General features: G+C 26.2%; 2 protein-coding genes and 2 long non-coding RNA genes across 4 annotated transcripts; all 4 read right to left on the bottom strand.

The window, feature by feature from the left end:
- Positions 1-59,013: 59,013 nt before the first annotated feature.
- LOC145846506 (uncharacterized) lies at positions 59,014-61,347 on the bottom strand. The gene is made up of 8 exons (XR_014370800.1): positions 61,289-61,347; positions 60,971-61,029; positions 60,731-60,832; positions 60,286-60,360; positions 59,987-60,039; positions 59,731-59,798; positions 59,298-59,354; positions 59,014-59,046 (listed from the first exon to the last, which is right to left on the bottom strand). It is a non-coding gene; the product is annotated as an uncharacterized LOC145846506 (long non-coding RNA).
- A 385-nt stretch (positions 61,348-61,732) lies between these two features.
- On the bottom strand, positions 61,733-62,987 carry LOC145846517 (uncharacterized). The gene is made up of 4 exons (XR_014370811.1): positions 62,936-62,987; positions 62,680-62,747; positions 62,257-62,317; positions 61,733-61,788 (listed from the first exon to the last, which is right to left on the bottom strand). It is a non-coding gene; the product is annotated as an uncharacterized LOC145846517 (long non-coding RNA).
- A 1,783-nt stretch (positions 62,988-64,770) lies between these two features.
- On the bottom strand, positions 64,771-67,457 carry LOC145840441 (nucleolar complex protein 2 homolog). The gene is made up of 2 exons (XM_082947707.1): positions 67,284-67,457; positions 64,771-66,628 (listed from the first exon to the last, which is right to left on the bottom strand). Exons 1-2 carry the CDS (start codon positions 67,455-67,457, stop codon positions 64,826-64,828), a joined length of 1,977 nt encoding a protein of 658 aa, XP_082803833.1. The 3' UTR covers positions 64,771-64,825.
- Positions 67,458-68,321: 864 nt separating this feature from the next.
- Positions 68,322-70,287, bottom strand: LOC145830117 (uncharacterized). Its single transcript, XM_082938007.1, has one exon. It carries the CDS (start codon positions 70,276-70,278, stop codon positions 68,455-68,457), a length of 1,824 nt encoding a protein of 607 aa, XP_082794133.1. The 5' UTR covers positions 70,279-70,287; the 3' UTR covers positions 68,322-68,454.
- Positions 70,288-72,089: the final 1,802 nt, after the last annotated feature.

Here is a 72,089-nt window from a genome sequence, read left to right as displayed (position 1 = left end):
TGCTAGTTGGGTAGCTAAAAAACATTAATTTCGTACTAAGTTTATAAATCTAGCTATTTTAACATCAAGTTAAGTTAACTTAATTTTAAAAAAATGGTTATAAATAAGGCAGGGTTGCCACTCTTGAAACAAAATGATATTATCATGAGTGATAAAAACTAGCCTAATCATATAAAAAAAAAACTAACAGCCAAAAAAATGCTAAAAAGTATAAAAAAAAGGCTTAAATGATGTGAAAAATAAGAAAGTTTAAAATAAAACTTTCAAGTTCAACTAGCCTGAGTTATTTTTTGATTTCAAAACATTTGAGTTGGTCTGATTGTGTGGCAACCATGCTAAATAAATACAGCTGAACTAAAAATGTAAAAAAAATCCTATTTTTTAGAATATTCAAAGTCTGTAATCTAAAGTATAAAATATATCAATGAACATTTTATGTGATCTTAAATGTCACTTTAAAAAGTTTTTAGAATCATGAAAATAGATAAATTAAAATTTGTATTTCAAAATAAATAATTTATAACATAGATAAAAACTTTCGACTTAGTTTTATAAACTAATATTAACTAGTAAACAAAAGAATGCGTTATAAAATCAAAAAAAACTTATATTTGCTTAGAATATTTTAATTTATATTATGTATATAATGACAAAACCCTCTGTAAAGAGTAACATTTTTATAATTCTAAGATTAAGACAAATATTCTGTAACTTTTTTAAACTAAAATTATAAAATTTTAAGATAATTTAAAATAAAAAGGAACTTATATAGGTTCTTTTTGTTTATCGGCATATAAAAAACTTTTCTTTTAAGTTCTATAACATAATTTTGTCAAACTGCAGTATTTTGTGTAACTATTTTTTATAAGTATATATTACAAATAAATAAACTTGTATAATATTGAAATATGAAATATAAATTTCAATAAAAAGAAAGTAATTTTTTTTTAATTAAATTATAAATTTTTATTTTAGATATTATATAATACAAAAATACCAATTAAAAAATGCTAAATTACATCATAATAATTTATATATTTAAAGACTTTTTTTTATTTATGGTTTTTTAAAATTCTTACATACTTTCAATTTAAGTACAACCACATCTAAAATTTTCTTCCATTCTTCATTAATTTTTAATGTTCAAGCTCAAAATTAAAGCAGTCTTCATAAATTTTATTATATTGATTAAGTGTCATTTATAACTCTTTACCATCATTAAAAATACCAATTTAAAAAATTAATAGTTTACAAAAATTAATATGATAAGAGTTTAAATTTATCGAAGTAATTAATAACTGTTTAGTATTATTTATTATCTAAGAACAAGTTACATGAGTACAAATATTCAAATTAGTTAACCACAACTTTTATACCTCTAAACTGTTTGTTTTTGTTTAAATTTATTCATGGTAAATATTAATTTAAAACTTAAAAAAAAACTACTCTGCTAATTCTAAGAATACTGAAGAACTAGCAGCAAGGCTCTAAAAAATTCTAAATAAGCTCTTAAATATAAACAAAACTAGTTTATTTGTCAAAATATTGAAACTGGATTAACTAAATCTCATTCTAGACCTAAAAAAATTTACCTGAAAGATCTTTTAAAATCTTAAAACTTCCCTGAATTTTAAAGAAAATATCAAAACTGCCCTAAGTTTCCCTGATCTCCCTGGGTACCCTGAGTGTGTGGCAGCCCTGAAAATACAGCTAAAAATTAGATCAATTTTTTTTAAGTGTTATAACTTTATTCTCATGTTTCTATTAATTTTGTAAAGCATTTTAATCAATTAATATTTAAATTTAGATAATTAATATATAATAATTGTTTATACACTTACTTGAGCAGTATTTACAGCTACTTTTTAACTTTAAAACAAAAAATCATTACGATGTAGAAGTTTTTAAATGCTAATAGTAATATTTACAAGTAAAATGCTTATAGCTATACTAAAAAACTTTAGTAAAATTTACAAAAATTTCATCAGTAAAAAACTTACTAAAGTCTTCACTTTTATGAAACCCATTTTATTTTTCAACAGTTTGTTTTATCTAATGGCTAAGTTCTACAAAACAAAAGACATGTTTAGACTTAATTCAAGTGTTTAAATTTTGTTTCTATTATTTTTTCAAATCTTAAATAAAAAATAAAGTTTAATATTATTGTTTTAATTTCACTTAACTTGCACTTTTTCAATATCATTACTAAGTTTTTATGGTTATATTTAAACTATTCAACCAGCTTAATTTCCTAAGTTTAATTTAATTGTAAACTAAAATTGTTTAAACTCACTAAAATTGAAAAGAAGTGAAATGATTTGACAAGTTCCACAATACATCTGTCATTAGAACAGAGTAATTAAGTTAACAAACTGTGTTATTGTTTGAACTAGCAACTGAAGAATGACTATTCAAACTATTCAGAAAAAGTATAGTGACGTAATGATTCCTACGCTATTTTAAACTGTGCCAATTAGCATAATCGTAAACAAATTAACTTTTATGTAAACAAACTTTACTCTGCAGCACTCAGCAGCCAATCTAAGGTTTATTAGATTATAAAAAACATCACAGTGTTCGCGCTAAAGATTGTAAAACATACTAATTTTATATGTCTTATTAAACAATTAGGACTAACAAACAGATTATAAATTAATTTTTTTTTTAATTTAAACAAATTATAATACGTAGAGATTATTTTGAATGTTATACTGTTACATTTAACAAACTAGTTTCACTGATCTTTTGTAAGCAAACATTTTAAAAATTTTTAATTAGGTACAAAAGTATTTAGTTGTAATAATAAAAACCATCTTATATGTTCAGAACTTTGAGAAATTGTGAAACTTAACTGGTATAGACAATTGGGGTTTTATATAAAACAAAGTTATTAAGGGCATAGGGGGGAAAAACTTTTTTTTTAAGTTGGTGTTTTTTTTACATTAGAAACTAATTTACGTTTTAAAATACTTAAAGTAATTTTTGTGATAAAATATATCAAAGTTAGAGTGTTCAACAGGTTCCTTTAAAAAAGATTGAATGGTTTTTCAAAAACTAAAATAGAGAAAATAGAAATTTCACTAAAAATCTCTCTCCTCCTAAAGTAATCATTTTAAAAATTTATTGGTCTAATCTATTATAAATTTTTAATAACTCGTAGTAAACAGTTTTATTTGTCCTATTAACAAAAAGTGATTATAAAAATTTGATCATAAAGTTATTTTATTGATTTTTTCAAAAAAAATTCTTATGTGTTTTTTGTAATAAGTAGAACAGCTAGCCACAAGGTTGAAAATTTTAGGTAATATTTACAATTAACAATCTGAAATCAAGTTCTTGAACAAATTTATCTAAAAAATCACATAATACTGAAAACTTGATCAGCTCTAACTCATTCAAAATCTAAAAAAAAACTAGCCTAAGTTTTTCAAAAAATCTTAAAACTAGCCTGAATTTTTATAAAAAACTAAACTAGCCTGAGGCAGCCTAAGATTTTCAAAAATTCCCAAAAGTTTTCAAATTAGCAGGGTTGCCACTGTTTAAGTCAAAAAAAAACTAGCTAGAGTGAGTAAAAACTAGCCTGAGTCAAAATGAGATTTTAAAAACTGAAAAAAAAAAATTTAATCTAATAATCAGTAGAACAGCTAGCCATAAGTTTGACAGTTTGGTAGTAAAGTTTTTAATTTTACAACATAGCTAAAGACTTGCATTTCTGAAGTGTTTATTTCATAGTTTAAATGTAAACAAGTGTAAATTAGTCACGTGTACAAAACGAGCCAATCACGGTAGGTGTTTAATTTCAACTGACGAAAATGACTCTTTTTAATTTACACAGAGTTTGTTTTTGAAAAAATACTTTTCTGTATGTTCTTTTTTACTAACTAGATCCGAATCGGCCGGAAGTGGATCCGAACCTTTTTTTTTAAATCAAGATCTTTATTGATAGTATTTAAAGAAAAGCTTTGACTGTTTTTATAACTAAATATCAAAAAAAAGTTATTAATGGTTCCTGTTAACTTTTATACTAGCTTTATATAAAACTTTTTTTTAAGCGAAACTAGATGTTAGAAATAGCTAAACTTAAAGAATTTTAACTGTTTTGTTACTAAGCTTGAACTACTTTATAAAAAATAAAAGTTAAACATTGCTTTCAAATCTAAGCTATTTTTATTTTTAAAACTTTAATCTGTTTTTAATGCAGGTAGTCTGTTAAGAAACCTATGTATAGCACAATTAAGACTTAAGAGTTCTCATTGTCTATGTAATCAGTTACATTACTATTTACACAGTTAAGTATATAGCTTTACAGTAGAGCTTTTTTATTGAATAGTTTTTACCAAATCACGTTTAACCTAATCAACTTAATTTACTTCTTAATTGCTTTAAGTAACAACTATAAGTGTTTGTACTTAACTTTTGATCTTGTAAATGTTGATAGACTTGGTATTGACTATCTTTTTAAACCTATTGAAAACTTTTGCATATTATATTTATATAGTTATTTTTCCTTATTAAAAAAGATTGCTCAATGCATATTATCCTTTTATATCAAAAGAAGTGATGCTGTTTTATTATGTTTTTAAGTATGTTTCAAGCTTGTATGTTTTTAAAAAATCTCATACTTTGAATAAACCTTTCTCAATAAAAAAATATTTTTTTTTTTTTAATTACCGACTGTCTTAAAATTTTTTAGTTTAAAACTAATTGATTTAGGATATTTAAACAGCTTTTTAGTCTAATTTTTACAAGCCAACTATTTATAGCAGTAGTAACATACTTATTCACTCAGAGATCATTATTTTATACATTTTTACTATAAGTTATAATTTTAATAGAAAAGATTAAAAGTTTATAAATTTTTTAAAGTTTAAAAATAAACTTGTTTGTTTTTAATTGTATCTCACTTTTATTCAAAATTTACTAAAGTATGTTTAAAAAAAACTATAGAAAGTCACGGCAATTGTGATAAGTTTAACTTTATTCGAGCAAAAAGTTAGTTTGCAGTTAAATAATTCAAAGTATTTAAGAACGGACGAAACAAAAGTCCCTTAATATCTCTCCAAAAGGGTTCAGGAAATTCTTATAGTCCCCTACTAAAGGCGTTCACACCAACAGGAATATTTTCCATGGCAAAAGTTTTACTTGAATGATTATTTTTTGCGTCTTTTTTCTTCTGAAAGCGAGCTCCAACAACCGCTTCGATCGCAAAAATAAAAACTGCGACAGCGCCGACCGCGGAAATGGCGCCGGGCGTGAAAAGCTCGTCGTCAAAACCTTCTTCGTCCCGTATAATGGACTCTGCAGTCGCGCTGCTGTTGGCCGGCTTCAAACAGGCGTAGTACTTTAGTGACGTCATAGTGCAGGTGTCGCTTTCCGCTCCGATCGCGTACGGTTGTTTTCGATAGGACTGCCAAAAAACAGCGATTGCGCAGTTGGTGTACTCGCTGTTGTGGTCACGATAAATTTTGCCATGTTTTCTCTCCTCCATTTAACTCCATTCGAAAACACTTTTTCCTGCTTGTTTTTCGTGTAAGTCACGTCCAAGCCGATCCAGTAGCTGAACCCCGAGTGCCACGCGAAATGGCAGCCTTCCACCCCTTCGTTCGACAAGTGGAGGTCCATGATCTTTTTGGCGTCCCGCTTGTTAGTGATGGGCGCTAGCAGTTCACCTCTGTTCTTACATTTCAGCTCAGCCTGACACCTTGTTGATTTCTCATGAAAAAACGTAAACGTTCCGGTTTTTGTGGTCACTGAGTTTTTACAAGACATGATGTAGAATAAGACCTGAGTAATTAAGTAAAAAGTTGTATTTAAAAACAAAGCAGAATAATTGAAGTTTAAAATGTTTGTGAGCAGTGGAGTTTTTACTTTACAACTAAATTTATATAAAGAATAATGTTTTATTAAAAAATACAATCGTTTGTTCAGTTTTAAAGTTTCACCTAGTAATAAGATTCTAATTATGATATAAGGGTTTAAGGAATGAGTCACTTTTGCACTGCTAATCTTTTGCACGAGCGTCACTTTAGCACGAGGAGACACTTTGGCACGGTGTCAATTTTGTACGGAGTTTCACTTTTGAACAAAGTACGCACTTGAAGAGGTACGCACCCGCGTTAAGTATGCCATCACGTTAGTTGCACGTTAGGTACGCGTAATTGCGCACTAGATCTCGGCATAAAAAAAACAGATCATTTTTATGTTGTACTTTACGCGGTCGCATACCTCTTTAAGTGTGTACAAGTGACCCTGCATGCAAACGAGTCGCCTTTCAAAAGTGACACCATACAAAAGTGACATCCGCCCATAGGTTTTTTGTATAACTACTACTCAATTTACTGCTTATACTACTTTACTTTTATCTAATATCTATAATATAGTATTCAAAAGAAAGCTAGAAGTATCGTAGGCAAATCATGATATGTACTAGTACATAAAAAATAAATTTGTACAAGTATTTATATATGAATAAATTCTTAGCTATGCAGTTAAATTTGTTATATAGAAAATTGGAGCTGTAAGACAAAAATAATCTTTAAAAATATTCTTAAATGGTACGAAATAGTTTATTGATGTTTTTTTTCTGAAATTGCTGTGTATGTATAGTTGAGAATGTTATAAACTTTTTCTTAAATTTTTTGACCACATAGTTACGTTATAATAATAAAAGCCAAGTTTCAATTTCTCAATGTTTACTCTACACTTCATTATTAGAATTAGTCTTAAGTATACTGCTTGAAATAATACTTGTCAAATTTAGTATGTTGGTTATTATTTAGTAATTTTAGTACCTCAACATCTTAATAACTCAACTAAAAACCCATCTATAAAACTTAAATTCAAGATGCACTTACACTATTTTAGCCTAAATTGTATATTCATTCAAGAAAACTTGTCTCTTTGTTTTTATATAAGTTGAGAACTTCAAATTACAACAACTTAGAAATAAAAGCAAATTACTTTTTCAACTTATATAGAAATATGAAACTTACTTAAAAAAGCTCAAGTAGATGTAAACATTTTTTGAAAAGATTTAAATTACAAGCACTTTACACAACTTTGTTCAAAAACTGAAACTGCATATCTGTTTTATACAATGAAATAGTGAAAGGTATAATCTTGTATCATTGTTTATAAAAAGACACGTTAAATTATTATATAACTTTATACGTTGCAGTAACAATATGGCCATTTTTATATGTATAGATTTTATAAGTATAAACGTTATTTGTTTTAAACAGTTTAAATTAAGTTAATCCTAACAATAATTTTAATGTCATAGAAGATTAACTGCTTTATCATGTTCAGATACTAATTTTTTTTGCAGATAATATAGTAGTTTATAGCAGTGGCGTAGCGTGGAATTTTGGTCAGGAGGTGCGCAATTTTTTTTTTCTCAAAAAATCCTCTAAATTAAAACTTTTGTAATTAGCTATAAAAAGATCTTTTTATAAGTAATATAATTGAAATAAATTCATTAAGTAAAATAAGTTCGAAGTAACTGTTTAAAAAAATACTTATATATTACAAAGTTAAACAACTAAAAAAATTATAAATTTCATTATGATTACATATACTTGCACAAATGTTAACTTACTAAATGAATTTTTTTTTTACTATTTACAGTAAACTTTATATATTTAAACATGAATATACTCAATAAAACGAAATCATCTGTTTTATTCACAAAAAGAAATATCAATCTCTTTAATATAAAATAAAACAGTGAAAACAACACCTCATTGCACATAATTTAAATATAGTTACACAGAAGTTAAAAAAGACCAACTTTATAACCGTTATTATAGTTTATTACAACTTTGTAAAATAGTTAAAAGTATACTTTTTAAATTTAATTCATCTGATTGTATTTATTTAAAATAAAAATCACAAACAAAGCTTGTTTCTCATAGGCCGACACGCTTTTTCTTGTATGTTTACAAAAATAAAAACTAGTCTTAAATTTTATTGAAACATAAAAAAAAACTACTTGTAAAATTGTTTAATTTTCCTTTAAGCGTGACGTATTTTTTTAAACTTTTTGTTGAAAAATCTGCCATAAGGTTATACTACAGCGGTGCACTATATTAATTGCGTGCTTTTTGAGTATAAATTCTTATGAAGTTAATGAAGTTATAAAAATGTTCCTTATGGAGTTTTTCATCAACATCGGTGCGCACTTTTGTTTGCGCACCGAATCAGTAAACTAGGTAATTTTCCTAACTTGTCACTAATTGGTATTGAAAATTTTGTTTAACTTTTTGAATACTAGAGAAACATAGTTAAAAAAGGTAAATTAATCAGAAAAATTAAACAATAAAGGATAAAGATATTACATTCTTATTTTTATACTTCTGTTCTTTTTTTTTGGGTGGCATGCATACGCCAGTGTCGCTCCCCACGCTACGCCCCTGGTATATAGCAGGGTGAACACTAAAGTTATTTTATAAAAGACTTTATTAATATTAAGTAACTTTTTATTCTTTATTAAACGTTAAAACGTATATTTTTATTAAAAACTTATCTTTTTTGTATTGCACTCTTTAAGCAAAATATTTATATGGCAGTAACCTAAGTAAAATATTTTTAATAATAAATAGCTGTAGTAAGCGAGTTAGATCGCGAAGTATTTGAAAATGTTTTTGATATAGCGAACACTAACTTAAATATGTATACAAAAATTTCAGTAATGAGATAACTAAGTTGAAAATAACTTAAAGATTATATAAGTAATTTTTTCAATATTTGTATTACATTTATGATTTTCTGATTACTTAGTACTAAATAAAAGATAATTCATGTTTATGCAAAGCTATGATTTTCAAAAGTCAATGATTTTTAGTTAAGTTGATCTTTAAATGATAATTTCAAGTTTGCATTTAACATTTTTTTTTAAACTTGTTTTAGAATATAATAAACTATTTTCAAATAATTATACTGTATAATATGTTTTTTTAATACTATTAAGTAACACTAACTTAATTTTTAGGCTCGTCTGTTTAGGTTTACTCTGGACTTCCTGTGCCCTGCAAGGTGGACTCTGCTCGAAAATAGGTACCTGGTTTTGTAAACTTACACACTAAAACATCTTTTAAGCAATTAACTCAGCTTATAGAATATATCAAACTAACCATTAAACGCTTAAAACAAATATTTTTCTTTTAAATCTAGTCTAATAAATAGTTTATCATGCATGTATTCGTACAGTATACTGCACCTATTCAATACACGCTTATGCCCAAATTATGTTTCTTTTTCTACTAAAATAGTCGTTCAGCTTCAATTTAATCAACAAAAATTGGTTTGAGAATCAAACAAACAAATATTTCAGCCTTACCTTACTGTTCGAATTTTTAAGCACAAACTTAAACTTTATTTAAAATCTTAAAAGAAGTTTTAATTATTTTTGACTTAATACTTCATTCAACTACCTAAATAAAAAGGTTTTTAAATCTTTTTGTTTATAAAAACACTTAATTAGTGTCTAGTAAGTATTATTTATTAAGTGTTTATTTAAAAGAAACAACAAACTCTTAACTTGTAATTAAAATAAATAGTCTTGTAAACAAAAGTTGTTATGTCTACAAAGATTAGGAATCAAGCTCAGAATATAAATAGTTTTCTCGTTCTTAAAATCTATTTATTTCTGCATTTATATGAGTTATATTTTCAGTTCATACCTTTCGAAGCAGTTAGAATTCTTAATCAGCAGCTGTTCTAAAAACAAAAGAAAATTAACAGAGTAACCAAAAATCATCTTTAAAAAAAGTTTTGCCATTAATAGATTTTGTTAGTCCAAAAATTAAACTTTATAACTTATCCTAATATAACAAAACTTTATACTTAAAACGTATTTCTACAACGTTTTCTATTTAGACACAACTATAATGAAACAAAGTAGTTTAAACTATTTGTAAGTTGATATAGAAAAAACATTACTATTTAATGATATTATTGATGATATTGTATTTATAAATAATATTTAATTATATTAACAAGGCAAAATACTAAAAGTTATGAAATAGGACAGTTAATTATGTTTACGAGGTTAAAGTTTGTAAAGCCGAATGAAAACTATTTTGACTAAATCTAAATAATTTTTAAACGCTTTTCTAAATTTATTTACAATAAAGTGCATCGCATAATTGATATCAATTGCTAGCTGTTCTGCTACTGATTTATTGGTGCTGATCTGTGGCAATACTAGTTATAACTGCAAAACTTTTAATTTGATTTAGATCAAGTTAAAGGTTAGGAAAGTGTTATCTTATTTTCTTCGGTGTCTAATTGTGTAAACAACATTTCTACATTTTTGTCTTATTTCTATCAGGTAGTATAAGCATTAAGATAGAAATAAATTTTAAAAATGTAGTATTTTCTTTAGGCGATTTTTGTTCCTTACAATAGCATTTTTTACATATATGAGTACTAGTAAAACTGGAAAGTGGAACTTTTAAGTTTGCTTTAAGCGATTAAATAAATAAGGGATATCTTAAAACAGAGGAAATAAAGTTGACAACTATGCCACTTTAAAACTAAATAAGGCTTATGTAGTTATTGTCGAAACAAAAAGTAGTTTGATGTTTGCTTTAAAAATTTTAACTTTTAAATAATGTTACTAACTATATTTTTTTTTTAATTATTTACTTTTTTTGTTGCAGATAATGAACACTTTTATTGCATTTTGATTAATTGATCAGTTGTCTGTTTTGTTTGAAATAGTAACAAATTTTTCTTTTTGCTTCTACAATAGTTTTTATTATTTAAATTTATGTATTTTATGTACAAAATGCAAAATACTTACTAAAACAAATTTTATAAAATAAAACTTTTCTTTTATTTAGTTAATTGAAAACCATACTTATCAGCTCTAGTTTTGTACATTTAAAAAGACCACAATGCTTACACAAAAAGAAAGTAACCAATTGGTAATAAATTTTAATTTAAAAAATAGTCTATATGTACAGTTTAAAAAAGTACAGAGTATCTGAGTTACAGTATAAACGGAACTTTTTTGTTCAGATGGCATAAAGTTCTTCACAAAACGTCATAACGAAAGTGCTTCCATGGTGTGCCGAAGAGAAGGAATGGAGATGGGTGAACTGGACAAAGAAGGTGTGGAAGTTGTGAAAAAGGAAATCAAATAGGAAAAGGACGGAAAGTACGAGTTTGTGAGGAAGGACGAGACAGGAGGTGACCCGAGGTGCCACGACTACATTGTACACTTTTTTTACGACGGTGGAAGAGGAAAAGATCTGCTACAAGCCGCTGGATATTTACATGGTGATCTGCGCTCCTGCTCATACTAATACCAGCGGCTTGGGAGCCAAAATCCTTGACAAAGCACCAGAAATGAGCCAAGCCAGACTTATTGGTATTGTCGCAGGTGTGTTAGGGGCCTTTTTGGGTGGAATAGGTCTGGCTTGCTTGTTTTTCTGGTGCTTCGCTTCACTGATTTGAAAGTAAGTAAAGTTATTAGAGCTTTTGTATTAAAATAAATTTTGAAATAAAGTTGTTTACTGTTTATGTAATGTTTCTTTTTGAAATCAGAATAGTCTTTATATTTTCAAAAAAACATACTTTTATTAGAAAATGATTTATTTTTACAAGTTTTACGTAGTAAGTACTCAATGTATTTGACTTATAACCAGTTATTATGTAAGAGGAAACCAAAATCACGATTTAATAAATTTTCTTAAGTATGTGTAAAACAGCACTGTAGTATATATTTTTTAACTGTTTAAGCTTTTTTTTTTTGTTCCGTTTAAAGTATTAAATATTTTATATAAAACAAAAACCAACTAGACAGTATACACTTTTTAAGAACTCTAATACATATCTATTAAACTTGTGTGACTAAAAAAAAATGTTGTTTATTTAATAATTTTAAGTTTGATCATGAGCTGTTGAATATAAATTGCTTATAGCAAAACATTAAAACAATTTTACAGAATCGTTTCAGAGAGTGTTTTTGTTGCTGCTTATACAGAGTTAGTTTAACAAAGGTTTTAATGATATGACATACACAAGAATCTGTTTCTTTTTTTTTAATTACATAAACATAATATTTTGGTATATTGAAACTTTTTTTTTGAACTTTTGAAGTTATAAACTTATCAGTAATGTGTTGTTATGTTTTTAATTTTAATCACTTAAAACTAAGTTAAAAATCTAGTATCTTGTAAATTTAATTAAGTTTTGTTATGTTAAAAAAATATACTAAAGTTATTAAACATACTTCAATAATCTCAAACGAAATGTATGAACTTATTTTTTTCACTCAACTTAAAATATTCACGTGTTATTTACTCACAATTTGTGTAAAACAGTATTAAGTTATCTTTTGTTTTGGAAAACGTTCTACTGTTTAGACTGCTGATGGATTTGTCGGCGAGGAAGCGTTGGAAATGCAGGAGTTTCAGATGCAAGAGCTGGAAATGGGGGATTTTGAGGGAAGAATAGTCGTAGGTGGGAATGACCGAAGAAAGGAAGCAAACTGATAGTTTAGCAAAAAAAAATTGTGTTTTGGTATTTTATTTCTTTTTGTTTCTTAGGAAATTTCGTTTAGGATTTGTTTCGTTTAAAGATAAACTTTAAACGTCTTTTTTTATATTTTATAAATTTTTATTGCTAAGTTATAATTTTATAAAAATATTTTATACTTAAGAAATACGATGATTACTGAATTTACTTTGCTTTTACCTCGTAAAGTAACGTCTTTTTTTTATACTTTATAAATTTTTATTTGTAAGTTATAATTTTATAAAAATATTTTATACTTAACGAAATACGATGATTACTGAATTTACTTTGCTTTTACCTCGTAAAGTAAAAGCCTTAATTTAGGTAAGCTTTGTAAGATATTTTAGGTTGAATAACAACTTTGTCCGTTAGTTTTCACTAACTTAATGATTACTAATAGTTAAAAAGTTCGAAGTTTAAGGATAAACTTAGTTGACAAAGAGTAAAGGTTTTAAACATGCTGTTAAATATAATTAAAGATAATTCAAAATTATGATTTTTTTGTGAAATAAACATTCTCATAGAGATCAAACAAAAAATCAATGAAAATTAAATCCTATTTTGACGTTTAATCAACATCTACACCTTAGTAAAAGCAGATCAGTTAGAAAATTTACTTAAAAGAGTTGTTAGTTAGTTATCAGATAAAGTAAATATATCAGTTTAAATTAAGTTATATACTGAAGTTAACAAAGAAGAAACAAGTATGGTCAAACAATAAACTAATGTGGGAATTTAAAAGCGAGGTTAAATTTCTAAACTGATGATTTATTAATTGTATATTTAAAAGTATTTTCAATTAGCAGAGAAAAAGTTGTTCAATAAAACGCTTACAATTTGGTTAACTTATACTTGATAAATAATGCTTAAGAAGTTATTGAAAACAAAAATAAGTGTGTTGTTTAGATTGCTTTACTTAGTTCATGAAGGTTGGGTAAGTTATCAGGTTTTTAATATTTTAATAATAATAATAAAGAGCTAATAAAAATTATAAAGTTTTATATTGGTTAAATATTTTATAATCTAAGTAAGTAGTTATAAAACTAAATCTGAGAAAAACTAATATATCTAAAAAAGAATAAATTTAACAGAACAATAAGTTATAATTTAAACATAAACTTTTGACATTTTTTTTAGTATTAGTAAAGCTCTTTTATAAATTAAAGTTGTGAAACAAAATGCTAATACTAATTTTAGCCTTTTTATGTTACTTATTTCAAAATGGATATTTATTTAATTTCGTACGCAGTTAGTTGTGTATTTTAAAATAAGTTATGTGTTGGAATCAGATAAATTAACATAAACTTTTAGTGGACATTGCTTTATTTTACACAAAAAACGATACTGTTTACTTATAGTTTTGTTCAAAGTAAAATGTGCGAAATTTAGTTTAAACAATTTTAACTCGATTTTTATTAACTATTTTATTAGCTTTAATACTGCAAAACAAAAAATTTAGTTTAGTCTTAGATATCTCATTGTTATTAAAACATTTGCAGTATTGTGCACAGTGGTTACAGTATATGTAGTTGAGTAATATAACAACAGTTGGTTTTTATTGTTTCCATAATCTTTAGCTTATTTACTTAATAAGTTTTCAATCATAGTTTACTTTTTTAGTGAAACTTAATTATGTCTTGAAGTTTTACTTAATATTTTTTTTTACTGATAAAATGTAATTTAAAGTTTAAATATTAACAACAAATGTTAGATACAGGCTAAAGATAGTAATTTATAAGCAAAGGTTTTATTTTTTATTTTTTAAATAAACTTAAATATAGTTAAAACTAGGTTTTAAATCTATTGTAACTTTTATAACGTGCAATTTTATAATGTGCTTTCGTCAAAACGTCAAAACATTGTAAGTTGTATTCATGCTTAACGATTGCTAACGACAATTAATTATTGTTTTATTGTATTATATACTAATTTTATTTACCTACTTCATAATAATTAATTGTCGTTAGCAATCGTTAAGCATGAATAAAACTTACAATTTCTTGACATTATAAAATTTAAAAAGCAAATTGTAGTTGTAATAAGTCATGTTAATTAATATTTTTTTAACTATTTAAAGTTATTTTGGACTTTTATAAAATCAAAATAGTATTAAATAGAACTCTGTGAATCTTAGTTAATATAGTTTATTAGTAATAATATAATGAAAAGAATAATTAAGATAAGAAAATGTGTTTGAGTTATAAAAAAAATCTGTTTACCTTTGTATCTTTGTATAAAAACTTATCAATTTGATAAAACACAACATTAGCTTAAAACATATCAAACCTTAACACTACATGTATAAATGAAAAATATACATTAGAAAACAATGCTAATGGTATTAAAAGCTGGTAAATTTGTTTTTTTAAAACTTGATTTGTTTTGTTAAATTAACAACTGTTAAAATAATTTATGTTTTATAAATAAAACTTTAACAGAAAAGTTTGATAGAAAGTTTTAGGTAAACAGAAATTATCAATACAATTTATAGCGAATATCAATTGTACTTTGTAATGCAAGTGCTACACTAGTTTCAATTTAGTATAAAAAACAAAATATTAAGAACGAAATATAAAATTATAAGGTGTTTTTAAACATTAAAAGCTTTATAATAGAATAAGTAGGCCTTTTTTACTGATAGTTTATTAAATAAAATGCACAAGCATTTAAAACTTTTTATTGACTTACACATTAAGCACTTTCTTGATCGGAAATATTTTTCTTTCCTCCAGCATACAACTTTCTAAATTCAATCAGTTCAGATCTTTCTTCTGCGTGTTTTTTGTTTTGAAAATAAACACCAGCAATAGCGCCAACAGCAAACACGACAATGGTAAAAGCACCTATTGCAACAATGGCACCAGACGGTAGATCCATTTCATTTTCAAAACCTTCATGGTCTTGGTCTTGGACCAACGAATCAGCAGTGCTATCACCATGGGGTTTAAAACAAGCATAAAAGTTACGCATCCCCCAGCTGCAAGTAGTACTTTCTCGCATAATTACAAACGGGTTTTCAGCATCCCAAGGCTCGAACAGAGCGATCGCACAGTCAGTATAGTTGGTGTTGTAATCGCGGTATATTTTCCCGTGTCTTCTTTCCTTCCATTTTTGGCCGGTGGTGAAAGTTTTTTCTTGATCGTCTTCAGTAAAACTCACTTCCAAGCCTGTCCAATAACTAGCACCGGCATAAGTGGAAATCAAACAGTTTTTAACACCTTCGTTTGATTTAAGAAAATCCTTGACTCTCCTGATATCTCTTCTGTTGGTGAAGGGCGCCAAAACTTCACCTCTTTTTTTACATTTTTTCTCGGCTTGGCAGTGCGTTACAAACTCATCAAAAAAGGTAAACTTACCCGACTTCGTCTCCAATGATCTTTTACAACTCATGCTAGTGTCTAAAACACAATAAAAATTTGTTATGCAGTACCATTAAGCACTAGAACATTTAATACGAGCTATGTATAAAAAAATATTTTCTCATCAATAGTTTAAGTCTATTGTAATTATATTTAGTAATTATGTTTAGTAATCAGAAAGCTCAATTTTTGATAAAAACTTGTAACTTTTTAGTGTATGTTAGTGTTATTGCCAGTATTTTACTAATAATTACAACTTGGGACAAAGTTTTATTTTAAGATATTATTTAAGGAATTCAAACGTACAAATACAAATAAAAAATTGCTATAAAACAGAACAGTAAAAGTTATTTCTTTTTGTACTTATTACTTTTCATTATTTGTTACAGCTTTAACTAAAAAAAACGTTTTCAGAAATTAGTTCTATATATCAAAATATCATTTTAATTCTTTATCACTTCTTAATGTAATACTAGATCGTGTAAAACAAGTAGCTTTTAAGAAAAAAATAATAAAAGTACCTAAGCATCTTACAATTTTGTTACAAATAACATATGCTTGAAGTACTTTATCTGAAGCTTTGTGCATTTAATAAGTAATCAGTGCAACGTTTGAAGCTATTTTATGTATATTAAATAGACACGTAAGCTAAAATACAACTACTTGTACGTCGCAGCTACAAAATGGATTTTTAGATTTTAACCATTTTTATAATTTAATAGCAATAGTTGGTATCAATAAATAAATAAAAACTGATTCATTTTATTTTTTTATTTTATCAAAATTTAAGGCTTTAACTATTTTTTTTTTATAAAATTAAAAATGGTTAGAAACCATTGAAAAACCACTGTCTCAGTTTTTTTACAAAACACTAACATTGAAAAGATATTTCGTTTTTTGAAAGACCTTATCAAATATCAATTCTGAATAATACAAAAAAAAAAACAACTAAAGAAATTTAAATACATTAAATGAAATATTTCACATCAAAAAATTAAATAAAGCTAAAACAATTTTTTTTTTTTTACTAAAATACTTAATTTCATACTCATACTTCAAGATTAATAAAAAAAAATTATTTTAGATTCAGTCGATTAAGTTTAATATAACTTTTTTTAGAGTACACAGTCCGGTTTTAAGAAAGTTCTATAACAACTCAGTTAGACTAAACATAATAATGGTGGATTAAAAAAATTTAGGTAAAAATTAATTTAAACAGTGCTATTAGAGAACAGTTTTAAAAATAAACTAAAATGTCATCATTTTTTCTTTTCTTTATCAAGTACGATGTTAGGGGATTTTTTAAATTGATTATTGTTTATACTAATAGTTTTTCTTAGTAACAGTAAACAACAATAGTTTTCTAAAATTTTGTTTTCTCACTTACTCAAATTAAAAAAAGTAAGTACTAAACTAAACTGACTAATCTCAAATATTAGTATTTTCTTAATCTTGAAGTAAGAGTATGTAGTTTAGTTTTTTAGTAAATTTAAATTTTTATCTTTTTAGTTTTATTTATTTTTTTACTAAAAATATCTAATTAAGGTGTTTAAGTTTCTCTAGTTGCTAGTTTTTTTTTCTCTACAGAAGTGATAATTTTTATCTTAAAAACGAAAAATCTTTTCAATGCAAGTGTTTTGTAAAATACTGAGACAGTGGTTTCCTAATGGTTCCTAAACATTTTTAATTTTATTTCGTCAAATTTTCAAAAACTGTCTAGTTTTCAAAATCAAAAGAGGCAGACTATCTTCATTACATCATTTTAATTTCTTTTTTTTTTAATTTATACATGTATAAATATTACTTATAAATTGCATTTGTTTCAGATATTTTAAAAAGCTCATGAAAACAATGAAGATGAATTTTAGTATAAGAATGTTAGTTATTTGATTTTAGCTTTTTTAGGTTGTTAAACTAGTTTTGTTATAAAAGTTCTTTTGTTAAACAGATTTAGCTTAAAACCAAAGTACAGAAATTAAATTGTTTCTAAATTTGTAAAATTTAAAAAATTATATGTTAAAAGAAATACATTATAGTATACTGATAAAACTCATTATTTTGTTTAGTTAAATACTATTGTTAATTTTATCATGAAATCTTAAAACCTATGTAAAAATGCTATATGCTTTTAATGGGCCTTTGAAATTATACACTAGATATCTAAATTAATAACAGTTTTTAAAGTATTTTTTTAATTTTAATAGTTCATATACATTGTTTGTTGCTTCACCAAAATATTTTTATAGTAAAGGTTTAGTAAATTTATTTATTCAAGTTGAAATTGAGCTTTTATCAAAATATTATCAAAATTGTTGTTACATAATTTAAAATAGAATTTATATATATATATACTAGTTGTCTTATATATTATTTTAAAATATGTTAGATTTAATTCAACTTTAGCTTATGAAGGTTTACTAGAAAAAACTAAAAATATAATTTTTAAACAAAAGCTTCTAAGTAAAAACAAAATATAAAAGTTTGTGTTACAGTTTTGTCCTTCAGTTTTAAATAAATTTATTGAAAATTAAAGTACATATAAAAGTAGCAATCAGTTATGTAATTTAATTACTAAACTACAATTCTTTTAGGTCAATGCTTCTTCTATTATTTTTGATTCAAAATGCATCATCGTTTGAAGAACTAAAAGGTAGATCTTTTTTATTGTCTCAAAATTTTATAGAAATTTTATTTTTTTATTTATTTTTTAGAAATTTTTTACAAGTTGATCTTAATTTATAGAGTTTTTTCTAAGCTTGAAGATGTTTTTTATCGTTTTAAGAAATTCAGATTATTTTTTGAGATAAGACTAGTCAAAGTCCGGCTGCTTAATAGGTTCCCTATGGGAAGGGAAAATTAAATTGCCAAAAAAGACTATTTTATTTAAAATCTAGCTCCTCCTACGTTTTTTAAGCAATCTTCTACAAACTTTCACAGTCTAATCTTTATACAATAACAAAAAACCTTACTTTGGAATTTAAAAAAAAAAATGCTAAAAATATTTTATTTCAAAAATAAACACTTTTTTTTAATTTTGTGATAAAAATTTTAATTTTAAAAATTATCAAAAATTTATAAGTATTTTTTTTCCTTTTAATATAAGAAACATTTCCTGAAAATTTGAAGAAGATTGCTTAAAAAATAAAGGAGAAGATAAAATTGATGAATTTTTAAATTTCTGAGAAAATTGACCTCAAAAAATTTGTGTACGTTTGTATGGAAACTTTTTACAAAAAATAAAATATCTCAAAAGTTAAATGTATTTTTTAATTCTATAAAAACTGGCTTGTAGTTTGTATTTAAAGCTTTCATATAAAAGCCAAAATTAATTTTTGTAAAAAAAAGTTGGATCCCCTCTATTGCCTCAACAGTTATTAAAGCAACTACATTTGAAATAAGCACGACATAATGTTTATTAAAAATTTTGCTTGTTTGTTGTCAACCTTTAAATTTTTGTACTATTCTTGTTGTAGCTTGTATATATGTTTAATGTTGTGTATACACTTATTTATTATACAGTGTTATTCTCTTAAGTTTATATAAGAGAGCAATTTAGTAAATAATTGCTAAAAAATAGGATTATCATAGGGTTGCTAGCTACTCAGGGAAAGTCAGGGAATTTTCTAGTTATAGAAAATTGCAGGGAAACTCAGGGCAGTTTTCTAAAATTTTCAGAGAAATTTTAAGATTTTTAAAAAAATATCAGGATTTTTTTTTATAGATCTAGAATGAGATTTAGTTAATTTAGTTTCAATATTTTGTTTAAAAAAAATTAAATTTATTTATTTTTAAGTGCTTGAACTATCTTACCCTTGTGTCTAGTTTTTATGTTCTTAGAGTATTTAAAATTAAATTAATTAAAATAATTTGTTAGAAAAACTTTAATGTAAGTGTTGTGGTTATAAAACAGCAATTGCATTATTTAACATTGGTATCAGAGCATTGAAGTTTCACAATGTATCCAAAAACATCCTAAGTTGAAAGACTCAAAGTGCAAAAGTAATGCAATCACTTCATACTATAGTGAGGCTTATAGTTCATTGTGTTTATCAGCTACAGCTTCTTCAATAGCTGCTGAAATTTATTGGACTCTGAAGTGTACTCAACAAAACTGGTCAGGAAACTCTTGTGTAATTATGACATCTTATTTACTACTATTTTCCTGACAGTGAAACTGCCAAAAAGTTTCATATGAATAGAACTAAGTATTTGTACATAACAAGCTTTGGCATAGTCCCTTTTTTTTAATATGTTTTGCAAAAAACAGTTTTGTGCTCATCTTTTTATTCAATGTTATTTGATGGGTGTTTTAAGGCCATAGGGGGGTTAGCCATGTTTTTAACAAGTTGATCTTATTTTATAAAGTTTTTCTAAGCTTCAAGATGCTTTTTATTGTTTTATAAAATTCGAATTATTTTTTAAGATATGACCAGTCAAAGTCAGGCCTCATAATAGGTTCCCTATGGGAGGGGAAAACTAAAACAGCAAAAAAATACTATCTTATTTAAAATCTATCTCTTCCTACATTTTTCGAACAACCTTCTTCAAACTTACACAGTCCAATCTTTATAATACAACAAAAATAAACGCTACTTTTGACTTATAAAAATTTTATGTAAAAATATCTTTTTTTTTCATAAAACTTTTATTTTTTTAATTTAATTAAATTCATAAGTAAAGTTTTTTTTCTTTTGATATAACAAACATTTCTGAAAGTTAAAAGAAGGTTGCTTGAAAAATGAACAAAGAGATAGACTTATAGTGATTTTTAAAATTTTGGAGAAAATTAATCCCAAATAATTACAAAGCATAAAATATCTCAAAAGGTAAATGATATTTTTTAGTTCTATAAAAACTGGATTGTAGTTTGTACTTAAAGCTTTCATATAAAAGCCATAGTTAATTATTACAAAAAAAAACGTGTTGAACCCCCCTATGACCTTAATAAAGTTTTGCGAAAAACTCAATTAGATCTTGTAGTTTGATGCATGAAGAAAAAAAAGTTCTCTTCCAATATTTTACTTCAGTATTTTTAGGGTAATGTACTGCTGATAAGTTGAAAAAAAGCTCTTTTGACTGAGATTCAAGACAAAAACCCAAAAAATTTGATCCAAATTTTAGTAGGTAGAGCAAATGTGAAAATTGCTCTTGCAAAAAAAAAGGACACTGGTAAAGAGGCTACAGGTCTACCTCAACTCATAAACACTGGGTCCTGCAGCTTACATATCATTCATGGTTAATTCAAGTCTGGGTGGAAACTACACCGTGGAAAATCAAAAAAGTTTTGAAACATCCCCATTACTTAGTGACCACACATTTGCCAGAAGAGATGATTATGTAAATGAAACCGGTTCAATCACCCTAACTTTATCATTTTATTGCACAAGATAGTTAGAATCGAAGCAGGCTGCTGATAGAGCTATTTTAATTTGGCCTAATGTAGTAAAATGGTACAATACCAGAAAACCTGTCTGGTTACAAACAACCACCAGGAAACGACTTTATTACTTTAAGCAATGCCATATACAATGACTTTTTAATAATCGTAAAATTGATATTTTTTAGCTTTGTTGCCTCTACTTTGCTTCCATATTTAACAAGGTATTAGGAATTGACAAGGTATTATGATATACGGAAGTTAATATACAATTTAATGAATCTTGTTTTTACTACTTTGACATGGAAGCCCATTCAAATGGAAAAAAGCTACTAGAAGTAAATGCTGAGCATTTTCAAAATAACGTTTTTCACAAAAAAGAAGTAGAGTTAGGATGTGCTGCTTCTACTTTAATACAATATTTGCTAAAACAAGGTAAAATTTCTAATATTTAATCAATCATTTTTTTGATATCAATTAATTTAACCTTATAATATTAAATTTTTGAAAACAGTTTGTTCATTAGTTTAGTAAGCATCTAATGCAGAAGCATACACATACTACCTTATAAATAATAGAGAATAAAAATGAGCATGAAGTATTAGTAATTTGTTCCAGAAGCAAAACTAAAATTTTAAAGATTCGAAAAAAAATCAAGGAAACTTAAGAAATTTAAGGTTACTCAGGGAAGTTTCTGGTCACTCAAGGAAGATTTTTTGACTCAAATAGTGGCAACCCTGTATAACAGTTTGCATAAGTATTTAACTGATGTTTAAATTTACTTATAGAAGGTAAGCTTTTGTATGTAAAACTATTGTATTTGTACTTGAAACTGTTTCTTTTTTTTTTTTGGCTTACTTGCTGAAGTAAAGTTAGGAGTATAAACTAAGATTATGAACCAAAAACCCTGTTAAAAAGACAAAATAAAAATTTAATAATTGTTTTAAATCTTTATTGTACTTTATTAAATATAAAAAAATTATATATAATAAGTAGTTCTGATCTTTTAAAATTACAACAGGTTGTTTTAAACATTTAGTTTTGTTTATTGCAAGAAAAAAACTACATTAAAAAAATTATAACTATGATAAGAATCAGATTTAACCACTATTACATCATAGGGAGCAATTTAAAATCCTCAATTTTTTTTTTTCTTTATTTTTTACAGTTATGTTAAAACTGTAAAAAAAGTTAAAGTAGACCATTAAAACGTAAGAGAATGTATTTCATTTTGTTTCACTACCTCTGTGATGTCTTCATGCTTTGCCGCTGACAAGGTTACATAAACTAAATTTCAAAAACACCTAATTTCAGTTTTAAATTTTTTGATCAGCTAGCTTCAGTCTTAGCAATACTTAATAAGAAATAGGAACTGTAAAAACTAAAAATTGTTTAAATCTCCACATATTTTTCATAAAAAAATGTTTCAATCACTAAAAAAATATTATTAATGACAACTAAACTTTTATTCAATTAGTAACTACTTGCATAGAGGTAGAAAATTTATGCAATAGTGAGATATTTAATTTATATTTATTTTCTAGGATTTAAGTTGTGAACTTTTGTTTTTACTCTTGAAGTAAGCTAAAAAAACAACAATAAAGACTTGAATGAGTCTGTATTGTTTTAAACAAGTGGCAACGCTTGGTGCTGTAGGAGGTGCAGAAAATTTAAAAGTATTTTAGAAAATGTAATTTCATATTTAAAAAAACTAGTTTAGTAAGATAAAAATACTATAGTTATAACAAATGGTTCTAACCAAATTTGTTGTAAAATTAATAGTGTTGAGAAATAATATTAAAAGTTTCAAAATGTTATAATAGATCTTTTAATTCTTTTTATTGAAGCCTCTGCTCAATGATCCACTCTGAGTGACGCTATGCTAAACATCATTGATACTTAAAAAAAATTCAAGCTATATTTAATTACTGTAACACGTTTTGTAGGTGAGAAAAACATCAAAATTTTAGTGGTCAGGTCCGGGGAAGATCCAATCAAGGCCTGCCAGCAAAAAGGGATGGATATTTTGGAGGTGGATAACCCAGATGAGATCAAACGGATAATAAACACGAAGGAGGTAGGCAGTTTGGACAGACTGGTTTACAGATTCAATAGAAAGAAGGAGGGTGGGTGTGATTTTATAAAGAGGGTCAATGATGTTATTGAAATGAAAGTTCTCCCGTGCGATGAATTTTCTATTTACAAAGTGATTTGCGAGGAGCAAGTAATCAAAGAGACATACATAAGCCAAACCGCAGCAATTATAATTTCTGCTGTGGTTTCAGCCATAGTAGTTGCCATCATTGCGCTCAGCTTGTACTTTGATGTTCTGCAATTCACAGTTAGTAGTTTACAGTTGTTGTTATCATCTATAGTTGCTAACTGTGTGCTATTGTTTTCTACTGTTTATCTCTGTCTTGATACTTTGAATTTAAAAAGTAGTTATTCATTTAGTTAAGTTTTTTCTCTTTAGAAACTTTGGAATAAAATATAAAAAAGATCCAATTTATTTGGCGTAAATTAAACTTTAAAGTCATGGATGTTTTTTTAGTTAGCATTTAATAGACATTTCTTTGTACTTAATCAATTTTTATTATTTTTTATAAACAGCGTCTAAAACACATCAATATATGTATTAGTACAATATTTTAAGTATTTTACTAATCCATTAAATTATACTTAACATTTTTGTTATATTACAAGTATTTATAGTTTTTTAGAAAAAATATCTAAGCATGTTTTTACAGACTGATTTAATTTTGCATATGTTGTATAAGTTGTTTACTCAAGTGATAATTATTATTTTGATTTTTCAAGTTAGAGATTGAAAATACTTATTCAACTAATTTTTTTAGGAAATCATCATTAAACGAAAATACTCTATCTTTAACTCTAGAATATTTTTCATTTAAAATTAATGTTTTTATAAAACAATATTGGCTTTATATAATGGTATTGTAGAATTAGTTTATAAACTAGTGTTATCTGTTTAATTTTTAGTACTTATTATTTTAGTTCTCTTATTTAGTTATTGTTTTCTAAACAGACTTGGATAGTAAAGATATGCAAATGTTGTTCTCCAGTTAGTCTATTTCAAAAATTTGTTAGCTTAGCACTAAATCCAATTAAGCTTTTATAACTTTTAACAAACTTAAAATAATACTCATCAACATCAATGATTTACAAAAATTAAGTTCCAAAATAAAATAATAAAGAATGTTTAAGTTTTGTATTATAAATGCATGTGTTTTTAACTAAAAACAGTTTTAAGTGAAATTTTTTTAAATATTAAACAAAATTTTCTGACCAAGGGCTTTTATCGCTTTACTCCTACTTATTACATTTAATTTGTATTTTCTTTAATATTACATATTCTTAACACGTTAGTGTTGTTTTAAGTTATTTTATTATCACATAAAATTAGTTCTGTACGCTAATGCATATATTTCACAGTTTTAAGATCAATAACACGTAGTAAAAACTTAAGAAAAGAAATAACTTAAAAAATTTGACGTGTTTTATGAAGCAATTTTTCGTTGGTATTTTTAAACAATGCAAAATTTATAAATTGATTAATATATAATTATTATTGAAGTACTGAAATAATTTTAGCATTTTTTTGTTTGCCTAGTTAAGTGCTGAAACATATTTCTCACAAATGACATTGTAGTTAAAGTTTAAAGAAAAATAGTTCTGCAAATTTTATTTATAATACTCTCACTTTTTTTTAACAGTAGTTTAAATGAGAAAATTTTTTACGTATCTTTTTTGTTATCTAGCTTTCCCTACGTTTAAAAACATTTAGTTAAAGTTACAACAATAACAAGTTTGAAAACTATTAATTAAAAAAAAATTAGGAGTATGTTTTGTATTATTTCTGAAACATATTAATTTTACTTTTCTGTGTAGATTTTTTAGTGCTACAATTTTTAAAAGAAACACTCTGTTACATAAGTGAATTTTCTTTGGTTTTATATTTCAACAGCAACAATACAATGGTTTTATTACAAATAATTCTAGAATAAATTTTACCAAGTATAGCTTTTTAACAATTTACGATAAAAAATATGTTGAACAACCAGGCGAAAACACCACCTGCAGGAGAATTGACAGGCCAGGTGGGAATGGTGGCAAACAGAGAAGAAGGAAACATTGAAGGAGAAAGAGGGGAAGCGGGTCAGGGGGATAGCGCCGGGCAAGTTGGAAATTTCGCACAGCTGTTTCAATTTGAAGATGAGGAACAGTTAAGAGAACTAGTTAGTTTTATTCAACTGTTTGTTTTCAACGAATTAAATAGAGTATTTTTGCTCCATAATTATAAAGTTTCTTTTATGTCGTGTACACACTACGATGTTATTATGTTTAGTTTAAAAGTAAAATTTAATAGGTAAAAATTATTAATTTTATTTTGTTCAAAACAAAAACCTAGGTAAAGTTATAACAGTAACAATTAGAAAATTAAAAAAAGGAAATATATTTATAACACTTTTACTATTATAAAAACTTTAAATACTTGTGAGATATTTTCTTAATAACTATTAAAGTTTTGTATGTATAGTTTTGTTTGTAATCCAGTTTCTAAACAAAGCTTACATTTATGATTATAAATTTTCTTTAGTTCTTAATAAATTTATTCTTTTAGTAAGAAATTAAACATTGTTTTTTAATATTTTTTTTCAGACATTATTTAAATTAAACCAGCTGTTATACTTAAGTCTTCAAAACCTATAACTCTTTTATTTAAGAATTTTTCTTTTGAGTACATAATAATTACTAGGATGTGTTTAGTTGTTTCTGTATTAAACATTGTTGAAAAGCACTTATAAATAAGATATGGATGATTTTTTTGAAAACAATAAATTAAAAATACTGCGGATTGAAATAAAATTATTTTGCACTTACATTTTTTTTATAAATATTGTACATACGAAAAGACATAGTTTTAGTTCTAGGGTGTATTAAAGTCAAAAATAAGTTTGTAAACACAGGTTGTTATTTTTACAGCAACACTGGTTTTATTACGTCCAAAACCTATAGTACTACTTCAATCAACAAAATAACAGACATCTATGTTTTACCATTTACTTGAAAAATAACAATTGTTTTAACAATCAGGTTGAAACTTCGACTGCCCCTGCAGGAGGTTTAGTAGTAGCAGGACAAGTAGCAAGGCAGGAAGATCGGGAAGATGGTCAGGAAGAACAGGAAATAGAAAGCGAAGAGGGTAAGCGCATATTTACTTTAGAACTGTAAATAAGCAAATATTTTTAGTTTATTTATTTTCTAGGTGTAATTAAGTTTAATGGTGTTTTTTTTTTTTCTGTTTTTTATTTTAGTCTATAACTGTTTTTTGTTTTATATTGTGAATAATATTTTTTCAGCTAATTTTTAATATTGAGTTATAGATAAAAAGAAATAATCAAAAAATATATATAGTAAAATAATGATAAAATACTTTTTGTTTCTAAATAGTTAAAAAAAATGTTTAGATTTTTTAGTCAATAACTATTTTAATTTTTTAGTTTAATTTTTGTATATACTTTTTTCTAGTAGGTAATTGTAGTTCATTATTATTGACAATAAAAAAGTTAAATATTTTTAGTAGACTTTGTTATTTTAGTTTAAATTTTAATTATGTTTTAATTTTTTTAAATTCTAAATAAATAATAATAAATGCTAATTTTTATCAAAAATCTTTTGGACATTATTTTAGTTTAAACTCGTTTTTGCTTGTTGTATATATACACTTTTTCTTTTTAAAGTTTTAGTTTTTAAGTTTGTACAACTTACAAATTTAGTAATTTCATTTGACTTTTAGTTTTGGTTATCATCTTATAGAAATAGATTTTAGCTAAATAATAACCTTCTCTAGTAAAAATGTTTCGTTTATAAGGTTAATAAAATAAAATATGTCATGAAATCTTTTTTTCTGTTGTACTAAAATTTTAAATAATAAAAATCAAATTCTTAAAAATTTAAAATCGAATAATGGTGTAACGTTGTATAAAAAAAACAAATGTTTTAAACGGACGAAATAATATTTATTAAATTACAAGATTTTTTATGCAAACTCAGTTTCGGTCAAAGACCTCGTCAGTGCTTATATAAAAAATCTTGTCTGAATAGATTCTATTTGACTTTTTATATTTAAATATTTTTTACATTAAAATTTTTTTTTTGATTAAACAATAATTGTTATAATTAAACAGCTAATAACATTTTTTTCATTTGACCAATATTTATGTAGGACATGACATATTTGAGTTTTAGTAAAATATACATCATTTGAATTCCCTCAATTAAAGACTGTAATTGTTTAGGTGATTCCTAAAATTATTCGTCGCTAGTTGATAGCATCTATTCCATTGTAGCTGTTAACTGATAAATTAAATTGATAATCAAACTGAGCTACTGTAATGTAGAGGCAATGGTTATAGAATTTTTTAAATAGTATCATATTGCAAGCGTAAATGTAAATTCATAGCTATTAAAATAAAGCAGTCGACATAAAATTAATAAAGAAACTGTTTAAGGCAATTTGATTTACAATTGCATTAAAAGTTTCTTTAGTTTTTAAGTCAACTTTGACATCTACAAAAGGTTATTACTTATTTTAACTTGTCTAAATATTAATTTCATGGTTGTAGTTAATTTATTTTAGTTTGATATAATTTAAATTTAATTTGACAAAACTTTTGTTAGCCTACTCCTGGCTAATACTATAGTGGTCTTGTATCACAGTTTAGACTAATTAACCATAAGCATGCTACAAACTTCGTGACAAATGTTTAAACAAAAAAAAATTGCCATGATTGTTAGCTTCGGATAAAAAATTAAATTGTTATTATTCATCCTACAACTGTCAACTTCACTAATCACAGAGGTTTTAGCACCATGACGTTGTTCATGCAGAAACAAAAATTCATTTATTTTTACATTAAAACATAAGTCAACCTAACATTTTTTTCATTTTTTTTGACATTTTATATATATAATAATTATATTTTAATTTAAAAAACACTAAAAAAAAATCAAAACCTATAACTCTAAATCAGTTTATAAATATTTGTTATGAACAAATATATATATTTTTTTTAAACCAAACACTAATCAAAAAAATTATATCTCAAAATATTTACTCGATAAAACAGTAAATATTTACCTCACTTAAATAAAACACCTAAGGAAAGTTCACAGGTCTTTTCTTTTTCTAAAAAAGGAACATCTTATGTGTCTAATTTCAACAGTTGGTTTCTGGAAATTTGTTTGGCAAGTTGGCACCACAGCTGCTAAAGTTTGTTTGCTGAGCCGTCTCTGGATATTCTAGCTTCAATTTAAATGTTGGTATATTGAAAATAAAATTAGTGGTCCTTAGAAATCTTCTAACATCATCGCAAACACAATGACCATTATAATCAAGACCACAGTTTTTGTTTGAAAGTTTGTGTCGATACAAACTGTGTTTGAATATCAATTTGACTTGAAGAGATATTTTAAAAAATAACAATTTTATATCACATACCAGCTACTATTGGAAAAATGTAATCAAACTTGACACTAGCGAAGAATAATTAGGGGAACTACCTAAAGAATTACAGTCTTTAAATGAGGGATTTTTAGTTCAAATGGCATATATTTTACTAAAACTCTCATAGGTCTATGTCCTTCATAAAAATTGGTTAAAAGAAAAAAAGTTAATTGCTGCTTAATTGTAACAACTATAGTTTAATTGAAAATTTTTTATTAAGTATAACAATTTTTAGTGGCTACTGTAAACGTTCAAAGTCTTCAAATATTTAGTGACTTATTAATTTTAGGTTAAAGTCAAGTTGTACAAAATATTGACAGTTGGTAAAATAAATAGTTGTAGCCACTGATTCTTATATTAATAAGATAACTAAAAAATAAATTATTAATATTTTTTTTATGTTTTAAAACTTTTTAAAGTGAATAATCATAAAAAAAGAACATTTTTTTCTAAGGGAACCCGCTCAAAACATCAAACCCCAATCAGACAGATTTTTCCAAAAGTACGTTTTCTAGAATAAAACTAAATCAGTTAACTATTAAGATAAGGAAAATAATTGAGTCTAAAGTTTGAGCATTTTTTAAAAATTCTTGAAAAAACGCAGTCAAGTTAATTCACGCTCGTTAATAAATTAGTGTTTTACTTTTCCAAGACATAAATATGTTTTAAGTTAAAGTTGGTTTAATTTACTAAGAAGACGCTCTTATAGCATATTTTAGTTATCGACTTATTTGTATACAAAAAAAAAAGTTTTTAATAAAAAAAAGTTTTTATCACCACATATTAAAACTTTGAATTAAGGTTAATGCTACTTCTTTTTTCCTACCGATACTATACTACGATATATGAATGTTAAATCAGCATTTTACGAGAAAAGGGAGATATATACTGACGATAGTTATACGTTGAAAAAACTATTTTTAACTTAAAAAACTATGTACGAGATATTTTAAAATAAAATTCACAAAAACTATGCAGTGTTTTACTCAATAGAAAAAAATAGTATATCAGTAACTCATGTTGTAAATAAGGTTAAAGTTACGTCTAACACACTAGTTCTATTTACCAAACAAACATGTCGCAGATTAGAAGTTTTTTTATGGCAATCCTTAATTTGTTGAACCCTAATTTGAATTACAACAAAAGTTTGTCAACTTTTTTTCGACTACCGAAAAGTCGGTTGACTATGTTTTGAGCGTCAATCTCTTTTTTTATCTTATTAATTTTGTCTTCACTGCCATTACTATTCAAAATTAAAAATTGTTTGTACTTAAAATACTATTTTACTAGCTTTTATCCTTCATCATTTATTTAAAAGATTTAAATATTTATGCTTTGTTAAATGTGTGTTGAAAAAAACTTTAAAAAGGCAAAAAAAAAACATTCACTTCTTTCTTATATATAAAAATTGAGTCACAAGACAATTTAAATTTTTTAGAAAATGTTTAAGGGATCATATTTCAAAAAGTAACATATATCTTGAAAATAAAGTGTTGCTGTAGGCCTATGGTAGTAAGTTTCTATAAAACTACTATAATCTAGTAAGTTTTAGCGAGCCATATCTCAAGCATTTGTTTAAATATATAAAAGTATACTTAATTTTAAACCGAAAGTAGCGTACTTTAAAAAAAACTAATGTCAGCACACATAAAATAAAATTTTCAACTTTCTTTGGCATAAATTTTAAAAAATCTGAGCGTTGCTGGCTTAAATATTAAGAATACATTCCAAATACAACGCAGCTGTATTTAATATAACTAACAATCAAAAAAATATTTTTTTAAACATAGTTTTTTTGGGTTTTATTTATATATTTCAAAAAAATTACGCAAATTAAAATTAAAAACGATTTTATCATGTAACTGTTAATTTTTAAAAAACAAAGTTGATAATAAAAGTAAACTTTTTTTTATACAAAATAACAATAATAATTTATAACATAGAGTTAACAATTTGTTAATTAAGTTTTTGATACCATAAGCTTATGAACTTGACGTTGTTATGTTAATGACTCGTTTAAACAACTTAACTCATGCAGTAAAAAAAAAGATTAACAATTTAATTGACAATTTCAATAAAGCTACTTAAATAGTGTAAAATGCTGAAACAAATTAGAGAAGATTATTTCTTATTTAAAAAAACCTTAAACAGTAAAGAAAAAATTATATAGTTTTAACTATTGTTCATTATAAATATTAACAAAAGAGTTTTTCTTTAATTAATAAAAAAAAAATTAAACTTTCCTTTTGTGTTACTGTAGACTTTAATATCTGACTTATGTTGTTTTGAAAGCTATTAGTGATTGACTTTATCGGATTAATTTTAATGGTTCTTCTACTTATATTCTACATGATTGGGAAACTGATCCATGAAAACTTTTGTTAAGCAGAAGAGTAAGGAAAAAAAACAAACATGTGATAAGTAAAGCTTGAAAAATAACATTTGTAGCAGTCTGACAAGTGAAAAATTGCTCCGAGTTTAAACGTTTAAACATAGGCTTAAAGTAGGGGTGGGCAACGTGAATAGTTGACGGGCCGGATCCTGAAAAATATACTCCTCAGCGGGCCGGATCATTTCAAGTTAGTGATCTTTTGGATTCAGCTGGATCCTTTTATAAATCCGGATCCTATTTTAAACATTCTATCCGGATCCGGCTAAATACTAATTTTAGATAAAGATCTGGATCCGAATGGAAGCTAATTTCAAAAAGATTTGGATCCGGTTAGATGCTTATTGATCGGGTATTTCAGAAATTTGAATCAATATATAAATTACCAAGGTTATCAAGTATGAAATTTTATGTTAAATTTAGTTAAGTATTCATAATTCTATGTATATTATAACTCTGGACCGAATTAATACTAGTTAGTCCTAAAAAAAATTATAATTTGGTTACTAAAAGTTACTAAAAGCCTAACATTTCAAGCTAAAACATAAAAAACTGCTAACTATTCGTAATTAATTAATTTTGTAAATCCCTATCTGGAGCTTATATAGATAATATTTTTTCAAAAGTTAACAAACAGTACAATATTAAACTACTATTATTTAATTTAATTAAGCTAAAGAAGATTCATTAATTTTTTTTTATGTATAAAAGATACAAAACAAAACATAATTCTGATATAGTAAACAATTTTACCATAAAAAGCAAAAAAAAAAAAAGATCTCGATGAAACACTTAAGGTTGATCATGTATTAGAGTTGTTTAAATCTAGTTACATTACAGTTTTTGAAACTCTGCAATACACTGAAATACCGATTAGGTTTTAAGTTAGCTTATCCTTGTTAATATTTATGGTCGGAAATGTTTGTTTTCAAATGTATGAAGTATCGAACAACACAACTAGTTCCATGGTCATCTTTAGAAGTTGACAAACTTTGGCTCGATCAATAATACATAAAATCTATCTAAAAATCTTATAAAAGCAACAAAAATTGTATGTTTGATTTCAAATTTTCTTATTAACTTATTTAAAAAACAGTTAAGCCTAGATAGGAAATTACTTTGGCTTGAAATTTTAACACTTTTACTTTCAAAATATCAAATAGTTATAATTAACATACGAAATTTAACTAAATTCTGTACTTTAAAAATATTATTATCAAACAGTGCACCTAAAATACTTTAATAAGAGTACATTTTAAAAAACAACGAAATATTGAAACAAAAAAGAAGTTTTATATATATTTTTAGCATAAAAAACATATTAGTTCAATAGACTTTTAGAGTAAGATCGATTTCACTAGTGAAAATATTACTAAACGAAAAACTAAAACATAACACTGTCACGTTATACTTTAAATTTTAAGTTTAAAAAACTTAGCTAGAATGATTACACTAAAAAGAAGTCAATGAGACATTTTTGGATCATAAAACTTTTTAACAAGTTGTTTAAAATCTGTAAGTTTATTTGAAGTAGATATTCTCAGTAATGACTGCAAATTGGTATCAGTAAGACTTGAACGCAGCCTACTTTTGTTTATACACATGGTTAAGAATGTTTGTTTGCAAAAATATGTAGACCCAAACAAAACAAATAACTTCATTGTCATCTTTTTTTAATAACAAACTTTGACTTGTTAAGTAAGTCATAAAATCTGTCAATTTTTCAGTTTTGAACTTTTCTTTTTGTGTACTGCCACATTGAAGTTCAACAATTCTAACAATATTACTAAGTACATTTTCGGTGTCAAACGTCGACGGTGATAGAATAATGTTAAATTATTTACTTAATTGTTAAAAGTCTGCAAAACGACGACCAAACTTATTATCAAGTGAAACTATTGTCATCAATTGGTCATCACTAAACTTAACCATATATTTAATCAAAAAGTCCTTAATGAAAAAACAATAGCAGAAAAAGTGCAAATTGTAGTCTAAACATAAAACATTTGACAAAAATTTAAATTTGAGCAGTTTGAATTGAAAAATTTGTCGATGTTTAAAAAGATATTTTATTAACTTTTTTAAACGTTAAAAATAAACTCTATACTTATCTGAAAAGACAGCAGTTTTTGACACGTCTATTTTTTATGAAAACATTATGGTAGGTAACATCATCAAAGTTAGTTCAGCAAACAATTGCTTTTGGATAATTTGAGAAAGGATTACTTCAACTGACTTAAAACAGAACAAGATACTATAACAAAATAGTGTTTTATCACCACAAAATAATAAGCCATTTTAACAAACGTTTTCAAAGTCAAAGTCTTACAGTTTTGTTTAATGAAATAGTTCAAAAAAGGTTTTGTACAAGTTTTGTAATAATTAAATTGGCTGGCCGGATTTTAATATAAATTTTGAAAATGCTTAGCGGACCGGATCATCCACTTGCGGGCCGGATCAATGTTGTCCGCGGGCCGGATTCCATTTAAAACTAAAAAAGGTTTGGGGGCCGGTCATTTTCACTCTTCGGGCCGGATCCGGCCCGCGGGCCGTACGTTGCCCACCCCTAGCTTAAAGTATAGTTGTTGCATTTCAATGTGAGTTGCGTTAATTCGGAAACTTTGTAAAAATATTACTAAAAACAAATCGAAACATCAGCATGTATCAGTATAAAGTGTCAACATTTATTAGTTATCACTAATATCTAATTAGTTTTTTTTCTTACTTGAAGCCAAAAAAAAAAGAATGTTGGTAACAATGTTGCAACTGCTCAATTTAAAAAGGTGATTTGTTGTAAAATCAAAGTATCGTATAACGTTAAACATCTACTAAGATTATTGTTTTATCTTCTTTAAGCAAAAAAGTGAGAATGTAGAACTTGTGTTAAAATTATGAAAATGATTTTACAAAATTACACAAAAAAGACAACCCGTAGAAAATAGCTCAAGACATTAATCAAAAGCATAATCCTAGTTTTTTTTGATGATAGTCAAAAAGTTGATTATATGGATAAACACTATATATTTATTTGTAATTCTAGTTTGAAAGGTATAGGTTTAAATGTATTTAGTTTTACAATGAGATACTGAAACAATACTAAACAATGAAAATGCAAGCAAACTCAATACAAGTCGAGTAAATGATATAGTATCGCTCTTCAAATTTAATTGGTGAAAAATTAACTATAAAAGTTTAGTAAAATTTTCATCTAACTAAATTTATCTCTATTTCATCGAAAACTGAAATGTTGTAAGAAAAAAAAAAAGAATTTTCACAAGTCTTAAAAAGATTTCAAGCTTAAGTTTTACGAGCGACACTAAAGATAAGAAATTAGAAAATTTACGACCAGCACAAAAATAACGACTCAATATTTTTACAAGCGCCAAAAATTACAAGTTGAAATTTTTTGAAAAACTAACATGCTATAAACTCGTTTTCACACTGTCAGTGAATAACTAGAAATTAGAGATAGATAGAGAAGCGACATTCCAAAACTTCAAGCAATTTGATTGATGGAACTTTTTAATAAAATGTTTTAGTGGCAAAATGAAATTCCCTTAACAACTAGAAGTTATTTATACTTTAGGTTTTTTTTTTAACGGATAAGTGATGAACCCAAAATACTAGAAATTAACTTGATTGACAGAAGCTTTTGATAAAGTTAACTAAGTGAGCTTAGCGCAATAATTAAACTCGAGGGAGTTAGTTTTGACTGCACGTGTTTTGTATTTTAAGAAAGGAATGTGTCGTAAAATGTGATAATGAAAACAAAAACACATGTTTATGTTTAAGAATTGCGGCGATAACAATTATTTATAAAATAATAAAGCTTGCTGTGTCTCTTTTATTTATTTTAGAAATACATGTCACCTGTTAATGCTTAAGAATCTTGGCGAACAAACAAAGTAGTGTTTAGTGTCTTTTTAATATATTTTTTAAATACACTTTATCGCTCCAGCTGTTACGTGCACAAACGGATGAGAAAGTAAGTAAGCTTGTAAAAAAGGAAAAACAGCTCAAAATAAAAATAAAAAGAGTTTCTTATCATATAGAAAAGTCTTTCTTACAAATGAATTTATTTTCAGTTGTAACTATTTAGAAGCTGTCCGAAAAAGTATTTTAGAAGCTTGATTTGAATTTTATTAAAAAGTTTTGAAGTTATGTAAGTTATTTACATTACAGGTTGTATGTTAGTTGTAACTTAATTTTCATCTCCAGATTGACAGTTAACTGATTTTTAATAGCTTAATGCTGTTATTGTTACTATTTCTACTTTTTTGGTACTATTATGTAGAATTCAAAAACAAAACTATTTTTTTGTGTTTATGTAGACAATAGGTAAACATTGTAGGTAGACCTTAAAATTTTTCTTTTCGGTTATAATTATTAATTTAGTTTCAAAGTTAACTCCTTGAATGTACAGTAAAAAAGTTTTGTGTCCGAATAAGATAAACTTAAACAATTTTGTATTGTGTTTTGTTTTTTTTTTGAGCACCAAAGATAATACTGAATATAGTTTTGTTTACAGTAGCAATATAAACTTTGCTTTAACAATTTAAATACTGATATTTTAGTAAGTTGTTTACTAACGTTAATACTACAACATTAAGAAACTGATTTAGGTCTAAAATATCTTATTGTTATTCTAACTTTTATAATACTGTGCACATTGATTACAGCATATGTATTTGAGTAATATAACAACAGTTGGATTTTATTGTTTTCATAATCTTTAATTGTTAAACTAAATCGGTTTTCAGTAACATTTAATCTGTTTAAGTAAGTGTAATTAACTACTAGAGTTTTGAATTAATGACGAAGTTTTTAAACTTAAGCTTAAATTTTTTACAAATATCTTAGAGTTAAGCTCATGATAGCAATTTATATTATAACAAACTATATTGTAACAAGGCTTTATTACTTATACTTTTTAAGTATACACATACAAGGTTTTGCATCACATTTTAAAATTTATTAAATTATGTTATAAATTCGTGTTAATAGTCCGCTTCATAACTATCGAAATAAGTTTGCAATTTAAAAGCTTTAGCTCTGTAATTTGTTTTGATCTTGTTAAAAAAAGCATCTTTGATATTAAGCTTATAAACCTTAGTACTTTTTATAGTACTTATTTACTACATTATTAATAAATTGTATTTGTCATCTTTTCAATCAAGTTATCTTAGACTCTTATAAAAACTTAACATACATATCACCAAAATAAAAACTACACGCGCCTAAGAATATAAAGGTTAACAACATGAAAGCTATTCTAGACCAATTATTTATTAGTTTTGCTGTGCACAATATCTCTTTAAAAAATTACTTCTATAAATTATTAAAAACTCAAAATTGAATAATTTTCTATACTTTTATTTTCGACATTAATTGAAACATAGAACTTACAAAAAATTATTTATAAATACCTTAATGTTTTTTTTTAGTAAAGTGTAAAATTTGTACAAATATGGCAAAAAAATCATTATCAAACTGTCAGAAAATTTTTTTATATTATATATTTTTTTTTTTTAGAAACTGCAGAACGTTTTTGGTCATACTACTGACTTTCACCAACTGCAATGTCACATACAAAGCTAACTTCTTTCTCACTCTCCTTTGCTTTTCTCAACTCGTTCAATTCTCCCCTCTCTTTCGCGTGCTTTCTGTTCAGCAGACCAACGCCAGCCAAAACGCCAGCAAACGCGCCGGCTGCGAAAATAACAGCGGCAACAGTGCCGGACGGCAAGACGGACCCTTCGTCGTCGAAACCGTCCTCGTCCCGGATCAGAGACTCGGCCGTGGCGTTACCGGCCGGTTTGAAGCACGTATAGAAATTTTTCGACGTCCAGTCGCACTCGCCAACGCTGTCCGCGGTGATGTAAAACGGATCGTTGCGAAAGAGCGGGTCGAACAAAGCAACCGCGCATTCCGTGTATTCCTCCAGCAGGTCGTGGTAGATCTTGCCGTGCTTTCTTTCCTTCCACGCCGCGCCGTTGTAAAAAATCTTTTTCTGCTCGCTTTCAGTGAAGGTCACGTCCAGTCCGGTCCAGAAAAGGGGCGCGTAGGATCCCTGAAACGGACAGTCTGCGACGTCGGCGTTCGAATCGAACAGGCTCATGATTTTTTTGGCGTCTTTCCGGGTGGTAATGGGGGACAAAATTTCGCCCCTCCTCTTGCATTTTTTCTCAGCTTGACAAAGAGTGACGGACTCGTCGAAGAAAGTAAAAGTCCCTGACCTGGTCGTCACGGACTTCTTGCAGGTTCTTTTTGGATAATGCATCGTAGAGTGTACACTTTCTTCTTCAACTTCTTAGAAATTTTAAGTATGCACCTAATTGTTAAACAAACATGTAAATGCTTTATAACACGTTCTAGAGACAAAAATTTAAAATACTTCAGATACTTGAAACATAGTTTACTACGAGTGCTAATTTGTAAATTTAAGATTTTAAATGACTATTAAGATTGTATTGCACTGATAAAAACTTAGCAACTTCTTATTTGTTTTGATTGAGCTAGTTATATTTATAAATTTATACCTTTAGTTCTACAAATATATTATTTTAATTTTTTTTAACATTGTAATAATGATTTTCTTTACTTTATTACTTATGATTTTAATTTAAAAATCTAGAATACTTAATATCAAAACTACAATTTTAGAAAAACAAGTGTAAAGCTTGCTTTTTGTTAAAATTAAACTTAATAAAACTTTGGACTTATATTAAAAGCACACTAACTAATAAAAAAGAAGTTGCTGTTTTAATAAGTAAAGTCCATTACTTTTTTTCCTTAAATTTACTAGTCAGGTTATAGTTCATATACATGTATATATATTCAATATAGAATTAAGTTATTTAACTTGATAAATTAAATCTTTCACACTGAGCCCACCTTAAGGGCTTTATTAATAAAATTTAGTCCTTTGAGTTTTACATCTTGAAATAAACTTTTATATATACATACATATATCATTTGTTTACATTTTTAAAAAAATACTAAAAAATTCAGCCAATGCTCTGCACTGTTTAAAAACAGTTTTGCTTACATTTGTAGCTAATCTGTTTTTAAACGTTTTTATATTGTACAAGACACGTAATCGAACTATAAGTAAGTCTCTACGTTGTTGTACAAAAATGGCCTTTTTATTTATAACTTACAATCCATTGCCGTAAGTTTAAAAACTATGATCTAAATTTCCGTTTAACTGAACAAGAAGTTTTAATGAAGCCTTATTGAAACACTTACCAATTTTATAAAATTAAAATTCACAAACTAAAAAAAAATAAATAAGCTGATGATATAATCTTTTTTTTCAGATACGTTACAAAGTTAGTAAAAATTTTAGTAAAAGAAAAAAATGAAGTTAGGAATTCATCGAAAAGCGTTAGTTTTTTGTATTTGGTATAATGAATTTTATCTAAAACTGTAAATTTATTATAGAATTTAATAAGTTTGATGGTAAAAGCGTTCGTTTCCTTTATAAATTAACTAACAACTAAAAGATCTAGTTTAATTTTTTTTTTTTTACAAAAAATTAACAAGGATCAAAAATATGCTAATTTAAACAATTATAATATCAATACGTTAAATTAAGTTCCTGTTTATAAAAGTTTTATAAAAGTTTTTTTTATTAATGATTTGTACATTGCTTGTTGATAAGTGTTATCTATTATTCGATGTTTGTAACTTTAAAACAACGAATAAACTCCCTAGCAAAGTGATTTTTTAATAGTGTTTGTCAAACTCTCTAACTGTAACGTGTAGAAAGTAAATAATTTAATTTAGTTTTTTATCATAAGGTTCTCAAAACTTTGTTCGTATTAGAGATAATTTTTAGCTAAGTTTAGAAAAAAAATTATTAAGGGTCGTAAAAACTGTAGCTCAGTTATTTTTAAAAGTGTTTTAAATATATTAGTATTGCTACATTTTGTTATTTCTACTTTTTACACTTTATACTAACAAACAATTTTTTCTTTTTATTTAATAAAAGTCATTCATAAAGAACTTCTTAATTGAATTAAAATAAATATATAAAGAGCCTTATTAGTTAAATTAACTACTTATACATTAAGCTAAAGTTTATTTATTAATGGTTAATTAATTAGTAAAGAAGTGTCTATTTATTTAATTTTTGCTGAGTTGCAATTATGAAGATAAGGTTGTAAAACTCTGGGTTTGAGTTAATGAGTCAATAAAAGTAAAACAATCAGTTTTAATTTGGAAAGCATTTAGTTATTTAAAAAAAAGGTTTTCAAATTCAAAGATACAAAATTTCGGATATATTTCTGATACAAAAAATAAGATATTTGTTTTAAACAACTGGTTGCAATCGAATCCTACTTCGTGTGAGTTGTTTTCAACTTAAAACAGATGAACCGTTTCAGCGTTTCCTCATACAATTTCACTAAAATACTTTACGTTTAAAAATATACTATTGAGATGCAAGTGGAATTAGCTAATATGTTCATCTTTCAAAAGGAAAAGTTCAACTGCTTTTTTAGTACTTTAATGATTTCTAAACATGAAACTACAATGTTCAAAGTCGTTTGATTTCTCTTAAGTTTAGTATTTAACTTTATGCAACCATACCACACTACACACAACTTCCAACATACTATGCAAATTTAAACAACAATAGTTTTTCTGATAGTAAGCTTATTTTAAGTTTATCGGTGTGAACTTAAAGAGAAAATTAATCGAATTAAAAGGCTAAATGCCATTATGACGTTTCAAATGTATCCTCTTGTTTGTAAAATGCACTAGTCTTGTTTGAAATCATAACATTGTTATTTGTAGTATCTCCTTGTTTGTTTGATTTAAATTTGAAATTTAAGTTTATAAGTATAAATTACACACCAAGAAAACTAGTATAAAAGAAGTAGCAAGGAAATAAAGTATCAATGAAGAAAACTAAACAGGATAGCAGTTCTTCATAAGTTTTATTATTTTCTAAAGGCATACTAAATAAAAATAAATATTATTCAATACTTTGTTTAAAAATCAACCTATTGATATATTAAGAAACATGAAAGTTTAAACAAACTAACTAAACGTTGACTACAAACTAAATTAATTTATTATGTTTGACTGTCAGTCATAAGTATCATAAAAACGTTTTGTTTGTTAAAGCTAAAACAAAAGTTACCAGGTAACCTAACGTTAAAAACTGTTTTTATTTGCGTAACTAAATAACATTAGTTTTACCAAAAAACCTTAATAACATTAAAGTATCCTTATTCATTACATATTTAGTAAACTTTATAAGCAAATTATGTTCTTTACAGTTAAGATTAACCAGTAATAAGTTAGTATGACTTGGTAGCTTAATACTTTCAACAACTTTAAGTAGATTTTGTCCTTTCAGCTATTGTTTGAAAAGTAAGCATGTGTTTATTTTACATGTTTTAAAAGCTATAGCTTTAAATTTCCAAACAATACTAAGAAATTTTCAGTTGACTGCCAACTGGAAAAGTATTTTTTTTAATAGTACAATAAATGTTTTTATTATGCTTTCACATGCTTGCTTTTTGAATGTGCTTTGGCTTTGACTTATTTTAATTGTTTTGATTTAAATAAATGAGATATATCTTAAACTTGTTTACTGAAAGTGTATTTTGATAAAACTTAATCCTAACTAATATACTTTGAGCAATCAGGCAATACAAGGAAACAATCAATTAAATTAGTAAAACAAATAAACGTTGTTGATTGTTTTCATGTATTCTAAGAAAAACGTCTTGTAGTATAGCTTTAACTTATATAAAATAGTTTCTCATTAAAAAAAAAAAGTTTTTCTTACTAGTGAGTAAAAACTTTTTTGTATCAGTTATAATTATTTTTAAGCTATTATAATAGAAGGTTAATTTGAACTATATTAATAATTTAAATTTATGTCAATTGATAATAAGTAAATAGTTAAGTTTTGTATGTGAATTGTAACTTGATTTTTATCTCCAAATTGACAATTGACTGATCCTTAATAGCTTATTGCTCTTTTTAGCTTATTGCTGTTAGTTATCCTTTATCAACTACTTTTTTGAATATTGATGCAGAATTTAGAAAAAACAAAAACATTTCTATATATAGGTGTGTAATTTAAACATGGCTTGTAAAAATTCTGTAGCCTTAAAAACTAGAACGCTTGTATTTTTAAATGAATATGTGTGACAAAGCTGTCAGGCTGAGAAAAAAATGTTCGCAAAGTTATAAATTTTTTACATATAACTAATCGCAAAAAATATCACAAACTTACAAAAAAGCTAATACAGAATGTTTTACAGTTTTTAATAGTTCAACGGCTAGTAATTTGTATAAAATTTCTTAATGGGTTCGAAGAGAAACAAAAACACACAGCCAAATTATTTTCCACTATGGTGAAAACTTTACTGATTTACAGTTGCATTATATAAGCCTTTAACTTTTTAAGCACAACTTCTTATTCAGTCACAAGTTCGTAGCTGTAATTGGGAAAATAAATATACTATTTTTGCTAGAGTTTATTTTTAATGCTTAGTCTAACTAATGATTTTATTTGTAAATGTTTTGTAAACTTGTGTGCTTCAGTTTATAATGAATAAATTTTAAATAGCGGATATTTGCTTCTATTTAGCATGATTTTAATAACTCTTTTAGATAGAAATAATTGTCAAACTGAATAAATTGTCCATTTGCAATAACCAACTTATTTCTATAATACTAATTTGTTAATACAATTCACCTAAATATATATTTATGAATCTTACATTAATAGATTATTAGTGTTACTGTTAGTGATCCTTTTTTAATAACACCTTTTAATCACTTTTTATGAACTTTTATGCAGAACATTGAAAAAACATTTAATTTTATTATACCTGGGCGTGTATGTAAACATGGCTTGTAAGAATTCCATTTTAACAAAGAGTAGTACCTTTACGTTCTTCAACGAAATGGTTACCAAATGCCAGGCTGAGAAAAAGAGGGAAAATTTCGGCCCCCGTTACCAATAAACGGGACGCAAAAAAGCTCATGGCCCTGCTCGATGCGAACAACAACGTTGAAAATTGCCAGATCGTGCAATGGGCTTGTTTAAGTAATTTTATACTTAGCCTCTCAATAAAAATATAGTGTCAAGAAGTTTCTATTTTATAAGGCTCTGAAAACTCCGCTTAGTAATGGGGTAGTTGACGGCTTCAATACTTTCATACATTTCTTAAAAAGATACTCAATTAGACCTTTTAAATAGGTATATAACATAAATTATCTGAAGTACAAGCTCTTAAGTTTTTACATTTGTTATACTTATAATACTAAAAATCAAACAACGCATTACTATAATTATTTTTTGTTATGTAGACATATTGTTACTTTAATTTTTGTAGCTTAAGTTAAACGTAGCTTATCAGTAAAACTACATCAGTTACTATTAAGTTCTTAATCTTTAGTTTATAAACTAACAAATGTTTAGTATAAGTCACTGTCAAAAATAAAGTAATTAATTGCTTTGTATTAAAATCTCTACCTATAAGTGTTTTTTATTCTCATAAAGTTTTATAGCTTAAAATTTAGAAGCAATTTTTTTGTAGGAAAATAAAAACGTTAAAACTAATTTTAAGTACGCTTAATTTTTTAAGTTTTAGAATTGTCGACTGCTCTTGTTTACAAAAGCAATCATATAAAAAATAAATTAATACCACGTATAATAGACTTGGTTAAGTTTGGTTTGAAAGATATAAGTAGTTTACTATTTCACAAAAACTATTTTTTTAAATGCGATCAACTTAATTAAAAAATAAAAACAAATAAAAGTCAGAAAAATAATTAAGTATACCGCCGTTTTTCTAAAGCTTATCAATAACATATAAAGTGTTTTAAAAGGCAAAATAAACTAAGCATAAAAAATTCCACTTAGAAATTTTTTTGAAAGCCGAAAAGAAAAATTTCTTTGTTAAATAAAATTAGAAAAGTTTTACGACAACTTATTGACCTCCATCAACAGTGCTTCCATTTCTTGTTTCCGCTTTCTTTCCAGCGTCATTCCTTTTCTGCAAAGCAACACCGGCGATCAAACCGACCGCGAAAATAAACACGCCAACAGCTCCAGACGAAAAAACGTGCGCGTCGTCGCCAGAAAAATCCCCTTCTTCGAGAGCCTCCGCGGTCGCGTTGGCCGGCTTGAGGCATATGTACCAGTTCTTTGAAGTCCAGTCGCAATCATATGATTCGGTGTGTATTATGAAGGCGTCGTCGCGCACAAAGGGTTGGAAGAAAGCCGCGGCGCATTCGCTGTACTGCCTAAAGCCCTTGAGTATGTCGTGGTATATCTTGCCGTGCTTTCTCTCCCTCCACTTCGCGCCATTCGAGAACACTTTCTTCTGTTCGCTCTCCGTGTAAGTGACGTCCAATCCGAGCCAGAAGCTCGGTCCGGCCCATTGCACGAACTGGCAATTTTCAACCATGTAGTTCGAATCGAGCAGGGCCATGAGCTTTTTGGCGTCCCGTTTATTGGTAATGGGCGCCAAAATCTCCCCTCTTTTTTTGCACTTTTTCTCGGCCTGGCATTTGGTAACCATTTCGTTGAAGAACGTGAAGGTGCCACTTTTCGTTGAAATGGAATTCTTACAAGCCATGTTTACATACACACCCAGGTTTAATAAAATTAAATGTTTTTTTTATTCTGCATAAAATTTCATAATATGTGGTAAATAAAGGATTACTAACAGTAACAAGTGCTTAATGTAAGATTATATATATATATATATAATAAGGTTATTATTCAAACTTGAACACCTTCTACTGAGCCCACTTGAAGGGCTTTTAAATAATTTATTGAAATGTACGATTTTAAAAATACTGGAACATATGTTTCATAAAGACAAAAAAGATTGTCTTTAATCTTCAACCAGTTCAAATTTAAAATAAAAGTGCACTTTAGTAATATAAAAATGAGGAGTGAATTCATATACTCTTGTCGACATATGAAAAAGCTCCTCTTAAAATACAACAAACTTTGAAGTATTTTATAGTCACTTAACTGTTGTTTTTGTTAATTTTATTTGTTTGACTAGTTAGATGGTAGATCGATTTTTGTACTGAATATTTGTAATGTACAATGTTCAATTCTTACGTCATATTGTTTTTGTTTTTTGTAAACTTTTGCATCTTTGTTTACCAAAGTGACTTTTATTTTAAATTTGAACTGGCTGAAGATAAAAGACAATCTTTTTTGTCTTTATGAAACATATGTTCCATTATTTTTAAAAATCGTACATTTTAATAATTTGTATATCATTATATATATATATTTAAATCAAATCTATAAACAAATTAGTATTATAGAAATAAATTGGTTATTGCAATTGGATAATTTTTACAGTTTGACAATTATGTATATCTAAAAGAGTTATTAAGATTATTTTATATGTATTTTTTAAAGTGTAGAACCACATCTAAAAATAATATTTATTTCAAAATTAGTAAAAATAAAGTTTTGAATTGAAAGTTTTGAATGATAAAGTATATACAATATATGTTTACATATAAAAGAAAAAATTGAGTCTTTAAGTATTTTTTTTTTCTTAACTAGGCAGATAAAACTCTTTTTTTTATTCTAGTTTACAAAAAAAAACTTCTGTCATTCTTTAATACTTATGTTTTTAGTGGTTTAACATAAAACACAATTTGAGTAAAAAATAAGAGTATTGTAACTAAAACAAATCTTACAACTGTTTTGTCTGAACTTGTGAACTGTTAAATTTGATTTGCCTCACTCATTATATAAGAAACTTTAAAAAAATTAAAAAACGTGTACATTGCTTTTAAAAAGACACGTAAGTAGTGATGTGCATAAGTTAATACGTTACTGCAACAAAATGGTTTTTTAATTGAAATCAATTCTTATATGTGCTAAAAAGAATAAACTTAGGTAACCATATTTTATTTAATGTTATACTACGTTTGTTGTATCTAAATTAAATTTAGCAAAGTGTGTAGCTTACTAATTTTTTTGACTTTTTTTTGTTTTCAGATTTATAAATTAAATATAACTTGATAAAAAATGAAGTTTCTCCTCGGTTTTATTATGTTAGTTTTTAAAATTTTAATATATTCAAAAAAGTAAAAACAGTTAACAAATTAACTAATGTTTAATTTACTTTTTGTATTTTTTGTTCTACTTTAACTTTAAAGTTTTAACTGTAAATTAAAAGGTAAAAAAAAATAATATAATCGATAATTTTGGCAGTAAAATCTTTCTCTTCATAGTTTCTACATTTAAAAGTAAAAACTTAAGTCATTTGAAGTATTTAATAATAAAATAATTGAACTTCTAATATAGACTTAATGTAAAATTTTGTACGAACGATAAACTGCTGAATAGAATTTAAAAAAAATTTAAACTATTTTTAATAACAGTTTTGTGTTTTAAACTGAACTTAAAGCTCATAATACTTTAAATGTAATAAAACTCTTTTTTTATGTTGGGCAAACAAAGATTTTGTTTTTTAATTTCTTTCAAACAAATAAAACTAGTTACTTAAAAAAATAGATTTACGTTTTTATATTATATAAATAATCTCTTAATGTATATCCATTAAAATTGTTTACTGTTTAAATATAATTTGTGCATAAAAAATCATTTATAAAAAAATATTTTTAGTTTTAGTCTACGAAGATAGTTTAACTTTTTATAATTTTATAGTTGTAATATAGCTAGCTACTTTTAGCTGCTTAATTTGATAAAGAAAAATTAATATACAATTTTTTCAGGTTTAGTCTTACGACAGTATCAATTTTTCGAAAAGGATTGAGTTCTGAATTAGTCAAAGGTAAGGACTTTTGTTTTACAAACTACACGAAATTATATTTTCAAGCGTTTTAAACAATTTTTAGTATTCGAATTGCGTATGATGGGGTCGGAAACCTTTTATGAGTATGATGTCTATTTTACCAAAATTTTTTGCTCATTCCAGATAAAATGATAATGTTCATTTATGTATTACAACAATTACTTTGAAAAACATATAAATACAAGTTTATAACAAAAAAAAAATAGAAAGAAAATTTACTGACTAGCCCAAAAGTCTTTTTTATTTTAAAAGTATAAGCATTTTTGTCTGTGTTAGTTATTTTTTAGATGAAAAGCACATAGCAGACAACAAACTTTTGCTAAGAGGAATGCAGTACCCTTGGCGTATAGTTAGAATTTTTTAGAATGCTTTTATTCATGTTTTAAAAACTAAGAGTAACTTTAGGTTTTTATTTTATGGTTTATAAATTTTAGTTAGATAATTTTAAACAAGATCATTTAATTTAAAGTCTCAGGTAGTAACAATTTTGATTTTAACTTCTTCAGCAATTATGTTTCTGTTTACTCAAAAGTTTGTTCAGAAAAATAAGCTGTTTAGATTATTGAAAATTATCTTTTAATGCACAGACGAGCTCTTTGAGGAAAACATAGTTTTCTTAATGAATTTTTGAGAAAATAAAGGTCTATTTAATAAACAGTAGTATATGATAACTTTTGTTTAGTAGCAGTATACACGTTTAAAATGTGGTTAATTTGTTGCAATAAAAACGTGTTACTTTCTGTTTTCTGTACTTATAAACCTATATTACGTTTATAACAATGTAATTTTTTACTCAAAAAGAAAAAAAAACTTGTTTTGTCGTCTTTTAACGATCTCAATTTCAAAGTAGGTTTAGCGCTTGAACTTTGTTACTCGGCCTTGAAAAATACAAAGTTTTGGTTGAAACTCGAGTTGTAAGAACAAAGTTTCTAATTAAAACTGTGTAAACACAGATGACGTGACTTTTATGACGGTGGACCCGGGACAGGACGCAGAGGAGGTGTGCAAAAGAGCAGGAGGAGAAATTGTTGAGCTGGACGACGCTGGAGTGGCTAAAATTAAACATAAGATCAGATTGAAGGAAAGCAGGAGGATGCTCTACCGGATAAAAAAAAAAGATAGTCAGCAGAAAGTCTTTCTGGTCAGTAGAACAGGGTACGTCCGCGAATTAAATTCAATTTCAGAACCGAGCATTCCGTACAAAGTGGTTTGTTCTAAAAAACAAGAACAACAGCATCAACTGGCTACTCTATGGATTGTGCTGATTGTAGCTGTGGGACTTCTTCTAATGGCATTTGCCGTTGGAATGGCTATTTATTGCCGATCCCCACAGTCAAAGGACGTTAGGGTGAGTATTTGTTGCAAAAAGCTAAACGTTTTGATAAATCAAATTTTGTTTTGAATTTAAACTTTTTAAATTGAATTGAGTGTGCTGTTTGCAATTGTTCATTTGTAAATTTTAAAATAGTTGTGTTTGTTATTGTTTTAACTTCCTTTCCCTTTAAATTTCTTTTAAAAATACAAAGTTGGTTTTATGTATTTTACAGGCTCAAATTTCTAACTGTTTTTGGCGTTTGATACCAGTTAGTTGTGTTTATCATAGTTTTTATATAATTAGGTAAATTAGTTAATAGTTAGAATTTATCTTAAGATCGTTTTTACTATCCTTTCATGAATTAAGTATGCGCTTTATAATATAAAAATTGTTGTGAAAAATCAAAGTCTGTATTTATATTTATTTTAATTAAACTCTTACATTGTTTTTCTATTTTTTAGAACTGCTCGACAAAGTGCTGTTCTAATGAAGGAAGAGTTAGTTTTACTTAGTTGTTTTTTTTTGTAGGAAATAATACTGTATAGTTATATCTGTTTCAAAGTTTTATTTATGTCGTATGAACAAAATATAGATAAATGTAAAAGTTACTTAGCTAAGATTTAATTACTAAACTAACTTTTTTAATACAAAAGGTTTTAAGTAAAGTTAAACAATAAAATGCTTTGATATTTTAGAGTAAATAAGTATAATCTGTTTGAAGCACTTTAAAATTGATAAAAGTGTTAAATACTTACGATGATTTTTTTTTAGTTTCCAAAAACAATTATAAAACTTTTGTATGTAGAAATTGTTTGTGTTAAAATTTCTAATGAAAACACACTAAAAACTTACTATAATTTATTTTAACTCATAACCAATTTTTCCTTGTTTAGTAAATATTTTGTTACAAAGTGAAAATGTATTTTCATTTATCTATTATATAATTTAAACTAGGTATTTTAATCAAGTTTTAAAAGTTAGTCTTAAGTTACAAGTCATCATGTCTGTTTTAAATAAAATAGTCAAATACTTATATTTCGAATGCGCTTTAGGTCGTATTTAAATACTTTTGTTTAAAACATAAAATAGTAATAAGTTAAATGAAAAAAAAATTGTTTGTTTGATTAAAGTTGGTAAAAAAAATAAAAACCAATAAGTTAAAATAACAGGCTAGAACTTAAAATAGTTTGATAACAACGCCACATCAAAAGTGTTATCACGAAAAAAAGTACTCCACCAAATGGTAATCAAAAAAATTTTCAACCAGGTGGAGACCACACCTGTCCCAGCAGGAGGCTTGTCAAGCGAGGAAGCAAACAGAGAGGAACGCAGAGTTGATGGCAGAGAAGAGGAACAAGAAGAAGGAAGCGACAACGTTGAAGCAGGTGAAGAGGAAATCACATTAGAAATTAGTGAACAACTTTTGTTCAATTTTGACGATGAGGAAGAATTTAATGGAGAATTAGTTAGTTTGATTAAATATTTTTTGTTCGAATTCAATGAAGTACTTTGTTTATTTTTTTACTTATTTTAACGAAGTATATAAAGTATTTTTATATCTTACTTTAAAAGTTTGATGTTATGTGCACACCACGATACTGTGTTATTTTGTTTTCAAATGTAAAAGTTAATAGTTAGATATTTTTTACTAAATTAGCCTTTAAGTAAATTTAAAAACATTTACGCAAAGTTATAACCATAAAAAATTTTAAAATTGAAAAAAGCATTAAATACTTGTAAGATTATAATAAAATAATAATAAAACTTTTAATGTAGAACTTTTTTGTACTTTAATCAATATAAGTTTTCTTTTGTCTTAAAAAGCTTAGTTTTTAAGTAAAATTTCAAAATAAGTTTGTATAATACTTTTGTTTATGTACTATTTAAATTAAACTTGCTTCCTTAACTAAAAAATTTTATTTAAAAAAGATAAACTTTTATATTTTAGATTCATATTAGATTGTGTTTGGTTCTTTCTTTATAAAAAAAAAATTAATGAACGTTGATAATTAATATAGTTGATTGAATGTTTTTAAACAACAAGTTATTAAAACTTCAAACTAAGATTAGAAATAAAATTCTTTTGTACTTAGTATTTTCAAAAAACATGTTGACATATGATAAAATGCAGTTTTAGTTCTACAAATTCTTTTCAAATCAGTTTTCTACAGCGTGTGAAAGTTTGATTTAAAAACAAGCTTGTAAATACAGGTTGTTGTTTTTACAGCAACAAAACAATGGTTTTATTACGACAACACTAAAAAGTACTGTTTTAATCAACAAAACAATAAGCATCCACTTAGGTTAAAACATAAATATTGTTTCAAGGTTCAGATTGAAATGTCGCCTGGCCCTGCAGGAAGTTTGTTTGAGGAAGAACAAGTGGCAGGTCAGGAGGTAGAAGACCGGGCAGAGGAGGAAGAAAGCGAAGAAAGAATTTTCAAGATGTCTATATGAATTTTTTTTCTATAGGTTTGAATGCGTTGAGTGTTTTTTTTTTTTTTTTTGTTTCTTTTAGTCTGTAACTGTTTAACAGCTGTAAATTACATTGTTTTAGCTACAAACAACTCCAGCAAAATTTTAATATTGAGTTTTAAATTAAAAAAGATTAATTAATAAACTTGTATAGTAAAATAATAAATAAAACCATTAACATTAAAAACATATTTAAAAGTTAAAAAGTTTTATTTTTGCTTAGATTTCTGATTTTCCTAACTACAAAGTTAAACTAATCCGTTTCTAACTTTTACCTGCAACAAAAATTATAATTTTGTGTAAAATAAGTTTCTTTTTAGTCAACAACTATTTTTTTTAGTTTAATTTTTGTATATAGTTTTATTTTAGTTGGTAACTGTAGTTCATTATTATTGACTATTAGAAATTTTTTTACTTTTATAGTAGAATTTACTATTTTGGTTTAAATTTTAATTATCTTTTTAATTATTTCAACTAAGAAATAATAGTTAATGTTAAACTTAACACAAAAATAGTTTGACTTTGATTTATGTATATACTAAGTTTTTTCTTTGGGATAATTTTAGTCTTTCTAACTTTGTACAATTAACAAGTTTAATAACTTCATTTCACTATTTCTTTAATTTTCGTTTTCATTTATCACAATTAGTTTTCATTTAACTTGCTTAACTAATAACTATATTTAGTGAAACTATTTCGTTTATAAGTTTAATAAACCAAGTTTTGTTATAAAATGTTTATTCCGTTGTACTAAAAGTTTATATACAAACTGTTTATTGTGCACACCAATTTAAGTAAGGTAAAAACTAGTTTTCAATTGAAGTTTGTTTTATCGTTTTCTATTAAAAAAGTTATCTACAAAACAGTTTTAAAAATTTTCAAACGTCAGTTATATATCATAAAAATAATCAAGTTTTCTAGATAACGGTTTATATTTTTAAAATCTTTAATAGCTTATAATCAATTTTAAAACATACTACGCACGTCTTTTTAATTGGTTGAAGAACACTAAACTAAGTAACATGAACTAAAACTTACACTATTTAATGTTTTTTTACTTTGTTTTGGTTATCCTTGTTAAAAAGTTTGGTATCTAAAAAAGTTTTACCACCAAAAATTTTGATTTGTTTAAAAATTTTTAGTCTCATATGTATAAAACAACGAAGTACACTCTAAATTGTTGTAAGTTACTTTATACTTTTTCAAAAATCGAATTTATCATATCTAAGTATAAAACATATTAAATTATTTCCGTTTTTTATCAATCTATCTAGCTACTACTTTAGTAGTAAAGTTTTTAAGAAAAGTATGCAAAAACTACACTGAATAATTATTATTATCCTTGTGTGTTATTAGTGTTTATCTCTAAAACATTATTCAATACAGTTTTAGTATTATTAACTTCTTTAACATCAAGTATGTGTAAGTTACAATTAATATTATTTCACAAACACTGCAATTAAAGTGTCACTAAAACTCCCTAGAGCAAACATGTTTCGGAAAAATATGTTTAATATTATATTACTTAGCTTTTTGTTATTCTTTTATAACATTGATTGTAAATTAATATTTTTTTAAACAGTATGGATCAAATAAAATTACTTTAATGCAAAACATAAAAAGCTTTTTCCTCCTTAAAAGTCGTACGTAGTATAGTAGATATTTAAAAGTTTTTTAAGTGAAGTGTTTACAAAGATATGTGTTCAATTAAGTCTTGTTAATATTTTGGGTGCTACTTTAAAACATTGTATTATAATAAATAAAATATTGCCGAAAGTCAGGTATAGTTGAAAGTGACTTTTAAAAATATAAAATGTTCGAATATGTATAATAAATCTTTGCTTAAAACTAGGTTAAAAGTTGTTTAATAACGAATGCTTGGAAATATAAAACTTAAGTTTGTTAAAAACAACATTTTGTTTAGTTTTTGCAGATAAATTTTAAAACTTTCCTAAGGAGTTTTTACAGTTGATAAAGTACTTTTGTAAACAAAATATTGATTCGATTAAAAACTTCTTTTTGAAATTATCTGAATTTTTTTTTGTTTTAATTTTATCCGAACTTGTGTATTAAACAACAAACTTTAGAATTTTTTTTATAATACAGGGAAATCAAAAAAAACTTAACCCTTCTGTAATAACACTTAAATTTACTTTAAGTATTTTGAAATAAAATTATAAACTGAAGTTAGATACAAAAAGTCCAACATATTTGTAACCGTGATTATCTTATTTTTTGAATATAAGGATTTAAAAATATTTTAAATGACCTTTATGTTAATTTATTTTATCTTTGTATCAGTGTTTAAAATAAAAATACAAAATATAACTAGTAAAACTTAAAAAAAAAAAAGAGTTTTAATATTATTTTGTTATTTTATATTGTTTACCTAAATTGTATCTTAGTTTTAAGTTTTTTATTAGTAACTAAAATTTAGTCAACGTTTGTTCGCATTGGTCGTTTTTTAAAGATCTTTATTATATTATTTTGATGTACTGCTTTTTATTATTTTCAAAAACTTAAATTACATCAATTGATTTTAAAAAATACTCAGATAAACCAGATCCTTAAAACTTATCTATAAATAGCTTAATTCTAACAGATGAAATTTTTTTACTCTGTACATTTTTACTTTTTTAAACTTAGGTTTACTTTAGGTTTTAATAAAAATTAATTCCGTTTACATACAAAGAAAAGCTAGATTACAGAAGGCTGGAATAGTTTATGATAATATTTTTCATAATTATTCGTCATAACTAAAAAGTATTACTCAACTTACTGAAATATAAAGAGCCTATTGTGCAGTTTACTGTTTTATTTTACTTGAAAAGGTCGCATTACTTGCCACCAAAACCTGGTTGTAAATAAAAATTTTTATTTGAACATGTTTATTTTTATTTATGACACTATTTTACTAAAAAGTTTTAGTTTACTTTAAAATAGGCAATTTGCACAAAAAAGTATGAAAATAATAACTTTTTCTAAGTTTTAGGTTTTAAAATTTAACTTTTAGTACAAAAAGAAACGTTAAAAGGTTTAGGTTTAAAAGATATCAGTAATATTTTAAATAGTAAAACTACAACACATGCTGCTTAATTTATTACATTTAGTTAAAGTTTATTTTAGTTTTTAGTAAAACGATTGTTTTTTAGATAAAATCTGACTAAAACTTTAAAAGCTGTAAAAATTGGTAGCAATACAGTTTGTTTAAAAACATCTAACTTATTTTAGGAAAACAAAACATAATATTTAGTCATACGTATAGTAAAATGATAAAGTTGTCTCTTACAAAAACTTAAAAAATTCCTTTAAAAATATTTTTTGAAGCATACGTTACTATTGGACTCTACAATCAAAGATAGTGCTTCATTTCAGAATCAAATTTGCGGCCAGCTTGATCTTGTAAGTAAAACAAAATCGATCTAAATGAAAAACTTCTCTATATATAACTGTTCCTTAATTAACACTTTGACATTCAACTTCTTATAACTGAACCCATAAAGACTTAAATGCAAAAATCGTTGTATTTGCAACTAATTATGATTCATGGCAACTATGTTAGAGCACATAGATAATTAGAAATTCTAATGCGTGTAGTTACGAGATATTTACCTAAAAATTTCTTTGTGTACTTAACATTTTTCTCGGCTTTTATATACAAAAGTTTAGAATTTTTTATAAATTAAGATAAAAGGTAAAAAGCACCAATACAGGTTTTACTTTCTCTTGACACCATTTATGAAAAATAATTTCAAAATTTACAGAGGTTTTTTTTAAGTTAAAATGTTGAAAAAGTTATTGTTTAACTGTCTTTTATAAACAACTATGTACCTTTTTCTAAAGATCTTTGTTACAATTGTATAATTTTACTTATTTTAGTTACTCTTAGAAGTATGGTGAACTTGAAATAAAAAAAGTTGTCAAAAACTTTTTTTTTTCAACTAAGCATTTCAACTTTATGGTTTAAGATGTCAATGTGTATTTATGTATGAAGTAAATATAAACACTTTAATAAACTTAATTACGCTGGTGTATACTTCTGATTAAAAGTTTAACTTAACTAAATCATAAATTAAGTATGACGTTTGAGTTTGATACTTATGTCGAAAATTTAGAAAACCATACTAAATTGATAATTTTGAGGTTTAGAAAAAGATAGGATTAGAAGTTTGTTGCAGTTTGCTAAGATTCATACTTTTTGAAAAACCTTAGTAACATTGTTAGTAACTTGCATCACTTTGTGAACTTTAACTTTTTAAAGACTAACAATAAAACAGTGTTAAAAACTTGACTCATACTGACTACTTAATTAAGTTTTGTATAGTACACACATCAAAAACATTGTAAATGATTCTATTATTTTTTGTCAGTGGTAGTGAGTAAATTTATAAATATCTTCACGTTTTAGTTTTATTCATTCCAAATTAAAAAATTATTATTAGTACTAGTTGTTTTTATAACAGATTTGTATAAAACTTTAAAAATGATCTTTTTTTAAAGTATTATGCAAAGTTTTAAAAATGAGATGTAAAAATAAAGCAGTAACTGAAAGATTATATTTTTCAAGATATAGAAAATATTTTTTTCACTTTTTTATTGCAGCAGATTACACATGTTATGCAATAAAACATATCAAAGATTAAATTTATAATTTAGAGATTACTTATAAAACATCCAATCTAATAAAAAAATTCACATATACATTTTTTATCAGTTGTAGAAATACTTAATTCACAAAATGCTTTTCTGTCTGCTGTATAAAAACTTAAATATCATGATATTTTAAAATAAAAACTAATAATAATACTTTTTAAGTATAAGAAAACTTTCAATTCTGAACGGTTAATGGCAGTAAAGACAAAATTAATAAGATAAAAAAGAGATTGACGCTCAAGACATATTTTAACGACTTTTCGGTTGTGGAAATTTAGTTGACAAAGTTTTGTTATAATTCAAACTAGGGTTCAATAAATTGAAGATTGCCAAAAAAAAATTGCAATCTGCGACGTGCTTGTTTGGTAAATAGAACTAATGTATTAGAAGTAACTTTAAGCTTGTTTTCAACAAAAGTCACTGATTTTATTTTCGCTATTGAGTAAAATGCTGCGTAGTTTATGTGAATTTTACTTTAAAGTTTAATGTAAATAGTTTTTTTTAAGTCATAAGTAGGTTTTTCAACGTGTAACTGTCGTCAGTATATTTCTCGTAAAATGCTGCCAAGCTCTAATCTAACATTCAAAATATGCAAAAGTATAGTTAGAAAAAAAATTAAGTAGCATTAACATTAATTTAACGTTTTAATATGCGCTGATAAGATCTCTCTATTTGGAATTTTTTTTGCATACAAATATTTGATAACTAAAACATGCTAAGTAGTATGGTCCTAATGTGTTTTTTCTCTATCAGACTCTAACAGTACGAACAATAGTAGAATAATTCTGCTTATTTTGAATAATTTTATACAGATCTAAAAAAGTTTAACGGTTTCAAGAAAAATAAACCGAAATGATATTATTTAAACCAATTGTAAATAGACATTTCTTTTTTTGAAATTAGTCGGCTGCTTTCTATGATAAACAATCCAATTTATTGAAAAAAAATCGGTTCTTTATCAGGGTTGTCACAGATCGAGCTGAAAAAATTCCTGACTTCTCTAAATCAAATTCTGGATTAAAAAGTATTCGAAATACATAGCCATCTACCTGAAAGTTTTGAATGTTTATGTAATGGTAAATGTGTATTGAAATAAAATTTAAAAAAATTTGAAAATTTTAATATAAGAAGACATCAAAATACTTTTTATTTCTTATACATAAATTGGATCACAAGACATTTCAAATGTTTAAGGGATCATATCTCAAAAAGTATCATATATCTTGAAAATAAAATTTTAGGTCTATGAAAGTATGTTTCAATAAATAAAATTAGTAATATATAAAAACTATGCTAGCCATATCTCAAAAAAATGCTTAAATTTTTAGAAAATGAAGAACTTTCATGTAGGTCTGAATAACAAACAGGTGATGTCAAAACAATGTTGTTTTTTGATAAATAATATTAGACGAAAATAACATTAATTTAGAATTATAATAAAATGAATTTCTGAATTTTTTATAGTTGTGAACCCGTTAACTGATTTTTTTCAGTAAGTATCACATGGCCCGCTTAATGCTTATTTCTAAGCTATATTATCAGAACCAGAAAGCTTAATTTTCTTGAAAATTTATTCAAACAAATTAAAATAAACGTTTATTGGGTTTTAGCAACTTCTATCACCAGTTAAATTTAACTAACCCGTTTAAATGCTGTGATAATATTGGCAACAAATTACCAACAAAATAAAAAAAAACAAATTATATCTAGTTTAATGACTAAACAAAGAATATAATTAAACATAAATTATATTAAAAGCACATTTAGCTTTCTGGTTCTTATATTATAGCTCAGTAATCAGCATACCGCGGACCAGATGTAATTTTTATAACTAACAAGATACTTTCTTCAAAAATTGCCCTAATTTTGAATACGCAAATCTTACATTAGGAGTTGGCAACGTGCGGTCTGCTATGACCTACAAAGGATTTAAAACATTCATACCAGACACGATTGTGAGCATAGCTATGTTCATGTCTTATTATAGACAAACTAAATAATAAATTTATATTAGTTAACAAAGAATTTAGCAATAGTATTAGTGTAAAAATTTAAAGCATGGTAGAAGCTTAATCTTAAATTTAGATTTATTAAGCCAGTGCTTCTGAACCTATTTCTAGTGGCGGAACCCTTTTCCAAAGTTCAACTTTTCTGCGGAACCCCTAATTTTACATAAAATGTCTAATTAAATAAATGTTCTTTTTTAGGCTTCAAAAGGCTTCGCGGAACCCCTGAGAGGCGTCGCGGAACCCCATTTCAGAAGCACTGTATTAAGATATAAAACAAACAGTTTGATTGTGTAAATAGTAAGGGTAATAATAATTTAATATCTTTTAAACTGTAATTTAAACTTAAGCGTATAACTTTTCTTGAAAAAAAAAATATTACAACAATTATTTTTCAAATTAAATGAGTTAAACATTTAAATAAATTTGGGGATTACAACCAAAAAAACTTTTAAGTTGTTACTGAATTAAAAATCTTAAAATATAACATTATTTTGAAAGGACAAACTATAAAAAATGTAACATACAAATAACTCGTAGTTTTCAGATTTTTAAATTTCAACTTACTTTTAACAAAAAATGTGTGGAACACAAGTAGTATTAAAACACTTTTTATAGTTCTTATAACTTATGTAAATTTTAACTAAGTAAGCTAATTTACATTATAAAAGTAACAGTTACTTCCACAAATCTAAAAACTAAACTGTATTAAGATTGTTTGTTGAAATTTTAAGAATAACAGCAAGAAATTAGGAGGTTTAAAAATACACAGTAATATCTAAACTATTTTGACATAGTATATAAACCAAGTAATTATATGTAAATAAAAAATATTTTCAATCAAGAAGATTCAAACAACAACAACAACAAAAATTATGCACGTTAAATTTCAAATAAATCAGAAACATCGAATTGTTGGTTTTTAAAATTCAGTAGTTCGACAAGATACCTTCATCAAAATCTGCAAAAAAAAATATATAAAATCTGTTTGTTTTGTATAAAACAATACTTGATTATAAAAAATATGATTAAATAGTTATAATAGCCAGTTTCAAGTCTTAAAAAAAAATTATTAGTTTTAGAAAAAGAAAAGTATTGTTTAAGATTTTTTTTAATCTGGTACACTCTAAGTGGTTTATACTGATAAAACTGTTACAATAAATGTTTTTTGTAATTGTTATAACGGAACGTTGTATGTAGCTTATACTCGAAATGTTCTTTAAACAACAATTTACTGTTTAAACTTTAACAAGATTATGAGGTTCCAATGAAAAACTAAAAATTAGCTAGCTTCAAGAGTATAGAACAGTAAACTAAAAAAGTATATAGAGAAAAAAGATGAATTAACTTAAGGAGATAATTTACACAATTTAGTTTAACTCAAATACAAACAAGTATAAAGTTTGCAGAAAAAGATAAAACTCAAGCACTATTATTTGATTTATCAAATAACCATCTTATATTAATAAATAAATAAACTTAAAGGTCAGCAATATTTTATATATTAAAATATTAATAATTTTATTCAGAAATACTAAAAAATATTAGATTTAATGCAGTGTTTTTACAAAATACTAAAACAAAAAAAGTATTTAAACTTAAAATAAAAACAACAAAATCAAGATTAATTTCAACAACTATTAACAACAAATATGTTGAAACAGATTTTAAAGTTGTAACTTTAAATAAGTCTTGGTAAAATTAGTTTAAAATAAAAAAGTTAAACTTTAGCTTTTTCAATGTAAAATTTAGTTTTAATACGCTTAGTCTTGTATGACCATTTAAATAAGAAAAAGTTAAAAAAGATGAGGAGATTTTTAATAAAACTAACTTTTTAAAGTTAATGACAAATCAAACTATCTTACAAATCTAATGAAAAGAAGTTTCTGCTGTTACCAATTATGTACCTCTGATAATGGTCTGGACAAATGACTTGCACTACTAAAGCTCTGTTAAAAAACTTGTGTTTATTTATTTGAGACTTTAAAAGATAAAAATTAAAGTATTGAATTTACTATCATAACTTGTTTCTAAAACATTTTTATTCCAATGATAAACAGTTGTCAAAATTATAATTTAAATGTTAATATTTATTTGATGTTAGAAATCATCCAATCATCTTTTGAACATTTCTTTAATCAAATATATTGATGTATTCAAAATATTACAATGTTTTGTAGAATTTTAACAGAACATCAAGATTTTTTGAACTTAATTTTGACAACTTACATTGAAATAGTTCAGATTCGCCTTTTTATTATAATCATTTAATAAATATTTTAAACACTTACACAATAAACAAAAAAAAAAAAGATTTTACCTGTACTCACACTCCATGTTTAAACCGCATAAGGCTACCTTGTTACAGTGGCATATCTGTAAAATGAGAATAAATAAATATAGTTTTAAACTTGGGATGAAAAATTAAAACATATGTTTAGTAAGTAAACAATGATACTGTTTTCACAAAAATATCAAAAAAAAAAGAAATCACTTAAAACAGTCATATAGATAGTTTTAAAAACATTTAAAATAAACAACTATTACACCTGCATGTAATACTTGTCATCTTGAAGTTAAAAACCATGTCCACTCTGTATTAAATATTAGTTTGTAATATTTTACTATAACAATTTTTTTATCCTTTTTTTTTAAATAAAATCAGCTCAAGTGTAGTGGAATTCATTGTTAGCATTTATGCTTTGTAAATCAAAAAAAAAAAGATAAAAAACAATTAAGTTAAGTCTTAAAAACTTTTAATTTTAGTACAAAGCTACTAACTCAATCAAACATTTTTACATCATTTTTTTATTAATATTATTTTATAAAAATATTTAAAACTTACAAAATATTTAGTTTAGTGTTGCTTAGTTGTGATAATTCCAAATCTCATCAGGAAATTCTGTTTAGTTTTTTTTTTTGTTTTCTTTCTTTGTAATTAAAAACCATAAAATTAAGTATTTAGTATATTGTCATAATTAAAAAAAAAAAAAACATTTTTACTCCAATGATAAACAATTGTCAAAATTTTAATTTAAGTATTAATGTTTATTTGATGTTAGAAACTATTCAATTATCTTCAGAACATTTCATTAATCAAATATGTTTATGTATTCAAAATTTTACAATGTTTTGTAGCATTTTAAACATAACATCAAGATTTTTTGAATTTAACTTTGACAATTTACATTGAAATATTTCAGATTCGCCTTTTTATTATAATCATTTAATTAACTTTATATTAGTCTATGCAAATACTAAAATCATGTATTTTATACCTTTCACAATAGATGTTGAAAACTTAGCCAGGTCAAGTTTGATTCATCAAATGTTTCAAATTTTAATCCTAAAAATTATAATAAATATACTATTACATAGGATATTAAAAGTTAAATTAAAAACACATATACAAAGCTAAAAATGTCAGTTTTCCTAAAAATATTGAAAATAAACCATAAAATTTTTTCATGAAAAGTAGTCTAATATTTTAACTCAGTACATAAATTTCATTTAATCAACTATGTAAGAAACAACCTTCAAATAATTCTGCAGATAACTTGTCAACTAGAAGTTAAAAGGTGTCCACTCTGTTAAAATTATTAGTTTATAATAAATTTTTTCAACTGTTGGTTTATTTTAACTTTTCAAATAAAATCAGCTCAAGTGTAGTGAGAATTCATTGTTAGTGTTTATGCTTTGTTAATCAAAATAAATATTTAAACTAAAAGTTAAAAAAATTAAAATTTAAAACAAAGCTACTAACTCAATGAAACATTTTACATCATGTTTTTTTCCTTCTTACTTTTTTATAAAAACTATTAATTTAAACTAACAAAGTTATATATTCGTGCTGCTTATTGTGAGTTGTATTGAGCTAAATTGATATCTCCAAATTACATGATAAAGATCTGTTAAAATATCTAAGTTGGTTCTAAGGTAATTTAAATTCTCAAAAATAAATAAAATGTTTATTATCATAATTTCTATTCAAAACATTTTTATTTCAATGATAAACAGTTGTCAAAATTGTAATTTAAATATAAATGTTTATTTGATGTTAGAAATTTTCAATTATCTTTTGAATATTTCTTTAATCAAACATAATACTGTATTCAAAATTTTACAATGTTTGGTAGCATTTTAAACAAAACATCAAGATTTTTTGAATTTACTTTTGACAATTTACATTGAAATAATTCAGATTCGCCTTTTTATTATAATCATTTAATAAATATTTGAGTTGTTGAAATAATTAAATAAAAATAACTATTTTGTTACCTATAAATTTTTGATGTAGAAACCCTCACATCAAATTCTCAACAGTCAAGATTGTTTGATGTAATTTTTTTCAATCAACATAAGACTACTTTGTCATAGTTCCTGTCAAATAACAATAATTATAGAAATTAAAAATGTACAGTTTTTAAACAAATGTGAAACTAACTGTAAGATTTATTTATTAATAACAATTATATGTTTAACTTTAACATGTACATTTTAACTGAACAACTGTATTACCTGCATATCATGCTTCAGTCCAGAGAAATTGTTAACTTGAAATCGAAAGTATTTCTACTCTGTATTTAAAAAATGGTTTATAATAACTTACTATGACAATAAACACTTTTTTGTTAAAAAAAATCAGCTCAAGTTTAGTGAGAATAATTGTTAGTATTTCTGCTTTGTAACCGATAAAAACTAATCAAAAACATTTAAGCTATTATTTAAAAAAAATAAGTACTTGAACAAAGCTACCAATATTTCTACTCAATGAAATATTTTTGCATCATTTTTTTCCTTAATACTTTTTTGTATTACATATTAATTTAAACTAACCAAGTTATAATTCATGCTGCTTAATGTGAGTTGTATTGAGCTTAATTGATATCTCCAAGTTTCATGAGGAAGATCTGCTAAAATATCGGAGTTGGTTCTATGGAAATTTATATCCTCAAAAACAAATAAAAAGTTTATTATCATAATTAGTTTTCAAAACATTTCTATTTCAATGATAAACAACTGTCAAAATCGTAATTTAAATACAAATGTTTATTTGATGTTAGATATTATTCAATTATCTTTTTGATTATATCATTAATCAAATATTTTGCTGTATTCAAAATATTACAATGTTTTGAACAACTTCAACAAAACATCAAGATTTTTTGAACTTAATTTTGACAATTTAACTTGAAATAGTTCAGATTCGCCTTTTTATTATAATCATTTAATAAACATTTTAAACACTTACACAATAAACAAAAACAAAAATGATTTTACCTGTACTCGAACTCCATGTTTAAACCGAATAAGGCTACTTTGTAACAGTGGCATATCTGTAAAATGAGAATAAACAAATATAGTTTTAACTTTTGGATGAAAAATGAAAACATATGTTTAGTGAGAAAACAATGATACTGTTTTCACAAAACTATCAAAAAAAGAAATCACTTAAAACAGTCATATAAATAGTTTTAAAAACATTTAAAATAAACAACTATTATACCTGCATGTAATACTTGTCATCTTGAAGTTGAAAATATGTTCACTTTGTATTAAAATATTAGTTTATAACAACTTACTAAAACAATCTTTTTTATTATTTTAAAAAATAAAATCAGCTCAAGTGTAGTGAAATTCATTGTTAGCATTTATGCTTCGTTAATTAAAAAATAACAAAAATAAAAAACAACTAAGTTAAAAGTTAAAAACTTTTAAATTTAGTACAAAGCTACTAACTCAATGAAACATTTTTACATCATTTTTTATTAATTATTTTTTTTATAAAAATATTTAAAACTTACAAAATATTTAGTTTAGTGTTGCTTGCTTAGTTGTGATAATTCCAAATCTCATCAGGAAATTCTGTATAGTTTTTTTTTGTTTTCTTTCTTTGTAATTAAAAGCCATGAAATTAAGTATTTAGTATATTATCATAAATAAAAAAAAAACATTTTTACTCCAATGATAAACAATTGTCAAAATTTTAATTTAAGTATTAATGTTTATTTGATGTTAGAAACCATCCAATCATCTTTTGAATATTTCTTTAATCAAATATTTTTATGTATTCAAAATTTTACAGTAGCATTTTAAAAAGAACATCAAAATTTTTTGAACTTACTTTTGACAATTTACATTAAAATATTTCAGATTTGCCTTTTTATTATAATCTTTAATTAACTTTATATTAGCCTATGCAAATACTAAAATCATGTATTTTATACCTTTCACAATAGATGTTGAAAACTTAGCCAGGTCGAGTTTGATTCATTAAGTGCTTCAATTTTTAATCCTAAATATTATAATAAATATACTATTACATAGGATATTAAAAGTTAAATTAAAAACACATATACAAAGTTAAAAATGTCAGTTTTCCTAAAAATATCGAAAAAAAACCTTTAAATTTTTTCATGAAAAGTAGTCTAATATTTTAACTCAGTACATAAATTTCATGTAATCAACTATGTAAGAAACAACCTTCAAATAATTCTGCAGATAACTTGTCAACTAGAAGTTAAAAGGTGTCCACTCTGTTCAAATTATTAGTTTATAATATATTCTTTTCAACTGTTGGTTTATTTTAACTTTTCAAATAAAATCAGCTCAAGTGTAGTGAGAATTCATTGTTAGTGTTTATGCTTTGTTAATCAAAAAAAAAATATTTAAACTAAAAGTTAAAAACATTAAAATTTAAAACATAGCTACTAACTCAATGAAACATTTTACATCATGTTTTTTCCTTCTTACTTTTTTATTATAAATATTAATTTAAACTAACAAAGTTATATATTCATGCTGCTTATTGTGAGTTGTATTGAGCTAAATTCATATCTCCAAATTTCATGATAAAGATCTGTTAAAATATCTGTGTTGGTTCTACGAAAATTTATATTGACAAAAATAAAAAATATAAGTTTATTATCATAATTTGTTTTTGAAACATTTTTATTCCAATGATAAACAATTGTCAAAATTATAAATTAAACATTAATGTTTATTTGATGTTAGAAACCATCCAATCATCTTTTGAATATTTCTTTAATCACATATATTGATGTACTCAAAATATTACAATGTTTTGTAACTACTTAAACAAAACATCAAGATTTTTTGAACTAAGTTTTGACAATTTACATTGAAATAATTCAGATTCGCCTTTTTATCATAATCATGTAATAAATATTTTTAAATGAACACTGTGAATATTAATTCAAGATAAAATTTTATTACCTGTTTAAAACTGATGTGTAGATGCTCAGTTGGGTCAAACTTTGATTCATTGAAATTCAAGTTGATTTGTTTCCTAGAACAAATTAATATTTTTAATATTTAAAGTTTAAAAATAGTTTTAATTCCAACATAAAATAAATAAGAAACTGGACATATATATATAATGTAATGGAGCTAATTAAGCTCCTCAAAAATAAACATTTTATTTTTTATAAAACACTATGACCAAGAATCTAATACACTAAACAAAGAAGCCTTTTTAAAGTGAGTATATATATTTCTTTTTTTTGAGAAATTTCTAAGAGCAGTGAGAAAGTATTTTAAGTGTGGGTACATTTTACTTAATATTTCAATAAGAAGTTAAATTTAGTTTTAATTCATTGTATTGATTTTTTACTTTATTTAAGTACAAAAAGAAGTATCTTATTACTAGATAAATTAGTATACACTTTTTAATACTAAAAAAAATTATTCTGCAACTGTAAATTTTATTTGTTTCTAATGTATTGAATTTAAGTATTAAAATTAATATGTTTACTGACTGTAACTACACTCTTGATATTTATATTTAATTGAAATATTAAACACTTTACCTTTATTGATATTCCACAGAAATTGACAACCAATACAAACTAATGTTGGAAGTATATTCATTCTACACGATCGAAACTTGCTGTAAATATTAGCTAGTCTCGCAGCAGATGAAAGTCGAGGCTTTGAATGTGATGACTTTTGCTTTTTTTTCTTTGATCATGAAGTGTTCATTTTTAAATTATACTACCATACAACTTTAAAACATTTATTAAAACTAATTTATATTAAATTACTATAACATAAATAACTTTATAAAATTTCCTAATAGTGGAAGTAAGCTAAAATATTAAAATAATAAAATCATTGTAAAATAATAAAATCATTGTAAAATACTTTTCAAGTTTTAGTTTCAAATAAATGTGTAAAACCTTAATTTAGGTAAATCAAGTTTTATTCTAAAACTGTTATAAAATATTCAAAATTTGTTTTACAACAATACATTGTTTCTACATTATATTTCATACTATATAACTATAAAAATTGTCCTATACATAAGTTAATAGCTGTCACAAATAAAAACATCAAGAGTCATTCTGTTCTAATTTATACTTTTAACTTTTTAGCTGAAGTCAAATCTGTCTTGCTACCACTTTTATTCTTCTTTGCCTTCTTGTTCTTTTTTACTTTTTCAAGGTCAACAACACAACTCTTCATGGCCTCTACAAAGCCCAATTCAAAATTCCCAGCTTCATCCTCGTCATTATCCAGCATCTCAACCAACAGGTTCTTCTTCCCTGCTTTACTTTTAACCACCATGTTGCAGTATCTACTAAGGGGAGTCCCCTCATTTTGCATGTCCTGCTCCCACATCCTCACCCCGTCCTGATCGGTCACCCGGAACGTGACTTTAGACCTCTCCTCGGTGACGAACTTTATCTGCTCCTTCACTTTTTCGACAAGCTTGCTGACAATTTTGCAGTGCTGGGGCACGTGGCACTCTTGCGCGAAACTTTCAAGCCTCACCACCACGGGGTTGGCCATTTCCGGGAAGGCAATGGAGTAGTGGTTGGCGTTGAGCCACAGCAGCAAAAGTTCCAAAGCCTCCTTCAGTATCTCCAGCTTGCATGACTTGTTGCCCGTCTGCGCTTGGGTGAGCTTCAAAGAGCACTTGATGTTGATCTGCTCGTTTGATTTATCAGAACTGCTGTCTTCGTACTTGAAAGAGTTGAGGTTCAACGGGTGGAGTATGAAGCATGGCAGGGGCATGTAGGCTTTCGTCTCCTCTGACATTTTGATCAGGCTCCTCAGTACGTGAAACCTCAGCGGGTAGTACTTGGAGTTGGCGACCAAGTTGACCGTGTGCTTGCAAACCTCGAACAGGGGATGCCTCAGCGGTTTCAACTTTGGATGCCGGCACAGGAAGGAGCTGGAGAGCACTTTGCACCACAGATCGATGCAGGTGACGAACTGCCAGTTGTACACCTTCTTCCTCGTCTCCTTGCACTTGTCCTCGTTGGCCACGCTGTAGTCTTGAGCTAACTTCTTGATGCAGGTGAAGCCAAAGTTGTAGGTTTTTTCCACGTCAATTTCGCACAGCCTGGCAAAGCTTGCCTTCATGAACTCAACTTGATCATGGACTTTTTGGGGTCCTGATTTCATTACAGTGACTATACTGTAGTAGCACTCTTTCATTACCCGCTCAGTTAAAGTCTTTTTGTTGGTCCTGACCAACTTGTTCAAGCAGTTGAAGGCAGCCACTTTCACATCTGGTGATGTTTTAGTTGAGCTCCAAATGCCGACTAGGTTGACTATCAGCTGGTCTCTGGATTTGTGCAGGCTGGAAAAGTAAGGGAGGAAGTTTTGGGTGGTGTAAGACAGCATGCTGCAGGTCAAAGACTGCAGACTTATTGCAACTTTCAAAACGTCTTCCAAAAACAGCAGAATGTGTTCCTTCACTTGGGGCCAGTGGCAGCTTGATGACGGGGGCTGATAGTTCTTTTGCTTGTTCTTCTTGCCTTTTGAGGCCGGTTGAAGCAGCTTCTCCAACGCTTTTGGCATGCTTTTCATCACAGATTTCATGGTCTGGTCAACCAAGTCTTCGTCTAATTTGTACTTGTAAAGTGCTTTTGTTTCGGAATTGAATGTAACGCAAGAGTGGAAGACTGAGATTAAATTGTTGACTGCTTCAACTGTTATCTCTTTGCCATCATCTGTTTGCCTTGTAACATCTTCCAAATTTTCTTTGGTAAGCTGGACTTGTTCTGATTTGCTTTCCACTGCACACAAGTCACTGTTACTGTCCGATGTGGCTTTGAAGTTTGAACTGAACTCGTTCAAATCCATTTCACCATCTGAGGATAAGTCACTGGAATATCCTGCGTCTGTAGTGCTGCTATTCATAATTATCTAATTAATTGCTGCAAATTGTTGCAAGTTGTTTTGAAAAGTTTAATGATTTGAAAATAGAAATATTTTTGATCAGCAAATTAAATTGTTAAATAGCTAAAAACTAATTTTACCTTAATTTACACAAAGTAAAGGATTCAAAAATTTTTAATCAATGAAGAAATTTAAAAAGTACTTTATAATTCAGTTAAATATACTTAAATCAGAAGATACAGATCATTCAAAATTGTTTAAACAATAAAGAACTGAAAGAAATTTAAACAAAACTTAAGAAACTATTTAAAGCTTATGTTTAAATTTCTTTTTAATGTCTTTAAGCTCAGGGTTGCCAGTCTTTTTTGAAAAGTTTCTTCCAGTTTTCTGAATTTCTTCCAGGTTTTTAAAAGCCTATTTCTTGAGTCAATTTTTAGTTTAAAGCTAAGTTGAAGGTTAAAAACTGTGCTTTGCAGTACAACAACATTGAGAGAAGATACTGCAAAGACGCTTTAATTGTGTTATTTAATTTAAAAATTTGATGATAACAAAAAAAAATTATCTATATGGTAGAATTTGTGTGTCAAATTAAAATTTAGCAACTTAACATGTAAAATTTAAAATTCAAGTTTTTTTTCAAGATTTCTCAAATTTCAGGTTTTTTGGCAACCCTGAGAACCACCTTTCCGCAAGTGGATGTTAACGCTGGTAATGGTAAAGGGTAATGGTACCAATTTTCACAGTTGGCCTCGTTGTCACAACCAATAATCTGTGAGCCGTCATCAGGACCACCACAGGCAGGATAATGCCTGTTAGTATCAGATGTGAAGTTTGAATTAGATTCACACAAGTCCATTACCCTTTCTATGATAAGTCACTTGAGTAACCTGTGTCTGTTGTATTGTTCATAATTATTTATTTAATTTCTGAAAAATAGTTGTTTTTTTATAAAATTTTTATGTTTTATGATCTTAAATAGTATTAATTTAATTTACAAGTGTTGTAAAAACTTAAAAACTAACTTCAACTCAGTCAGTTTATACAAAATAAAGGGTGTAAAATAGAAGCTATAACTATGAAAATCAAAAAATTATTTAGTTGAGATTTAAAAGTCATAAACAATACAATGTAAAACTACAAACACTAAATCAAGTATGTAAATCAACACAAAAACTAGATTTTTTAATTCATTGAAATTTACTCAAACGTTGTGGACTTGAAAAAGTTTAAATAAAGTTTTAAGAGATCTCTAAATTTTAAAAATTTTAGCTTACCATTTAAAGGCATTTAACTAATGCAAACATTTTAGATATATATATACATATTTTAAAGTTACGGTTGTTAAATTTGTAACTTATTCCATCAAAAAATAAGTTTAGCTAATTACCAAAATGTAATAAACAGATGAAATTATATAAAACTTAAATATGCTTATGTGTATATATATATATATATGTATATATATATGTTTATATCAAAAAATTATACTATTTACAAAGCATAAAATTTATAAACATAAAGAATATTAATTTTATAAAATACAAGCTAGTTAGTCAAAAATATTTTATACATAGAACTACTTTTCATGGTAAATTTACAAAAAATTTAAGCGCTTTTAAGTAAACATGTTTTAAATAACTTTAAATTAATCAAATATACCATCAAAGAGTAGTATAAGAAAACATTAGTTCAAGTTTTTAAATGCTTTTGCTTTATTTATTGTACTTCTTAAAAACTCGGGATTTGTAACTAAAAACATAAACTAAGTAACCCATCTTTATTACAACAATATTTACAACATAGATTAAAAAAATGTCAGTTTGAACATGTTATGTTCTATCACCAACAAATGCTTAATATCTCTTCTTTTTCTTTTTGCTCTTCTTGGACTTGGTACATTCAGGGCAAAACCACTTTTCGTCATCAGCCGGGGTCTCGGTGATGTTGACGCAAGGATAGTGGTACCAATTGTCACAATTCTCCTCATTGTCACAACCAATCATCTGGGAGCCGTCGTCGGGACCCCCGCAAGCAGGGCAGTACCAGATCTTGTTTCCATCCTCATCAAACTCAATGTTCTTGTTGATGGACTTTTCTATTGTCTGGGTGGTCACTCTGGACTTTTGCTGGTAGACAGGCTCTTTTTCAACCTTGATCTTCTCAACTTTGACCTTTTCAACTTTAGTGCTCTTTGAGGAGGTGGACTTGGCCTTGTGCTTGGAGCTCTGCTTCTTGGTCTGTTTATCTTTTTTTGGAGGTGCAACCACTGGCGGAGGCACTGGTGATTTTTTGACTGGAGCAATGTTAGTAAATTTAATTTTAATTTGACGGTTTTCAAAAACCTCAGATGACTTGGACTTTTTTCTGCTTTTCTCTTTTTCTTTGTGTTTTTCACGGTTCTTCTTATCTTTTTTCTCCTTTTTCTTAACAGACTTTTCTTTAAACAAAGGAGTAGGCTCAAACTTTTCCACAACTTTCTTTGGCGTCTCTTTGATTTTGACCTTAGGTATCTTTATGGGAGGCACGTCAAATTGATCACTCATTTTTCTTTTCCTTTTATCCTTCTTGTCTTTCTTTTTCTTTTTTGGTTTTTCAAGTTTTATCACTGGCAAGCTGGCCTCAAAGTCTTCAAATTTAACTTCCTCACTGAATTTGCGCTTTGAACTCTTAGAAGTGCCTGCATAACTAGGTTGAGGCTGCAAGTCATCATCGCTGCTCAGAGTGGGTGAGTTTCTCATGTATGTGTGAGATTCATCCCTTCTCCCTGAAGACTTTTTCACAGGAGACTTTGGATACACCTCCTCGTTATCACTGTCAGCAAATCCCATTGGGCTGTCTGGCTGCTCATCAGCATATCTCTTAGGGGAATCCCCATAAACAAAACTGTCATTCAGCTCATTGCTTTCAAAGCCTTCCTGTATCAGCCTCTGCGCACTTTCAATTTGAGTCTCAATCTTCCTCTCATAGTAATCACTGCTGTCAGGGCTGAAAATGCTGTCCTTGTCAAACTTTTCCCCCACCGAAGCGCCTATGCCTTGCGAGTGGGCCCTCTTGTTGGCCTCTATCTCAATCGTCTGCTCCCTCACCCAGTCTGGTTCCCCGTCCTGGTTCTCCTGGTCACTTTGTACCACTTCTTCATGGACAGGACTTTTAACTGGGCTCATTTCATTTTGGTCAACCTCAAAGTCCATTTGTTCCGCTTCCTGGTTTGGCTCGTTCACGCTGTCCTGTCTCAGGTTTTTGCTTGTGTTTGGGTCAATCTCAGCAAGCGACTCTTCAGCGTTGTTCTCAGCCTCAAAGTGGAAGTTCTGGCTGGGCAGGTGGTCGGGAATGTGGGCTTGATCGTGAGGCTCTTCTGGGAAGTTTAGCTTGCATTTGGAGGGTGCTGGGAAGCTTGGATAGTCTTTCGGGTACATCTTTGAGTTGAGAGAGTAGCGTAAAAGTTCTTTCAAGCTCATGTTGTTGTTCTCAAGTGCGGCAGTCACATCCTCAAAAGATGTTTTGTCCCTGCCGCACAACTCTGCAAAATCTGTACTGTTGAAGGCAGTGTTTTCAATGAACTTGACGTAGGCGTCGGTGAGGATGTCCAGGCTGGCCTTCTGTATGGAGGAGAAGCCTTTCTCCCTGAGCAGCTGCACAACCAGGGAGGTGCAGAATGGTTTGTGGAACTTGTTCATTAGTTTTATATTATGTCTGTAAAAAAAAGTGTTTGTAAATCAGCAAATAAAAATGAAGCATATTAGATGTATGAAAAAATACTATGTACACAACACCATATTTACAACAAATTAGAAACTTAAAAAAAAAAAAAACTAATAATTTTTAGTATTGTTAACTTTGATAAAAACATTTTTGTAAATAAAAACATTTTTGTTTTAATACAACAAAATTAATTTTGTTGTTAAGGGTTTTAGTATAACTTCAGTTCAGCACAAACAGATCAACTTGAATGTGAGTTTTTCTACTATTATTTGTCTTATATTTTCTCTGTCAACAAATTTGACATTGTTTTTATCTAAACATATAATTTTCAAATGTACCATGTAAATACTTTTTTATTCACAACTCAGTTTCAAATACTCATATATTCAGGGTCCGTGCGCGAAATTTTTTTCATTTAGTCTGACTGAGACCAATTTAGCCTGACATTTTTTCAAAGTAAGAAAAATCCCCTTTTCTCAATTTTAAATTTTAAAATCTCATTTTAGGTATTAAGGGGTCTTTATTAGTACTATTGTAGTCTCCGTTTTCAATCAGCTTTATCTCAAAAATATTTTGAGCTTTTAAAATTTGAAAAAAGCAATTCATAGCTTTGTTGCAACTCAATAAAAAAAGACTAAATTGTGAAAAAGATGATTGACCCCTCTATGCCCTTAACATAACAAATTTAGTGATAAGTTTTAAAATAAATGTTATATCTAATCTATTACTAATGTAAAAATTTAATATATATTACTAATTATAATTGTTCAATTTTATTAAGCATTAAGTTAAAACATAATAACCAGAAGATTTATCATAAGACGATGTGCATTGTCATGTTTTATCAAAATTTAAAATGAAACGCTTACATGATTATTAAAACAAGTAAAAAGTGTTTATTATAGTATTTCGACTAATACTTAAAATTGATACATAGTTATAAATCCTAAACTCTAAATAAATACAGTTATTGTTGATGTCATATCAGATTTAAAAAGCTTACACTTATTTAAAAAAACCTTTAATTTTTTGTTCTTGTAAATAAAAATGAATTGCACCTAAAATTTGTACTCCCATAAAACTTAGTACTTATATCTTGAAGCTAAGTTTTAGTGTTGTGAACATCTCTAATAACTATAAACAAACAGTAAAATATATGAATAAACTGCTAAGAATTTTAATCTAAAAAGTATTTGGTATAAAGCCTTTAAATTAGAAATTAAAACAGTTCAACCAACTATGCTCTGAAAAACATAGCTGATGTAACCAAATTCAAACAAACAGCTTAGTTGTTGAACTAATTTGTAATGTTTGAAGTGTATTTTTTTTATGAATTTTCATAATTATGACGTATATAATCTACTCAAAACAAAATAATGAAGATTCTTAAAGCATTTATTTTTACAAATACTGACTGATTTAGTCTTTAACATTTAAATCTTTATTTAGAAATAAATTCACAACTCAAATTGATCTTAAAAAGATTTCTTAATTTTCTTAATCAAAAGTTTTTAAGCATTTGAACTGAGAAAAACTGAGATTCTCAAATTTTTAAATAAAAAAACTGATTTAGCCTGACGTTTTTCAACTTTTTTCAAAAAAACTGATTTAGCCTGACTTAGCCTGACGCGCACGAACCCTGTATATTATTGTAAGGTGGCCACTGGTTTTTTAACATTTCTTTCACATTTGTAAGCTTTCTTGTAGCTTTTTAGTGTTCAGATTTAGGATAGTAAGGTGTTATCAACAATTTTAAAGATACTGCATTGCTATCCTGAATTTACTT

This window comes from Thalia democratica, chromosome 1, assembly GCF_965202585.1.
Source record: "Thalia democratica chromosome 1, ktThaDemo2.hap1.1, whole genome shotgun sequence".
NCBI classification, from domain to species: Eukaryota; Metazoa; Chordata; class Thaliacea; order Salpida; family Salpidae; genus Thalia; species Thalia democratica.
This window is presented reverse-complemented; position numbering and strand designations above follow the sequence as displayed.

Excerpts from the sequence above, each read along its gene's own strand:
- LOC145840441 (XM_082947707.1), bottom strand. The coding sequence starts at position 67,457 with ATGGACTTGTGTGAATCTAATTCAAACTTCACATCTGATACTAACAGG. Across the intron at positions 66,629-67,283 it reads TAACATCCACTTGCGGAAAG|ATAATTATGAATAGCAGCAC; the intron begins GTGGTTCTCAGG and ends GCAATTAATTAG.
- LOC145830117 (XM_082938007.1), bottom strand. The coding sequence starts at position 70,278 with ATGAACAAGTTCCACAAACCATTCTGCACCTCCCTGGTTGTGCAGCTG.